The sequence below is a fragment of the Natator depressus genome, chromosome 14, assembly GCF_965152275.1.
Source record: "Natator depressus isolate rNatDep1 chromosome 14, rNatDep2.hap1, whole genome shotgun sequence".
Taxonomy (NCBI): Eukaryota; Metazoa; Chordata; order Testudines; family Cheloniidae; genus Natator; species Natator depressus.
In genome coordinates, this window is record NC_134247.1 from 1,242,737 (window position 1) to 1,296,190 (window position 53,454).

Sequence of the window (53,454 nt, forward strand, 5' to 3'; positions counted from 1 at the left end):
TAGGCCACCCGCTCATGTTCTCCTCTTTCATGAAAAAGGAATAAACAACCTAGAAGAAAACACTTCTTTAGTTCGGTTAGTTCTCTCTATGTATTTTATGGGGGACAGAGGCCGAAGACAAAACTGCGCTGAGAAATCATCGGCTCGTTTGCAGAGGTGACAGCACGAACAAGTGATATAGCACAGCCACAGCTGAGAAGAATGGTTTGTGCCCTGCTTGGTGCTGCACTTTCCAACTCTGGCAAATGTATCAAGAGCCTTGCAATGTGTGTCATTTTCCTTAAAGCCCTAGCTCCTGGAGTCAGGTGATTCTGTGAGACTCAGTTTTCATTTAAAACAACATTTCTAGTCCTCATGGTTGCAGAGAAAAGCTTGAAAAGGTGATGTGAGTAAGACCCTGATGGCTCAGAGTGAAAAGAAAATGCTCCTGGCATATTTTTTAATGCCTTGTGAATTTTGGAGGCCTGACATGATTTTGAACACTTGGGGTTGGCAATACTGTAAATGTGAATATTTATAAGTTTGAAAAAAATCCAATCAGACAATTCCGTTATCTCAGTGAGGGGGAAATTACACACTCCACAATATTTTAAAGAAATAGATTTTTCAGCATAAATAACACCAGAACTACTAAGCTGATATCTCTCTCTCCCCTCACAGGGCCACTGACATTGGGGGAATTAGAGAAAAAATTAAAAGCCATAAGCTGTTAAAAATGTGTTTCATGAACGTGCAATAAGGTTCAGGGATTTTATTGCCACGTGCAGACGGGGACCCAGACAGCCCCCCACCCCGATGTACCACTCGGCCATTGCCATGTGCAGCCGGGCCCAGGCAGTTCACATTAAGGCAGGAAAAAGCACAGTATCTTACAAGATGTAAAAGGGAGGAAACCCAGCCAAAAGACGGGCTCGTCCAGGACCTTGTGAAGGAGACAGCATTCAGCTCAGGGCACTGTGCCATGTGTGGGCTTGGCTCTGGAGAGGGAGCAGCAGAAGGCAGCAAGGAAGCTGCTCGGGGGAGTTCAGTGTTGCTGGGAGAGGTTTGGAAGCAACCTAGCATGGAAACTCCCCGTGACAAAGGAACTGGATGAGGCAGCTCAAGGTGCCTCCTCCCACCAGCTACGGGCTGGTGGGGCAAGGGGAGCAGTGATGGCAAACAGACAAGGGATTCAGGGGCAAGCACCTCAGCAGCTTTGGAGCCATGGTCTTCCTGAAGGTCCCTGGGACTCGGGCTCATCCACTCAGCATGGAATGTGATGCTGGCGTGGAAATGACTCACTCTAGGGGCCAGCCTTGGGCCAAGTGGGTTTGCTCTGCCCCCCATGGCCTCTGAGATGGGCACTCTGGAACCAGCCCTTTGCCCACTCCCCAGGTGCAGAGCGGGGCAGGGGTGTTTGCCTTCAGGACACCCACCTCCTCCACCACTGCGATTAGCTGATCCACCGGGGAGGGGCTGATGTCGCCCACCAGGAGCCTGCTCTGGAAGTTTTCCTTGGTGATGTTTTCCCTCTTACTCTTCACAAAGTAAACCCCTTTGCTCTTGAGCACAGGAGGGAACTCGAGGCAGGGCACTAGCTGCCCGGCGGGATTGAGGGTCAGCACTAGCACCAGCAAGTCCTGCTTCTCAAAGAACTCCGTGAGCATGGCGTTGATCTCCTCGTTGCCCACAAACTTGGCCCATTTGTCTGGCTTGAACCGCAGGGTGAGCGTGGAGTAGTTCTCCAGGAACTCCACCCTCTTGTCCGATGCTGTGGTCATCCTGCCCCTCGGTGCTCAGCAGGGTCCTACTTAAAGGGGTAACGCCGAGCAAATTGGGGTCAAGGCAGGTTTTCTCCCAGTCTTTCCCGCACTCAGGGCTAGCTGTGCTTCCTGCAATGGGAGAGTGAAAGGACATGGTAATTAGTGACCAATTAGCCGCACCTGCACAGGTGCCCATGCTCCCGCTCTCCTTGCTGCCAGTCATTAGCAAAGGCTGAGCCAAGGGGCTGAAGTTTTAGTCTGAAATGCTCAGGGGCCCCCCTGCATTCGGCTGCCCCGCGGGCTGGTGTGCAGAAGTGCTGGCACCCACAACCCCAAAGGCAGGCAGAGGGAGCAGTGGGTGCTCAGCTCTTCTGGAGGGCAGGGCCCCAGTGCCTAATGCCAGGCACCCCACCGAGAGCCCCAAAGGGAGAGGCTGCCTTCGAGAGTGAGCAGGGCACTCTGTGCCCACTCGGTGCCCAGCCTTTAGAGCCTCCTGTTCTGTTGTTTTCACGTCCCTCCTTTTGGGTCTTGCTCCCACAAAGATTGGGGTGAGATTTATATTGATGGGCTGCACAGCCTCTGCCCCCTCATGGCTCCAGCTGCTGGGAGGGGACAGGAGACAGGAAACCTGCCCTCACCCCCACCCCAGGGAGAGGTGCTGCCTGCCAGACAGAGGCTGCAACAGGTCCCTCACGTTCTCAGGGCAAGGAAGGGGGCAATTCTTAACATAGCCTCCACCATCCCATTTTCCCTCAGACCCCACATCCCTAGCCCCAGCTCCTCTCGCAGCCCCATATTCCCCCCCATGACCCACTCTCGCAGCCCCACCTTGCCCCCTCCCTCAGCCGCCAATCGCCTTCAGCCCCGGGACGGTCTGGCAGCCTGTATGGCCCCTGGACCCAGGCCTATATCCTGCCCGGCAGCTTCACAACATCCAGGTCCCTATTTCTCCCCCAAGCTCTGTCCAGCCCCACCGCTCTCCCGGCTCCATAGCCCCTCTTCCATCCCGTGAGCCCACAGCACAGGCCCAGAGTTAAAGACACAAACCCTCTTGCCGGAAGGCTGCAGCGTGACACTGGGGTGTGTCCCAGAGCAACGGAGACAGAGCCAGGGCGCCTCACCCCCGCGTGCCCTGGCCTGGCTCTTTCAGACTGACTGGGCTGGCGGGTGGGCCTGATCTCATGCAGGACCAGGAACACCCCCCCCCCCCCGCCCCACAAACTGCAGCTGGCAACTCCCCCCAGCCCAGCCCCAGCCCCACAGCCACTGCCCGGACCCTATCCCCCCGCTCCCTCGTCGAGCCCCCGTCCCTGGTGCCTCCCAAATCACCGAGCGGACACACTGAGCCGGCTCGGCACCAAGCTCCCCTCAGAGCGGAGGCCCCCAGCTGGCTGCTCCAACTGCCCCGGAACCCCCCAGGTCGGGGACAGCCGCCACCAACCGCCCAGCTGCCGGAACCTTCCGCCCACCCCTGCGGGGCCAGCCGGGGCCTGGCAGCAGCACGAGCTGTCCCCACGCTCTGTCTCCACCCTCGCCTAGCCTGGTGCACAGCCCTGCTAATGCTCTGCATCTGCCCAGCGCCTCCCATCCAACCAGGCTTCACACGCGGGGCTGTGCCATGGCCGGGAGCCTGGCTGCCTGTGTCCCTCCCGCTCCTCCCTAGTGTTGAGGGGCCTTGCCAATTCATCTGGAGAGCCCCTCCTGCCCCCCTGCTGAGCTCGCAGCACCCTGGACTCCCCTCACTGCCCCGGAGGGGCTCGGCTCAGACACACGCCCCGTGAAATGCCACCGCCAGGGGCTCAGCAAATGCACTCCGCAGAAAATCCAGAGAAAAACTCCATAGACTGTAACAGCCGTCGGCTCCCTGTGGAGGGGAAGGACAGTCCAGTGATCCAGCCTCTAGCCTGGGCCCTGGGACACCTGGTTCCAATTCCCTGCTCTCCTGTGCCTTGGGCAAGTCACTCGGTCTCCCGGTGCCTCAGTTCCCCCGGTAGCATAGAGATCACAGCCCTGCCGTGCAGCACAGGGGAACAGCCCCAGCACCTGTTCTTTTCTCTCGCTACTGGCTGTGGCTCCCTCCTAAAAAGGCATGGAGCTGCTCATGCAGTTCTGCCTTTGGCTGGGGAGCGAGCCTGGGACGTCTCGGGGGCTGGTGCAGCCAGTGACCTTACAGAGGGATTGCTCTCCTGGCAGCTGCTTAAAGTAGCAATTGGAGTTGGCAGGAAGGCAAAGATCCGTGGGCACATTTCCTTGAGGGGGAATCTGCCTCATCCAGCCATGTCCTGTCCCTTCTCTGCCTCTACTGCAGAGTCACCCTGCCACGTGTTGGAGAGACAGGGGAACGTGTCCCTGGCCAGTTTCTGCAGTGGCTCATCCTCCTTCCGCGAAGGGTTCCCTTTCCAAAAAGGCAGCCAGTGCAGCCTAGAATTACTGCCCCCCCCCATACCTTTGCCATGTCCTCTGAGCCGGCCCCTCCCATAGGCCTGGGCTGCCCCTCTGGCTCACCCGTGATGCCCGAGCCAGCATGAACCTACTGACCTTCCTCTTCGCACCCGAGGTTTCCAGCACAGTCTGCGAGAGTGTCCACGCCTTGCCGGCAGGCCTGCGCCTGCAGCAGTCACCCCAGCAGGGGCCAGAGGCAGCATCCGCATTAGCTACACCTCCCTCTGCCCCTGGGCCGGCATGGCATGGCTCAGCCTTAGCCCCACCGAGCGACATTTCTCCCATTCCTCCTGGGAGCTGCTCACTGGGCCCAGGTGATGCTGACAGGCCATCAGCGCTGGCAGGGCCCAACACTGAGTGTCTGCGGGGGGGGGGGGGGGCCCAATTAGGCACCTGTTATCTGTTGTGCAGGGAGGTGGATTTGCATTTTGGAAAGGTGACAGCAGATCCCCGTTTCCAGGGCAGCTCTTTGCTCACTTCTGGAAGATGGGGAACTTCCTGCCTATACAATGAAGGTGAAGTTCTGACACCTCTACCCCTCCCCCTTGCACAGCATCTCCCACACCTCCCCCCCAGCCCCCCACGTATTGCCTGCTGCCCCTACAGCTCACTCCCTGCTGGCCTGCTGTGACGATGTGACGCAGCAGGGAGAGGGGAGTGTTGACCTGGGAATGTGCCCTGGGGATGGGAGACCTGAGAGCCTGTCACCTGAGCCAGGAGGGGGAGGGGGAAGTGACACCTCTGCCGGGGAATGTGAACAGAGGCTGCAGAAGGGCCCCTGCTGGGGGGGGGTTAGTTTCAGTTTGGGGCTGGGTGGAGGAATGCAGGGAACCCCAGGGCTGGGGTCTAAGCTCCCTGCCCCCCAGAAGGACTTGACTGAGGGGTCCTGGGTGTACCCACAAGCTCTGTTTTGGACTGTGTTCCTGTTGTCCAATAAACCTTCTGTTTTACTGGCTGGCTGAGAGTCTCAGTGAATCCCAGGAAGAGGGGTGCAGGGCCTGGACTCCCCCACACTCCGTGACACCTGGTTACTCGCCTCTACCTCCCCTTCGCCCTGTTCTCCTGCATGTGACTATTTACTCTCTGGGATCTGGAAGTACCTTAACCCAGTGGTGGATTAGGCAGTCACTGGGCCAAGAGGGCCCATGCCCAGGGGTCCTGGCCAATTGGGGGGCTGGGAAAAATGGGGGCCCCTGTGCCCTGACCCTGCTCCCCAGCAGGAGCGCTGGGAGGGGGGCAGAGGGGACTGCAGGTGGGGAGGGTCCCCCACTTGCTCTGCCCCAGGGGCCCCATAAAACCCTAATCCACCCCTGGCTTGACCACAAGGAACAGCAGCAGCCAGCATGGCTGGGTGGACTGGTCACCAGTGAATCACCATCACCCGTGTGCGATGAGGACACCATCAGTGAGATCACAGTGCCACAGCGGGGTCTCCCTGCAACAATCAGAGCAGGATTAAAACCAGGCTGTGCTGGGCCCATCTGCACCCCGCTGCGGGCTTGACCTGTCCGGCTGAGCTCATGGTTCAGCCCTGCTCACGCAAGGAGCTCACAGCATCGAAAGCCCAGCTGCGTGCCGGGGCTGAGACCCAGAGGGCACGGCCGTGAGGGAGCTCTCCGGGCTGGAGCCAGACTCTGAGCCCATTAGCATGCTGCGCTGGAGGTGGCAGCCTGAGCTCTGCCATGCAAGGGAGGAGGGTAGCTGGGACAGGGCGCCCGGCCACCCCCACAGGGGCTGCCCACGGCAGAAAGTGCTAAGCTGCCCCCAGTGCTTAATTTGCGCTAGGGCTAAGCCCCGGCCCCCCAGGGCCCAGCAGCTTGGAGCCCTGGCCCCCCCGGGCTTCCTGCCTCAATGATGAATGTGAAAAGATTGCTTGAGCCCTGGCCCCTCTTTCATTACAAACGTAGCCCTGGCTGCCCCTCGCGGGAGCTGCCTGACCCTGACCCACAAGCCGCAGCCTGCTGGGCTCCTGAGGGCACACTGACCCCTAGTGGCCTGAGAGCACAGTGCCCGTTCGCCTCCGGGACGCAGAGCTGCAGGGGACGACGGGGTGGCCTGGTGCTCTAGGCCCCCGCGGTGTTTGAAATCCCACGCAGGGCCTGTGGATCTGCACTTGGCTCAGCAGCGCTGGCCTGACACAGGTGGAGCCGAGCCCCAGCGGGCCTCGCCCTGCCCAAGCTGAACCTCCTGCAGGGGTCACTGGGCTGCCCCACCGCCTGCCAGGGCATGATGGCAGGGCTGCTTGGAGCAGGGGTCCAGGACCCTGTCTGACACCCACGTACATCTGCTGCCAGGAGCCCATGTCCCCCAGCCCCAGGCCAGCGAGCCCCGCATCCATTGCCTTAGCTTACGGTGCCTAAAGTACATCCCCCAGCGAGTGAGCAACAAAACATCTCCTCAGACACAAAACCTGTTTCTCCACCTCGGCTGGGGACGAAGCCCATCTCTCGGGCGTCTCTCCAGAACTCCTGACCTCGCAGCTGGACGTATGTCACAATAGTACCGACCTGTGACAGCAGCTTTCATTGAAGACCTCACGTGGCAGTCTTTGGTGCCCCAGAATGTACGTACCAGACCCACACGTGTGGACTGTAATTCCCTGGCCAGCTGGCGTTAAGGGGTTTTGGGGTCACCGCTGAGATCAGCCTGTGCCACCAAAGCTTGGCCTGCAGAGCTGACAAACGGGACCATGGGGAAACGTCCCTCTGGGGCTGAAACAAGAGGGGTGGCGCTTTGAATGACCTTGTGAGCTGTTGTCTCCAGGGCCTGCGGAGAAAGCGGAAAACATACAGATCAGGACTCTCAGCCCATGGCTCCTGGAGCAGGAGGCGCCTGCCTTCCCTGCACTTGGGAGTGGGGCTTTCCTACGCCACAGGCTTAGGCTGTAGGGACAAGAGGGGCCATTCGTGCTGCTAGACTGGAATGAGACCACCTGGGGGAACAGATCCTCTGCTAGGTCACCAACCTGGGGCCGGGCCCACTGCAGGCATTTCACATGGCAGCCACGTCCCTCCGTAGCCCCTTCCAGCTAGAGGGCTGCATACCTGGCTGTCCCCAGCCCCCTCTAGCCAGAACCCGGCTGAGTTTGGTGAAAACTGGGAAACCTGTGAAGTGCTTTTCACCACACTCAGTAGGGGTGATGAAAAGCGCCTCCTCGGTTCCTTCCTGCCGGTCCCTCCAATGGGGGGAAGGTGGGCGGGTTTGGAATGGACGCAGGCACCGCATCTCGAAGAACACCAGTTAGGAGAAGGTGAGTGGCCTTCTTCGAGTGCTTGCTCATGTCGGTTCCAGTTAGGGGTCTCCCGACCCTACTCCGGAGGTGGGGTCCGAGTTATGGAATCGCTGCCTGGAGCGGCTGCATCGTCTCCGGCGCTAGCCGGAGAACTGGGGGAGCACTTGTGAGAGCAAGCCCCTGCCATTCCCACGGCCGGCACGGGCGATAAGAAGGAACTGGGGAGGTGCCGGGTCGGCAGGGTCATATATTGAGTGCCATGAAGGCAGCACTTCCGGGGGCTCCGCAGCCGACCCGATGGGTGCTGCTGGGGAAAAAGGTTCCAACGACTGTGCACACGGCACACACACCGAACTGGAATAGACACGAGCAAGCACTCGAAGAAGAACATAGGGCTTTGCTCAGCAAGTAAGTTCCCCTGCGGGGACTGTGGCATCAAGCCCAGTGCCGCAACACCCCACATGTGGAGAGTCCCCATCTCAGCCCATGGAAGCCCTGGGACCCCACTAAGTAATTGATCTAACCAGGCCTGACAAACGTGGGCGGTTTGCAGCCGTGTATCAGCACCTGGCGCTGCAGCCAGTTCTCATTTCTCTGGGCAGGCGGGCAGGCCCCAGGCGCATCTCCAGCACTGTGAGAACAGGGGTGCACAGTAGGGCTCCTGGACTGGGGCCCCCTGAAGCTAGAGGGCACTGCCAAGGAGCACCTTTATGGACTTACGCCTATTGCAGCTTGCACCGGGGCAGGGGAAGAGGGGGTGACAGGAGCATGTTTCCTTACTCGCCCAGTTCCTGGAGACAGGTAGTTCTCTAGGTAGTTCACGCCAGACTTGGGAGGACAAGGAGAGGTGCTTGTGGGAGAAGCGTAGGGGCGAGGAGTTGAGGTTGGCATCACTAGTAGGGGAAGGGGGGGCCAGTGATGAGCACCAGTGACTTTGCTCCCCTGCATCACACGTTCTCTCACCTGGGGGCATCACAGCAGCAATCCAGGCCCCCAGGACACCTCGGCTGGGTTACAAGCTGCCCTTCAGCGGGAGCCTGTAAACCACCGGGAAGCAGGCGCAGTAGCACGAGAGCTGGAAAGCCTTTGCCCCGTGAGCCACCGACGTGGCCAAGCGTGTCAGGGTTTCACCCGAGCAGATCGGGCCCTAGATTCTACTGGGCAGGTTTAACTGAGGGAGCACCAGGGCCCGTGCCCATCCCAGCCACCGAAAGCCGCAGGGCTGGAGCCGCTGACGGCCCAGATAACTGGAGTGGGCAGGGGCCCTTGGCAGACCCCCAGGACCCTCGGGGGTGGCTGAAGACACGGTCGCTGCAGCCCTGCGGGTTCACTGACTGAGTTGGAGGTGGAACGGCTGGCTCCTGCTGCGGTCACAGCTCTCACTTTGAGCATGGTGCCTCCCTTGTTTAACTTTGCATCCTGCCTGTGGGGCCCCACACGGGGGGCAGGCCAGTGGCACCGCAGGGCTAAAACCACCCCTTTCCCAGGCCCAGTCCTTCCAAAGGCAAAGCCATTTCCCCGAGGGAAGGAGGAAGGGCAATAGAAGAAACGACCCCAAACTGAATTACCAAGTTGCCCGCCTCTTTCCTGAGCTGCGGGTAGAAGCAGGCTGGCTGATGCAAAGACAGGTCGGGGGTGGCCCTGGGGAACATACCACACTCAGATGCCTGTGGGGCCAGATCGCAGTGGCCGTGTGCAGCGCACACAGTCTGGGTGTCTCAGGCCAAGAGCAGGAACCCCAAGACCAGGTGAGAGTACAGGGCAAGAGAGGAATGGACACAGCTAGCTCGGCAGTGCAGGGGCCAGTCCTCCGGGTCTGGGAGAGGAGCAGGCCACCCCATTACAGTGGGACCCCCACAGCACACTGCAGGGCCTCTACCTAGCCAGTGTTCTGCAGTGCCAGACGGTTTGATTTGTCTCTGACTTACTCCCTAGGCCAGAATGGAGGGGTGTCAGGCTCCCACTCATGACAGTGTGCCCAGAGCGCTCACTGGGTCCTGTGGGGCCAGAGGGCGTGAGCTCAGCGAGGGAGAGAGATCCCCCAACAGGGCTGCAGATGGGCCCCTGACCCGCAGCTCTTCGGGTTTCGTTGAATACCGCTGCCCCTGCTGAGCCCCAGGGGCAGGGAGTGCTCTCCCACAGGAGCAGAGGCTGTGGTGTGAGCCCCTCCCCAGGCAGCTGAGAACGGAGAGAACAAGCGAGACAGGAGCCGGAGGCTGAGCGGAGGTTTGACATTTATTTGCTGCAGATCCTCAGCGCTAGTTTACAAGGCCGTGGCAAAAAACCAAGGAGTTAGAATCAGACTAAAAAACCCTGAAACGCTGCCCGCCCTGCCGGAGAGGCCTCTGCACAGAACTTGAACAATTACAAAATAACCTTAAAGGAGAAAACTATACAGAATATTTACACCTCTGATAAATAGACTAATACTGCTGTGGGTGCCTCTCTCCAGACCCAGTGCACCAGGGCCAGGGGGCCGTGCTGGCTGGGGCACCAGGCTGTTAGAGCCTGGGCAGCTTCCAGAGGAATCCTGTTCCCCAGACTGACCTCTCCTTCAGCCCCTGAGAGCAGCTGCCTTTCAGGCAGGTTCCAGCCCTTCCCAGGACACTCGTCCCCCTTCCCATGCTTCCCAGCCCTGCTGCCTCAGTGTGCCTGGGATGTTGCTGAACCCTCGGATGCTCACTGAGCTCTGCTCACAGCCCACGAGGCCCAGTGGTGCCAGCTACAGGAATAGGCTGACCCCGGGGAAGGCCGGGGCCGCAGGCTTCCTGCTGTTGGCTCGGCACTGCTGCATGGCACTGTGCATCTGTGGAAGCTATGGCTACATGAGGGCGCAATGATGGTTTTCAGACCCTTGGCCTCCCCTTCCCAGAACCTCTGGGCCCGTCTGCTCCCATCTCTAACGAGCCCAGCTGCCCCTGTGTGTTCCAGAACTCATTGGGCTCGTCAAAGGAGCCCAGGACAGACCAGTGCCCTCTAGAACGAGGGCAGGTGGGTGGGCAAGGCACATGGGCTCCCCTTGGCTCACGTCAGGCTCACCGGCCGGCTCCCGTGGCTCCCACCCTCCCCACTTAGAGATTCCACCCCCCTCCCAAACGAAACGCCTGCGACTGAGCGGCCCAGCCCCGACTGAGCAGTAACAGACAGAACACACCCCAAGTGCTTTAAAACGAGTGCCCAGCCCAGCCCAGCCGGCCCAGCCCTGGGGGCCATGCCAAGAGGCTGTAGCTCCCTCCCCCAGGGGAATTAGCAGAGGCAGGTGTACGGTACGCGTGGGCAGACAGCAGTCAAGCAGGAGGCAGCCCCAGGCTTGGGCAGGGCCCCCAGCCCCTCGCTGGCACATCCGCCAGCGCTCCCATCCCATCCGCCCTGCCCCTCCCCACGCAAGCTGCCTGGGCCCCCATACACATCCACACCACAGAGAGCATGCGCCACGTTTCCCGCCAGCTCTGGCGGCCAGCTCAGGGGCCTCCAGCTGGGTAGAAACGGCATTGCTGACAAATCCTTCTTGAGCTCCTTGCAGACGAAGTGTCTCACTTGTAGGCGGCTCTGGCCCTCTCCCCCAGGCCATCGGGACATGGGCTGAAGACGGCTCCCTGGGAAGGGAGCCCAGAAAGGAGCTCCCAGCGCCAAGCCCCTGCTCATCTCACGTAGCTGCAGACTCATCACTGTGGCCCTAGGACTCCCAGCCCCACCCCCAAACACCTGCCCACCCCCCAATGGTAAAGAAATTGCAAAAGCTGAAGCTAGTCCCTGGGAATTCAGGCTGTGCTGAGTGAGAGGCCCTTGCCTGGCAGCCTGCTCTCTCCATCTCCAGGGGAGGGGAGCCTCTCGCCGCCCGAGAACGCCGACCTCGCTCGGCTGGCCCAGGCTGCTAATGTCTCTTCATGGAGGACACTTTCTTCTTCCTCGCTGCCAGCATCTCATAGAAGGGGTCCCTGCTGATTGCTGCCCTGGGCAGGGAGAAAGGACGTGTGAAAGGGAGACCCAAGGGACCAGGGAAATCCCAGGTCAATCCTGTTCCCAGCTCGACGTAGGAGCTGCTACCCCAGTGGGGAAGGGTGGCCTGGCAGCAAAGGAACTGACCAGAACCCAGGAGATCTAGGCTCTCCCACAGACTCTGGGTAACCTTGGGCAGGTCTTGGGAGAATGTACGCCGGTCACCCAGGTCCCACGGCCCAGCCAGTGCAGCACCCTCCCTCTGCAGGGGCAGCCCAGAGAACCTGGCCCAGTGCACAGGCCGCATCCCCCCCGCCACAGGGGGCTAGGCAGCACCACTCACTTGATGCACTTGATCCACTCTTCCTTCTCCTCGGGGGTGGGGGCCGAGATGCGATACACCGTGTGGTTCCCCTCCACCACCCGGCCGTCTGCCTCCGTCTTACAGGCCTTGATCACTTGGTCTTTGTTGTCTGGGATGTAAAGCTCAAAGCAGTTCTGAGAAGGAAGGAGACATTTTAGCAGCGGCCTCCAGTCCGGCACATGGGACCTGCCCCTGCAGCTCAGGGGTCCTGGGGCCATGCCTGGGGCGGGGTAGGGTAGAGGGAAGACCCTGGGAGTCACACGTGCCCTCCCGTCCAGTTACAGCCTGGGAACGTCCCCCCTTTGGGTGAAATGCGAAGTGTGCAACAAGAAATGCCTCTGTAGCAGTCACGACGCTGCAGCTGCCCGGTCCAGTCGTCTGCTACAGAGCCGAGGGCTGGAGATGGGCGGGGGGCAGCCCATCCTCTGCTAGGGCAGGATGGGGCATCTGGGGCCAAAGAAGCGAGCAGGTCTGAATGAGTGACACCCGTGCTGCCCTGCAGCCAGCTGCCCTCACTACAGGAGCAACAGCCCCCGCCCCACGTGCCTGGTCATGAGGGGAGAATGCTGCAGCCCCAGGCTCCCTCCTTGCCCTGCGGGGCCGGGGAACATTCACACTACATCCCCCAAACACACAGACCCCAGGGGCCTCTGCTGGAAAAATGCACAAAGCCAGGTAAGGAGGAACTTCCCAGCTGGAGATTCCCCCTCCCATCGCGAGCAGGGGCCATGCAGAGACTCACGGGCTTTTTGGAGTCCTCCACCTCGCGGATGCTCAGGTTCTCCAAGGGGATGATGCCACGAGGCTCCTTATCCTGAAGGAGGCCAAGCAAAGAGGGAAAATGTTAGCCACAGAGCTGCGGGGACCCACCGACATCCAGATCTGCTCCTCCAAGGGCGCGGCTCCAGCCCTGGCCAGCCACCGGCTGCCCCCCAGGAGCAGGGCTGTGAGGGGAGGAAGTTGGTCACCCCACAGCCTTAGCCAGCCTTCTGAAAAGTCCCCCGCCCTGTGCACCAGCTGAGCTCCATGAACCCGGCGGGGGGGGCGGAGAGACACACTCACCGTCGTGTACTCGAAATAGTAAAGGCAGTTGTCGGTCAGAATGAACCAGCGTCTCTTCCATGTCTTCACCCGGCCACCTGCCAAGTAAAGAGAGGGGCGGTTGACACAACACCGCCCCCAAGCCCGGGCCCCAGAGCATCTCTGCCCCAGGGTGGGGGTCCGGCTCCCGGGCACGTCCAGGCTATGGCAGGGCGAGAGCCCCCGGACGAGGACAGAACAAACAAGCGTCTCGCAGAGCGCGGAGCCAGGGCACAAGCAGCGCGAGCCAGCCCCGGTCGGTGACAGCTCAGGGCTGGGGCAGCAGCAGCAGGCAGAGCGAAGCCACGGTGGCCGGGATGCGAGCGGCAGTGAGAAGCGGATTGAGGAGCCGGAGCTGGAGCAAGGGCTGATCTGACAGCCAGACGGCTCGGAGACGCGCCTCATTCTGTACAGCGCTGTCAGAGAGCAGCCCAGGCTGGCCTGGACACAACGCTCTCGTTTCCGGGTTTTTCAGCCAGTCGGAATCCGGCAGCCCAGGGTTTCTGGAATTTGGGTTTGTGCATATTTCACTCCAGAAGTTTCGAAATATGAAACTCACCCTGAAACGAAAAGTGCGGCTCCACACAGCTCCATCCCTGAACCCGGGGTCAGCGGACAGGCCAGGAGAGCCAGGTCCAGGGGAACCCCCACTCCTGAGTCAGGTTGTCCACCCCATCTCATCCCCTCCAGGGACCCAGCCCTGGTCAGTCAGGGCAGGAATGACTGACTGTGGGCCAGGTGGAAGGTGCCGACAGCCCTGGAGAGCAAACGCCCTGGCAGCAACAGGGCAAGCTGTCCCTGCCAGTGTGTCCTGGAGTGGGATGAGATGGGAGCTCATCCCCCAAGTCCAGGCCAGAGATAAATGAGGGGGCCATGGGGGGCCAGCCTGGGGTAGTTTGTGACAGACAGGTGCCCTGCTAGGAACTGCACACCATCCCCTCTGCCTACCAAGAGCTGACACTCCCTACTGACAGGGGGTGGCTCAGACCCAGCACCCCAGAGGGGAAGGCCCTGGCTGCATCTCATTCCCAGCCCTGAATGCAGGCTAGAGCCAGCACCCCCCGAGCGGAAATGCCCTGGATCACATACCCCCGAAGCCAGCCAGTCTCGTGGAGAGGCTCGACGCTGCTGCTGAGGGCTGTTTAGATGGAGAGCAAAGTCACTGTTGGGCCCAGCCAGCCTGGGCTTCTGGTCAGGGAAATCCAGGGCTTTAAGGGGAGCTGAGAAGATTTCACCTGCCAGGGCTGAGCCAGGGCCTCCGACGTCACTGGCTTGGTGAGGAGACGAGGGTAGAGGCAAGACGTAGGACGGCTGCCTCTGTCTAGGAGCCAGTGGGTGAGGAACGGGTCCACAACTGCCATGTCTGCACAGAGATGCAGAGCACCTGGGGCCCCAAACACCCATGCAAGCCTGAAGCTGCTGGGGCTCTTGGGGATGGAGGCCTGGCCCAGCCTCTCATGTCGGGATCCCCGTGCTCGGACAGCCTGCATGGCCAGGACTCCTGGGCTGACCGTGGGTGTTGGGTCCCCCTTGGTTGGCACTGGGCAGCGATGGCAAAGCTGCCCGGCTCTCCACCAGCCCAGGGAAGCAGGCACTGATTCTGGGAGGAATGGAGGAGGAAACTCTGCTCACAGACCGTGGAGTGACCCTTCCAGCCACCCACAGGAGCAGACGCTGCCCAGCCCTGGGCACAGCCCCGCACAGAGACCCTGGACTCACAGCAGAGACAACACAAGCAGACAGTTCCAGTCAGCACCTGGGACAGCCCCCAGGGAACTCATGGGCTCCCCTCCCACACGCACCAGGGGTCCTGAGCCAGGCTGGCAGCAGGACGCAGCAGGCTGAGGGTTGCTCCCCTGGCTCCCTGCGAGCCGCACCCTGGGGGGTCCAGGAAAAGGGGGATTCAGTTTCCCAGCTGCAACTAGAGCCCTGGAAACGGCCTCCCTTTGCCACTTGCAGTGGGGGGCACTGCACTGGCTCTGAGGGCAAGGGCACACAGCGAGAGGGGCGCCCCAAAGCCAGGCCACCTGGCCCTTGAGGGCTCGGGACTGCCAGTGCAAGAGGTATGGATGCAGGGCTGAAGCAGCTGCCCCCTCGCATGCTGCGAGATGCGCTGAGCCACCCCGAATATCTCCCGACACTTCACTCAACTGGGAGCTGGCCTGTGAGTGCCGAGAAGCTGGGCTCCACCAGGGGTGCTGTGGAGTAAGGAGTCACCCTGTCCACAATTCCCTCCCCAGGGCCATGGCCCAGAGCTGGGGCTGGGCTCAGGCCTGCAGACTCGGGAGGGGCTGGCTGGGTTTGAGTTATTGAGGGCCGGCCAAGCAGGGAGAGGGGCTCCCAGAGATCAGGCAAGGCCTGAAGCGGACGAGTCCCTGGCCTCAGTCCAGGATGCAGAGCGTGAGGGCAGGTCCCGCTGGAAGCGAGTTCCCCAGGGACTGCGGTCAGTCAGCAGCAGCAGCGAGCCATCACCAGCAATTCAAACCAAAAGAAAAACGAAAGGAAGGAAGCCCCAGCAGCCAGAGCAGAGCGAGGGAGGGGGTTGCGGGAGGGAGTGGGGTACGTACCTCCTGGAGTTTGGGGCAAGGGAAGGAAGAGCCAAAATCATGGAAACATACAAATGAGGGAGAAAAGAAAATTAAAACAAAGAAATTAAACCCACCCTCGCCCTGGGGCAGCCAGCACTGCACGCTCGTGTCGCGACAGGCTGGGCCACCATCTAAGGCCAGAAGTGTCTGGGGAACGAAGGATCCCCTGAACCCTGGAGAATGGGAGGGGATCCCTGCCAACGCCCCAGCCCAGGCTGGGGCCCCCTGCTCTAGGCATGTCCTGCGTGTGAGTGGCAGGCCCTCTCCTGCTACCGACGGGCTGGCAACAAGGCAGAGAGATGTTAGAGGGTAGAGTCCAAACCACAGCAAGAGCCCCAGGGAAAAGCCTCCAGATGGAGTCAGCTCCTGCCAGGGCCTGTCGGGTCTCTGCAGCCCCAGCTCTTGACCGGGGCACAGACAAGAAAACTCCAACATAGCTACTGAACCAAAGAAACCCATGAGCCAGGGGGTGGGCCACGCAGCTGGGAAGGGGCTGTTGGTGCTGTGGGGAGCTGCAGCCGGGGCGCGGGGATGCCATGCATGTTGCCTGCATGTGGAGCCAGGATGTGCAAGGTGATGATGCTCTGGGGAGGGTGTGCCAGGAACCAGGCTGTGGCATGGAGGAGATGCACGCAGCTTGGGGCAGCTCACAGTTCGCCCCCTGAGTGAGTGTGGCGGGAGGCACTCCAGCAGGATGTAGCCAAGACGCTGGGCACCAGTCACCATCCCCCAACCAGCCCCTCCCCACCAGTACTGCAACCCCCCCAGACCTCCTCAGCCCTCCCTGCCAGGACCGCAGCCCCCAGGAACTTCCCCATGCCTTCCCCCCCTGCATTGCAGTCCCCAGAATTTCCTCTCCCTCCCAGGACTGCAGATCCCAGGACCTCCCCAGCCCTCCCCGAGCACCGCAGCCACCGGGACCGTCCCCAGCCCTCCCCGAGCACCGCAGCCACTGGGACCGTCCCCCATCCCTCCCAGCATCGCAGCCACCGGGACCATCCCCCATCCCTCCCACCCGGCCAGCACCATGGTCCCTGGGACACCCCCCACAGCACTGCAGCCCCCAGAACTTTCCCTTCCCCTCCCTCCCAGCACTACAGACCACGGGACCTCCCCTGCCTGCCGGCATTGCATCCCCCAGGACCGCCCCATCCCTTCCCACACAGTCACCAGAAAGCGAGGCTGGATTCCCAGGGAGACCTGGCCAGTCTTGGTGAAAGCCAGCAGGGTCGCCAAGCGCCACTGAGGGCCAGGCGGGGCCGACTGGGGCTCCAGTACCGGTGGAAGTGCCTTGGGGAGGCTGCAGAGCTGTGGCCACGACATGCAGCTTGCCCTGCGGGCTGAGCCATGTGCCACGGAGCTCGCTGCCCGTCGCCAGCACCCCGAGCAGGGGGTGGAGAGCGTGCAGGCACATTCCTGTGGCCACGCTCGGCTCCTGGGGGCGAAGCACTCACCGAGTTTCAGCAGCCAGCCCTCGCGGTCGGGGTTGAAGAAGGTGTGGGTGAGGTCGTTGCCGTCATCCTCGGGGATTTTGAAGGGCTCGTTCTTTATGCTCTCGTAGAGATTCTGGCACAGAGAGAAGCACACGAGGGTCAAATCCAGGGTGCAGCTCCCCGGGGCCGAGGGAGCAGAGCCTAGGGCCAGCGAACCCCAGGCCAGGCAGCACAGTGAGCCCAGCGAAGGCAGTATCCCCTGCCTGCCCACGCCCTCACCCTGAGCAGCTCCTCCGGCAGGTCGCCCCCGTCGTTGATGCCCCTGTTCATGGCGATGAAGCGCTCCACCGCAGGCTTGTCCTTGACGTTGGGGTTGTGCAGGCTGGTGTTCAGCATGATGATGGCGAAGGAGAGGACGTAGCAGGTGTCTGCAGGGCACAGAGAGGCGGGTCAGCTGGGCTCCGGGCAGGCCAGGCACATGGCGAAGGGCAGAGAGGCCAGGCTGGGAGCACCCTGGACGGAGCAGTCCCCAGGCTCATTCCTGGGAGACACGGCCACACTGGGCCTGTAGCCCAAACCCAGCCTCCACTCCCTCCGTGGGCCGCCAGGGAAGCACAGACCCCATGCCCCAGCAGCAGGAGGGGTTCAAAGCCAGGGATCAGGCAGGCCTCTCCTGCTCTCTCCAGGGGCTTCTGGGTTTGGAGTTGGCCTGGCAACGAGGGACTCTGGGGCAGCCCGAGGCCCAGTCGTCGGAGTGCTCCTGCCCCGTGGGGAGTGCTGTTACCTGTGGACTGAAAGACGCCTGGATTGCACTGACAGTACCGCTGGGCAAACGCCTCCATCATCCGATCGATCTTCTGCGCCTCGCCCGGCAGGCGGAAACTCCACAGGAACTGCCTGCGGGACGGGGTGGGTATCAGCTGCGCGGGGGGCCGTGTCCCCAGGGATGGGCCTCGGAGACCTTCCTCCCTCATCTCGGGCTGACACCCCACAAGGGCAGGGGACAATCCCTCACCACTTAACCTGCTCAAGCCCACCCTCAACAGCGTCAAGCTGCTGCCCCTGCCAGAGCACCCCGGGCACCGGCCCAGGCAGCTCACCCCACCAGGGCTCGCCCCTGCGCACGGTGATGGGGAGACAGGTGCCCGAGGTGACGGCTCAGTCCCCCGCACACACACTCACCGCAGCGCTTGCACCAGGTTGAGGTCAGTGAATTCGTGCAGCTCCACGAAGGCGTGCAGGACCTGGATGTTAAACTCGTCTCTGCCGGGACAAAGACAGAGCCCAGGGGCCCAAGTCACGGCTGCACCACACCCCCGGGTCACACACTGCCCCAGCCAGCCCCCTGCACCTGCGACAGACTCTCAGCCCTCCCCAGGGTCGTGGGCTGCAGTAGCACCCTCACCCCTCGGGGGCAGCCCTAGACACAGAGTGAGCAAGGAGGGGAACAGGTACAGCCCAACCCCAGGCCTAGTTTACACATTCGGGCCTCCCATAAGCACCAGTCTTGAGGGCTGCCCAGCCCTGCAGCCCAGCACCAAGCCACGGGGCAGGTTCTGGGCACAGGCACCAGCTGCTCATTTCAGGGACCTGGTAGCTGCACTGTCTCCTCCGCCCCCCTGACCATGCCTGGTGCAGGCTGGGTCTGGAGCAGGGCCCTGCTACCTGTGCGGCCAATAGCTAGCGGCATCTCTGCCTTCACCCCTGCATGCTGCATGCCCTCTGCTCCAGCAGCCACCAACCCACGCCCCTCCCACGGCTGCCGTGGCCACAGGACCCGGGGGCAGATGGGAACTGCCAGCCCCATGTCCTGGCTCTGGCAGCAGCCAATCCCTGGCGCCTTAGTCCAGGCCAGCGGTCCCGTCCCATAAGGCACTGAGGGGAGATTCCTCCCTGCCCCCTGCAGTGATCAGCTGGTGCCCTGGGCACAGATTCCACCACCCTGCCCAGCAGCTGGTACCTCTCGCCCAGGTAGTCGCCAATGGCCGTCTTGTTTAGCCCCTCCCCCTTGTAGAGGAACTGGGCGATGTCCTCGCAGGTGTTCTTCAGCAGGTCGTTCTCAATCAGGAACTGGATCCCCTGGGAAGGCGGGAGAAGAGGGCCTGTGACTCCAGCCCTCAGCACTGATGGCCACTGCCTTGAGGGGCACAGCTGTACCCATGCCAGGAGGGGCAGGAGGCTCCTCCGCATCCCCATCCCCAGCCCAGCACAGGGAGCCCTTGCTGCGAGCAACCAGCAGGAGCCCTCTGGGCACAGGAGGCTGCCCCCTGCCAAGGGTCCCATCACCCAGGAACCCACCCTACCAAGAGAGCCTGGGAATCCAGCTGTGCTCCAGACCGATGGGGTGGGGGCCCTAGGTAAGAGCGATGGGAAGGGGACCCTGAAGGCAGAAGCAGTGCAACAGTGAGAAGCCCCCTCTGTGGATGGGGTCCCCGATCCCCAGACCCTTCCATTCTGTCCAGCACATGGTGCTCCCCAAATCCCATCATGGAGCATGGCCTGGAGCGTCTGTCCCAGCGACTTGGGGAGGCTGCGTTTGCAGTGCCTGGACCCCAAGCTGAATGGGGCAGGAACCACCACCCTCCCCCGGTGCTGCGATTGCACTGAGGCACCTCAGCGTCTCTGCCTGAAGCCCAGCCCCTGGGGCATTGCCCTTACCTTTTTGGGGTCCATGTTGAACTTCTTCCTGCCCATTGCCACCTGCTTGTTCCTCTGCATGGTTTTCCTATAACTCACAAAGGCCAGCAATGAACTCCGGGAGCGGCCAGGCTCCCGGCCTGGGGCTCCCACCCTTGGAGAGGCAGGGTTAGACTCCCTGTGCCAGCCTGCGGCCTCTTCTTGACCCAGAGAGACCCATGTGAGCCCCACCTGGGGTGACTAGCAACCCCCTGCTCTCTGCGCCTGGGCCTGGAGGCTGCAGCCCCTGAACGCGGCACGAGCCAGAGCCCAGGCCATTTCCAAGAGCTGTTTTTGGGGGAGGTTCTCAGAGCCCTCAGCTCCTCTTTGTTAAAGGATAACACAGCATGCCAGGAAAACCAGGAGGCAGGCCCTGCCCCCAAGGGCTGGCATGCCTGCCCCGGGGCTGGTGCATGGAGGGGCAGAGGGCCCGGTGCAGGCACAGCCCGGGGGCGAGAAGGGGCTTTGTACAGACAAAGTGCACAGGTGGCTGCCCCTGGCTGGCCCCGCACTCTGCTCTCGGGGATGGACGGGGACTCGGGGGCCTGGGAGCTCTGGCCCAGCAGGCTGCAGCTTCGCCTGGTGAGACTCCAGGGGGAGGGGAACCCTGACGGGAGGGTGATTGGAAGAGATGCTGCAAGTCAGTTTCCATTGGCCATCAGGGCTCCCTAATCCCGCGCTGGCACCGTCTGCACCAGCTCAGAATAACAAAGGCAGACAGTCTCCAAGGCCAGACAGAGGGGCCGGGCCGTGGAAAAACAGGGCCATTTGGAGCAGCGGATCAGGCCGGAGATCCCGTTACCGCATTAAGGAATAAGAGTCAGCCTGGGAATTCCAGCCTGCGCCGGCACTCGTGGGTCTGTGGCCTCATTAGCCAACACCCCTCCCTCAGCCGGCAGCCAGGCTGGGGTTATGCTGGACCGAGAACCTGAGAATGTCCCAGCTCGTCCCCGCACTCCTCGGGCGCAGCTAAGGCTCCTCTGGGGCCTTGCTTCCTCCCCGCAGGGACTGGGCCCCAGGAACAGCCTGCAGCTCAGGGGCAAGCTGCACAGCGCCGGAGGGCTGGGTGTCACTCTGCTCAGCCGAACGTGGCCGCTCCCCCTCTTGCTCAGCCAGCCGGGTCGCGGGCAGGACTCACCTCTCTTCCGTGGATCCCAGGTTCTCAATTTCATTGGTCACCTCTGCTATCTCATCTCTCAGCCGCTACGAGAGACAGAGAGACACACAGTGAGGGGGGGAGCAGGGACTCTCTCACCATGGCACGGGGGCTCACCACCTCCCACAGCCCATCCTGAACCCTCTGCACCTCTCCAGCCCCATCAATCCAGGAGCTCACACCCCATTAACTCACTCACCCTCCCAAACCCCAGGGTGGGGATATTACCCAATTCCAGAGAGGGGAATGACCTGTCCAGGGTCACACAGCCAGCAATAGGATCCAGGAGCCCTGAAGCCAGGGTCCCTGCTCTGAGCCTATGGCCAGCACTCCCTGGGGCGGTGCACCTGGAACCGGGCTCCGCCTTGTTCCGCTAGGACAAGACCAGACAGACAGGCAAGGGACACAGACCGTGCCAGATACAGCCCAAGGTTAACTGTGCCAGCCAGGCTAGAAACCTCCCCCACACCCACAGGCAGGAGGGCAGCCTTGACCCTCCCCAAAGAGGGCCAGCTGGGGCGAGTGCCAAGGACAGAGCTGCCCAGGGACTTTAGCGAGCCCCTCGTCTAACTCCCGCTCCCTGAGATGCAGCACTGCAACCCAGCAAGCTCGTGGCAGCGCTCAGCAAGCGAGCAGGGAGCCGCAGTGCTGTAGGCGCTAATCTCCAAGCAGCATCAAGGCGCTCTGCTCCCACAGGAAGGAAGAGGCCCAGAGGTTAACGTAATTACGCTCTAATCCTTTTAGTTCATGCCCAGCATATGGCGGTAATTAGACTCCACTGCCTTAATCATTGACATGATTGACGCGTGTCCCAGATGGGCCCCAACACCCCACCCAGCAATCGGAAGGCCCTGGGGCAAGGGCCTGGCCTGGCTCAGCAGCCCCCAATCGCCCCCTGGGCTGCACCACAGGACGCAGCCAGCACCTGGGCCCTCAAGAGGGGTCATAGGTCATCAGAAAAGGCACCAATGTGAAATACGGAAAAAGCAAGAAACCCGAGAGCCCAGCATCCCCTAAGAGCGGACAACAGACTGGGAGAGGGGTCCTGCCAGGGAGGGGGCAGCAGCAGCCTCCAATGCCAGGGCCACCCCATGAGATCAGTGCAACCAACCCAAGGACTGGCCCCCATCCTGGCTGCTGAGATGTCACCCAGCCCCCAGCAGGCAGCTGTAGGGAGAAGGGGGCATCGCTGGGAGAGACAGCGCAGTGCACTGCTGATGGGGGGGCACAGCCACGGCAGGCTCCTGGCCTGCTCCACTCTGCCCCAAGCACCCGGCAGGCCGGCTTCAGCCTCCTGGGCTTACTTTCCTTTGGCTCCAGTGCTCTGACCCAGAAATGTCAGGGGAAGAGCTGCTCTGGGCAGCCAAGGTGTGGGGCGGGAAGGGGGATGGTACAGGAGCTGGGAGCTGTTCTCAGGCCACAGGCCCTGCACCGGGCCAGGGCTCTCCAGCACAGGCGGAGGGCTAAGGGGGCATGTACTGAGCTGAACTTGGCCAGCAGCCGGAGGGTGGAGCTGGCCTGGCCCTGAGGGGTCGCCATGACTGCCCGGGAACAGGGCTTCTGGGAGGGCAAGCAGGGGAGGGAGACACCAGGCAGCCAGAGAGCAATCTGTTCCCTGCGCAGCACTGGCTGGGGCCCCTGCGCTGAGGCTGGAGGGGCAGGTGACAGGGCCCTTCTCACAGGTTGGGAGGAGCAAGGGCCAGAGGGGAGAGCACCAGTAACTGCTGCAGTGCCGGGGAGCACGTGCCCAGAGCAGGGCTGCTGTTCTGGAGATGGGGTGGAGGGGACACCGACTCACTTCTTCCGGCCCTCACCGGTTTGTGCTGGGCAACGGGAGGCCGGTGCCGATGAGCTAACAGAGCCCTGCCCCACCGAGCACACAGCATGAGACCTGGGCCTGGGGCACGGCGGGGGTGGGAGGAATGGAGCCAGGAGACCAGTGGACCAATTCCTGTGTCCTCCCCTGTCTTGGGGGCGGGGTCCCCATCGCTGCCACAAGCCACAGTGACTTGACAAGCCCAGGCGAGAACAGGGCAAGGCCACAGCGAGGTGATGCTTACACGGGGAGCTACAATGGCTAATTCAGCAATTTCTCTCCCCTCCTTGTTCCCTGGGCAGCAGCAGCGCCGAGGAACACCCTACACACTGATGTGCCATGACACTCGTCCCTCTCCCGCGGGGACAGGGACGAGGCCAGACGGGCTGCCAAGAACAGAGCATCTAGGGCGGGAAGGGGAGAGGAACAGCAGGCCAGCCGCAGAGCTCAACATGCCGACGGGGAAAGCGTCCCAGGCTCCAGCCAGCCCAGCCCAGGCCAGGCTCGGCCCAGAGCGTGTCTCAGAACGAAGGGCACCTGCGGATAATTCCAGGTCTGAGCGGAGCCGGGCTCCTCTCCAGCACCTCCCACCCCCTCACCTGTATGTCGGCCAGCAGCTCCTGCTTGCGGCGACGGATGTTCTCCAGCTCCTGGCACTCCTCTGGGGTCAGGTCACTGGGGACTGCGGGGGGAGAGGAGAGAGGGTTAGGCCTGGCACCTGCACCCTCCTGAGCCCTGTGCTGCCCAAGCTGGGAGCTCCCCTGGCTATGCTGCCGGGCTATGCTGGGGTGTCCAGACTCTGTCTGTGCCCCCCACGGTCCCTGAGCAGGACAGGACCAGGGGGGCAGTCCTGCCTAGCAAGCAGCACTCCCCATTGGCTACCACCACCCACTCTGCTGCCAGCAGCCTAACTCCTGACTACAGCTTGGGGTCTGCACTGCCTGCCCCACTTTTCTGGGGTTGAATCTGGCTTTTCCGCTGGCCTTCCCAGGGCCCCGCTCCGGCACCCGCAGGCAGAGAACAGCCACGCTAGACCATGGGGAGAGCTGAGTGAGAGCTGCGTGCAAGGTCTGGCCTCAAACCTGCCTTCAGCCACAGAGCACATCTGGGGGCTACTCCCACCTCAGAAGCCCCCCACAACCCGCCCAGAAACTCAACCTCCTCCTCCCAGCCATAGCCCCCTGCACCCAGAAGGCAGTTCCCGGGCAAGCCAGCAAGGGGACCACAGCACCCCTTTCACAGGGGCCTGCAGAGCAGGGGTCCCTCTGGAGGTCAGCTTATCTAAGCCCTCATTCCCGGCTGCAGGGCCCACCTATCTGCGTGCATGGGCCACAGCCCCTTCCCCTGAGAACCCTGCCCTTTCCAGGCCCCAGACAGCGGGGTGGCAGGGCACGCTGGGCGCTCCACCCAAGGAGTGCGATTGTCCTTCACATTCCACGCTCCTCCCCAGCAAGCCAGCGCTGGCAGAGGGGGGCTCCCTCCCGGCTTGACACTGCCACATTCCTGTTGATTCAGCAGCCTGGGACAGAGCAGTGAGCTCTGCCCAGGGCCTGCCACCAGCCAAGTAAACGCAGGGAGAGTGGCTGCAAAGGGCCAGCTGGCTAAACACCCACCCTGTCCCCTCATCAACAGGGCCATGTGAGGCCAAGACGAGGCTCAAACCTTTTTAGCCAGAAAGCAGCCACTGCAGAAGGCCCCTCCCCCTCCACACAGCCACCCCTCTCCAAACACACTCCGACGGGGGACAGGGACCCTGCCTTTGGCAAAGATTAACTGGGAGCCCAGCCCAGGGTCTGTCTCAGAGAGGAGACAGAGCTCCTGACACAACAAGGGCCCATTGTGCCGCCTGAATAGACAAACCAAACAACAAGGGAAGCTGCTTTTTGTTGCTTTGCAGTTTTTAACATGCGGGCAGGAGCCCAAAGCTGCATCTGCTGCATACAAAGGAGACAACTCTTCAAGGGATAGTGCCCCGTCCTGGTGGCCGGGGTCACATGGCAGCCCACCACTACCCCAGGGAGGATGGGCAGAGCAACGACTGCCATGAAGTCAAGTGACTTCCCTTGTGCTGCCCTCCTGCTGCAGGGACATGGGGCCCAGGCCGCTTGTGCCCCCCAGCAGCAGAGCGGGGGGAAGGATTCCTCACACCTCGAATAACGCCGGAGGGCGGTTCAGCGCGCTAGCCATCGGGCTCCCAGCGGCAGCACAGCCCGAGGAGAGCGCTACCACGCACGGTAGAGCAGGGGCCTCACCCTGGGCGCTGCCTGCTCCATCTCCCCTGCCCTCTGCTCCAGAGCTGGTTGCATTTCAGTGCCCCTTGCAGTTAGTGCAGGGCTATGGGACCCCCCGCCCAGATGAGTTCCTCCTCCCCCAGCTTGTGGAGCAGAAGCAGCATGACGGTGCCATCCCAGTCACCACTATCCCTCACACAGTCTGGGAAACTGAGTCACAGACAGGGACGTGACCCGGTCCAAGGCCTCACAAGTCAGTAGCAGCACTGAGAATAGAACCCAGGCGTCCTGGTTCCCGTTCCTGCCCTAGCCAGCAGGTAAGGTTCCCTAGCATTGTCCCTCCGAAGACAGAGCACCAGGCAAGCCCTGCAGGAGGCTACCATTTCAGCCAGCAAATCGCATGCATTAAGACTGGCTTGGCCTCTCCCCACTTGTGGGATGAGTGCGCCAGTGCCCGGCTCATTCAGAGCAGATCCCTCTGCAGAGAGGGGAGGGCTGTGGGAACCCCCCCCCCATGTGTCCTTCCTGCCCAGGCATTCTCCCTGGTGCGTCTCTCACCATCTCTGCACAAGACCCCCACCAGCTGGGCTCAGGAGCCACCCCCCTCCCAGCTCCTCTCCCCCTGCCAGGTAGGCCGTACAGCGCTCAGGGAAAACCACCTGCAGAATCCAAGGACCTGGCGGCAGCAGGAGCTGGATCCCCAGGCGCCGGCTCCGGGCTGTGCCCCTCCCCAGCACGCGGAGCTATTCCAGCCTGGTGGGAGAGGAGCCCCCCCGAGGGCCCCGCTACCATCCCTATGGCCCCCAGCTCTGCCCTCGCCCCCGGCCCCATCCCTGAAGCTCAGCGGGGCTCTGCTGACAGCCTGGGCAGGCGCTGCTGAGTGAGCGGCCCCCCGGCCTGGGGTAGCCCACGGCGCCCTTGCCCCACGGCACGCGCCAGGCCCCCCGGATCAGGGCGCTAGGCGCAGTGAGCAGGCTGGGACCGCCGCCCCCCAGCAGACCCATCCAGGGCCGAGAATCAGAGGGGGCACGCTGCAGGGGGGCTGGCCGGGGGCAGCCCCCCCAAGGACCCGAACTCCGTGTAAACGCCCCCGGCACCAGCCCAGCCCCCGTCAGCGCGCGTCCCGCCCCCGGGCTGTCCCCGGCCAGGGCCCCTAACGGCGGAGCGGCCACGCCGGGGTCCCGGGGCCGGGCCCCCGCCGCGAACCCCCGGTCCCGCCCCGCCCCCGGCGGACGGGCGGGTCCCGGAGCCCCCGCCCCGCTCACCGCCCCGCACCATCGCATCGGCCCCGGGCTCCCGCGGCGGCAGCGGCCCGGCGCCCCGAGCAGCGCGGCTGCACCAATGCGAGCCCGGCCCCCGGCCCCGCATTAACCCCCGGCGAGCCCGGCCCCCGGCCCCACCTCCCCGGGCTGTGCGGGCCATGGGGCGCCATCACCCCGCTCCCCGCCGCTCCGACTGCCCCGGGCGCGTCTCGGGCCAGGGCGAGCCAGCCCCGCCGCCGCCGGAGCTCAGCGGCTTTCGGGGTGTTGCCCCCCGGCCCGTTCCTGCACTGAGCGAGCAGCAGGAACCCCGCTAACGCCTCTGGGCCAGGGATTCATCCGGCGCCCTGCCTGGCCCTGGGGCGCCCTGCCTGGCCCTGGGGCGCCCTGCCTGGCCCTGGGGCGCCCTGCCTGGCCCTGGGGCCCCCACCGTGCCCCGCTACCCTCCCAGCGGATTCAGAGCCACCATGTTCTGAAGCACTGCCACTCTGGTCGAACCGCCGGGCATGCCCCGCCGGGCAGTCTGCTGGCAATCACCAGCCCAAGGGGGTCTCTCAGGACTCCCAGCACCTTGAAAAATACCCAAAACTTTTACAACCGTCCAGTTCTGTAGAGCACAGGGCGGGTGGGACCCTCTGGGTCAAGTCCAGCCCAGCCCAGCCCCTGCAGTCAGCTAGCTCCCTACCTTCCAAGTGCGGATGGGACCCTTGTGACCATCTAGTCTGACCTCCTGTCTAACACGGCCAGAGACCTGCCCCAAACAATGCCGAGAGCAAAGGTGTTAGAGAAACATCCCATCCTGATGTAAAGAACTGCCAGCCAGTGAGGGAGAATCCACCACAACCCTTGTAAACCACTCCAATAGTTAATAACCCTCCATGGTAAAAACGTACACCTTATTCCAGTGCCAAATACAGAGCTAAAATCACCTCTCCGCTCCTACCTGAGATTCCCATTTATGCATCCCACGATCGCATTAGTCCTTTGGCTACGGCTCATGTTCAGTGGATTATCCACCACAGCCCCCGCGGCTTTTTCAGAGTCACTGCTTCCCATCCCTGTAAACATGGCCTACATCCTTTGTTCCAGAGGCATACGTTTACATTTAGCCATATTAAAATGCATACTGTTTACTCCCACCCAGCTTACCAAGTGATCCAGATCGCTCTGAATCAGAGACCTGTCTTCTTCGTTATTTACCACTCCCCCAAGGTTTATGTCATCTGTAAACTATCCATGAGGAGTTTGGGTTCTCTTTCAGGTCAGTGATACAAATGTTAAACAACATGGGGCCATGTACTGATCCCTGTGGTTCCCCACTAGGAACCCACCCACTCGATGGAGATTCCCCATTTAGAGTTACATTTTGAGACTGTGTGCCAGCTAATCATTCTTAAATGTAACCCAGGCCATCTTCCAACTAGTTAGTCTGCTTGCCCCCAGTACTGCTATTAGGAGGCTGTTCCAGAACCTCCCTCCTCTAACAGCTAGAAACTGTCTTCTACTTTTCCAGCCTAAACGCATTCCTGGACAGTTTGTCCCCATTTGTTCTGGCGCCAGCATTGTCCTTTAGCGTCAATAGCTCCTCGCCCTCCCTGGGGTTTACCCCCAACGTGTTTATAGAGAGCAATCCGATCCCCCCGAGCCTTCTAGGCTGAACAAGCCAAGCTCCGTTAGTCTCCTCTGGTCAGCTCAGCTCTCCACTGCCCCGATCATCCTAGCAGCCCTTCTCTGCACCTGCTCCACTCTGAATTCAGCTTTCTGGAAGTGGGGGGGACCAGAAGTGCACACAGTTTTGCAGGTGAGAACTTGCCAGTGCCTTGTACAATGGCATTAGTATTCCCCTGTCTGTACTGGAAATACCGTGCCTCATACATCCTAGGATCGCATTTACCTTTCTCACAGCCGCAGCACATCGGCAGCTCATGGGTCTCCTGTGATCGATCAGCACACCCAGGTCTTTTGCCTCCTGTCATTATCAACTAATGAGCCCCTGGCACAGAGACCAATAAGAACTTCTGCTAAGTACATAGCCATTATATGGACAACATACCCCCATATCTCAGTGTCTGTACTTTGACCCGTTAAACTTTTACCCCCAATCGGGGAGATTGCAGATTATGTATTCCTTACGCCACCCGTTCCTAAACCGAATTTCGCACCCCTTGATAATCTGTACCTTATTCCCTGATAACCAGAAACTTCTCTGCTTAAACTCTGTACCGTTTTCTTTTTACTTCAACATCTTAATAAAACTATTAAATTTCGTCCCATTTCTATTACTTCAGGCCTCAAAGTCATCCAATTCTTTCTGTAGAATAGCTGCTCATTTTAATGACATTGCCTACCTGTTAGTAGCACCTCCTCTTTTGTCATCTCTGTCTTTAACAATGCCTCTTTATTATTATTATTTATACTGTGGTATGCCCAGAGGCACCAGTCACAGACCAGGACCTGTTGTGCTAGGCACAGTACAAACAACACAAAGACAGCCCTGCCCAGATCACCAGAGAAGAGCAAGTCTCTCCCCAGCATCCTCTATGATGAAGACCAATACAAAGAAATCACTAAGCGTGGCAAAGAAATCACTAAGCGTCTCTGCAATGTCCTTCCCCTCCTCCCTTTAGTCCCTGGCAGTCCAGCAGACTCATCAAGCTTCCTGCAGGCTTTCTGCTGCTGACATATTTAAAGAATTTTTTGTTCTTCTGCCTTTTACAGTTTACTCTCAAATCCTTCTTCGCGGTCCTAATTTCTATTGGATGTTCTCCATCATGGCTTAGGGGGCTTTCTAGTGCCCTAGGACTGGACTTCTGCTTTCTGAAGGACCAGCCCCCTTTGGCTACAGTACTCTCCTGTCCCGTGCCACTTAAGCCTGGTGCTTTGCTCTGGATGCACCACGTGGGCAGCTCCAGTCACTTCTCCTCTCCAGGCTCAGCATGGAAATTTTCTCACTTCTGATGATGGGGCCTTTTTGACTAGCTTCCCCTTTCCTGGAACTCCCCCTTCTAAAGGTCAGTGCCAGATGACCTCCAGATTTGACTGGATCGATTCCGAGCATGACCAGCCCCAGACATGTATGCAAAATTCCCCAAGCAGGCCCTCAAAGTTAGGAGTCTGTCTTAAAAAGCATGCGGCATTTTTTAAAAACAGGGGGCAGTTCTCTGCCTCATGGTCTGAGGTTTCTGGGCGCACTCAGGTCATGCTTTCGAGCTTCTCTCCACAACCAGCTAGAAACACTGACCTAAAATAAAGCAGAGGCTCTCTCCTAATCACAGAGCTGGAACTGGAGCTTTGAGACCACCAGACACCATGAGACTTGCAATAACGTCACCTGAGTTGGCATCACCGGACCCCCCCCCCCAGGATGCTGAACGTGATCACAGTGTGGTCACAGTAACTTAGTAGCTCAGCTACAGACCCAGTCGGCCCTTCCCACAGGTTACAGCCACAACTTCCCACCCCACAGTAACACGGACACCCCCTGGCACCCCGAAATCCCAAACAAAGGAAATACCATTCAAAGCAAATGCTCCAAAACAAAGCTCCTCCCCCGAAGGACGAGACAGAATCTGCAGAAAGCACGACTGACTGCGTACCCACTTTATGCGCAAGGCACTCAGATACCATGGTGATGGGTGTCAAAGAATTCCCGAGAACACAGTACACTCGTGCTCCACTGATTTGGCCAGTCCCCCAGGGCTCAGCAATGTCGTTATGTCAAGGGCCAGGCACAGGAGCTTGGCTGTAGCCACACAACCGTCCTGCCTCACCTCAATTCTCAAAGCCGCCCTGCCCAATGCTTAGCACCTTATCGGAAAGTGGGTCTCCCCCGCCCCTTGGCTCCCACCAGCCAGCACTGACAGTCTCCTAGTGCTCACGACTCTTTGTGTCGCTTTGCAGTTCCTCTCACACTTGGAGTGGTGCACAGGGGCGGGGAGGGGAGGGCACGGAGCGCAGCCTAGGACAACTCCAGCTTGCTGCTAGCCCACCGAGCACCCAGGCCCAGCCAGCGGCACGGAGCCTTTGGTGAGGGATGGAAATTCACACCACCCACACATCCGGTACTTGGAGCGCAAGGTGGCTGGGAGAGCAGGCACGGAGGAATCCCCCGCACACCCCAAGCACCGCCAGCACGCTGCTACCCAGGCGCTGCCAGGGAGACCGTCCCTGCCACCCTGAGAAGGCGACAACACACACAGCAGGCCTGCGCAGGGGCACTGCCAGGCGAAAGGGGCCCAGGTACAACAGGCGGGAAGGAGTGTTGGGCACCACGAGACCTCTGCTGCCAGCTCGTCCCACCCCATGGGGTTGGAGCAGGTGCCCGCCTGCCCTAGAATGGCTGGGCTCTGGGGCCCCCGTCAGGCTGGGCAGCGGGAGCTGAGCCTGCAGACAGCCGTGCTGCTGCAGATGGTAAACGGGCTTGTGACACAGACCTGCCGGTGTCAGCAACAGGGAAGGTGGAGACAAACACGGACGCAGGATAGAGAAGAGGGGGCTGTCATAAATATAAAGGGAAGGGTAAACACCTTTAAATCCCTCCTGGCCTGAGGAAAAACCCTTTCACCTGTAAAGGTTTAAGAAGCTAAGATAACCTCGCTGGCACCTGACCAAAATGGCCAATGAGGAGACAAGATACTTTCAAGGCTGGGGGCGGGATGGGAGAGAAACAAAGGTTTTCTCTGTCTGTGTGATGCTTTGCCGGGACCAGAGCAGGAATGCAGGTCAGAACTCCTGTAAAGAGTTAGTAAGTAATCTAGCTAGAGATGCGTTAGATTCTGTTCTGTTTAAATGGCTGATAAAATAAGTTGTGCTGAATGGAATGTATATTCCTGTTTTTGTGTCTTTTTGTAACTTAAGGTTTTGCCTAGAGGGATTCTCTATGTTTTGAATCGAATGACCCTGTAAGGTATTTACCATCCTAATTTTACAGAGGTGATTCTTTTTTACTTTTTACTTCTATTAAAATCCTTCTTTTCAGAAACTGAATGCTTTTTCATTGTTCTTAAAATCCAAGGGTTTGGGTCTGTGGTCACCTATGCAAATTGGTGAGGATTTTTACCAAACCTTCCCCAGGAAGTAGGGTGCAAGGGTTGGGAGGATTTTTAGGGGAAAGATGTTTCCAAACAACGTTTTCCTAATAAATAAACCCAGATAAACATTTGGTGGTGGCAGTGGAAGGGCAAAGGGTAAAATAGTTTGTACCTTGGGGAAGTTTTAACCTAAGCTGGTAAAAGTAAGCTTAGAAGGTTTTACATGCAGGTCCCCACATCTGTACCCTAGAGTTCAGAGTGGGGAAGGAACCTTGACATCCTCTGGCCAGGAGGGATTTTAAAGGTGTTTACCTTTCCCTTTATATTTATGACAGGGGCCCAACCCATTCGTGGAATCCTCCCCCGGCCTGGAGTCCCAGGTGTCTGCACAGCGGGGCGGCCTGTTTGCACAGGGCTGGCAGCTCCCCCGTGGTGCCTGCACCCATCGTCCTGTGTCCTGAGTGGAGGCGACTCTCAAGAGTGAGTCAGTTACAGGCTCATCCCGTCTGCGAGTCCAGAGGAAAAGGGAAGCCCGGGGGAGACATGGCCACACCAGCCCTCCTGGGCACTGGGCACAGAGAGATGGAGGGGGCCATTTACCACCATACAGCTGAACGCTCCCCCTTTCCCAGGGCAGACCCACCCCTTCCCAGACAGGACATCAACCTGCCAAGGCTACATGGGACCTTATCCCAACCTGGACAGTATCGACTGCACAAGGACTCCAGAGTCCTAGCTGGGTCCCCCCTCAATTTGCCCAGCCACAACGAGAAGCTCGGGTCTAGAACTCCAGCTCCCAGCAGTCTGTGGGGACAGGTGGGGAAGCCCCACAACAATTGCGGGGGAGGGGCTTCGTTGCCTCAACACCCACCCCTCCCATGGGAGCCGCCATTTGGCCAGGACAGAGCCCACGTTTCAGCGGAGACAGTGACTCAGTCCAGGTGCCACCCACTGGGGCAGCTTGGCCTGGGCCAGGGCCCCATGCCAGGGAAGGGTAGCTGGCCCTGAGTCTCAGGGTAGGCAGCAGCTCGCCATTCCCAGTGGACCCAGCCACAGGCCGCCGAGTCAGGCCAGGCCTGCTGCAGCAACGGCCACTGCTCCCTGCCAGGCCATGGCTCGGGTCAGGACAGACTCCAGCGGCTGCGCTAGGCTAAGGAGCAGGACTTGGCTGGCAGCGGCAGGGTGAGTGTGGAGTAGCTGGGGCGGGGAGGGGGGTATTCGGGGTTGGCCCCTTCCCCATGCAATGCCAAGAGCAAGGGAACACGCCTGTAGTGACGGAGTCAGCCCACTCCTGGGCCTAGAGCAATCCCACTGCCTCCACCAACAGCCCGGCCCTGTTCTCCTCCCACCCTTAGGAGTGGGCCAATCTGTGTGTGTGGGGGGCTTTCTTCCTGGAGAGGATCACTGCTAAAGCCGCCCACCCAAGGAGGCAAGCGAGGCTCGTGCTGGGGAGGAGCCAGGGGCTGGCTCTTCCCTTTGACATTGGCCGAGACACGGACAGGTGCTGCAGCGATTCTGCACAAAGCTGAGCCCAGCTTTGAGCAGAGGGAGCCATCTGAACCAGCCCCACAGGGCTAGTGGGGGCATTTCCCCACGCTGGGCCCCAGGCCAGAGCAGTGCCCCTTCCTCCTGACACACCCAGGCTGAAGGAGACCCCCTCTCCTGCAGAGCTGTGCCAGGCAGTATCACTGCCCCCATACTGCAGGCTCAGGGCGCAGCTGTGTTAGGAACAGGGGCAGTGCAGCAGCCAGTGAGAATCCCTCCCAGAGGGACTGAGCCCACAGTGCCCCAGTCCTGGCACAGTTCCACAGGATTCAGCCTCCAGAAACATGCACAAGATCTCACTGCCCTGCCCAGCTCACGTGCCACCCTATGAAGTGCCAACACACAGCCCTGCTCCCCACCCCCACCCACATATGTTCAACAGGAGAACCCCCACTTTATTCCTTGAGACCAGGGTTCAAGTGTTCAAGGGAGCAGAGTGGAGGCTAAGACTGGAATAGCCAGCGGCTGGGGTCAGAGTTAAGGGGCACGGGCAGAGTGAGAGGTTCAGGGTCGGGATAGCCAGGGCTTGGGGTCAGAGTTAAGGGGCCTGGGGAGAGCTGAGGGGCTCAGGACCGGGACAGCCAGGGCTTGGGGTCAGAGTTAAGGGGCCTGGGGAGAGCTGAGAGGCTCAGGGCCAGGTTAGTCAGGGCTGGGGTCAGAGTTAAGGGGCATTGGCAGAGCTAGGCATTGCTGGTTTGGCACAAGGTCCCGCTATCACTGAACAGGGTTTGCCAGTCTCTCTGCATAACACATCGGGGGGGGTGGCGGCAACTGAACTCAGCAGCAGCCAAGAGCTCTGCTGGAAGCTCGGATTTGTGGCCACCCCACACTCCCACCCTCTGCTCTGCACCCTGGCAGATCCTGATGGGCACTCTTTCAAAGGGACCCATCCCCCCAAGATTCAGGGTGAAGGGGGCCTGGGAGGGGAACTTGCAGAGAGCAGAGGCCAAGCCCCATCCCCTCCCCAACAGCTTGGGAAGGAGGGCCCATGGGACTTGTTTGCTCCACTCGCAGTTCGCCCAGCACCCTCCCAGCGGCCTGGAAGCTTTGGGGCAAGCAGCAGCATGACCTGGAGACGCACTGAAGCCTGCAGCTGGGAGGGACCCAGAGATGCCTTCTCCCAGGGCGCAGCACCCATAACCCTTCGCTGGGCAGGAGAGCAGAGACTCGGCTCCTGACAAGCTGCCCATGTGCTGCCTTGGCCAGCGAACCACGAACAGCCACTGGGATGCCCACGTAGAGCCTCTGTGAGCCCATGGGTCAGAGTGTTTACTACGGGGGCAGGCAGCACCCCATGGAGCTACCCTCTGGGGCAGGGGAGAGCACAGTCCACAGGAGCTGATGTGGTGAGGGGGTTGCGGCAGGGTTTGGATGGCCCAGTCAGGGTCCCTGTGCTCTTCCAATCTCCAACATATGAGAGAGGCGGGACCAATACTTCCTTAGCACCTGGGACTTGGGCGGAGCTGACCTCCTGGGTGCTTTGGGCAGTGCCAGCCAGGCACCGCTACAGCACTGACAAGGGGCATATGGGGAGGGCTGGACTCAGGCCCAGCGTGCGTTTTGGGGCAGGAGCAGAAATCCGTGGAGAGGAGGGACCCAGGAGTGCCCCCCTCACCTCCCCAACAGCCCACCCATTAACACCATTCAGAGAAGTGGGGCCCGGATGTTTCCCAAGCCCCTCTTCGAGTCACAAAGCCACATGGGAGGGCCACAGAGACCCCCCCTCCCAAGAACATAAAGCAAGCCACCCCCACCCTGCCCACTCACCACTCCCCTCCTCTGTCCTGAGGACCATCCTGGCCAGTGCTCCGGCAGGGCCTGTCCTGTCCTCGGCTCCCGCACTAGGTAGCTCCGTCAGGCCAGGCAGGGTGGGACACCTGCCGCTCACTGCACTTCCCGGAGTGACTCACAGCCGCTCTGAGCCAGTGAGTTGTCAGCCGGACGGGCGTCATCCGGAGCTACAGTACCAACACCCTGTTCCTGCCGTCAGCAGCCATTAACCCCTCTGCTCCCAGCCATCCCCAGCTCAGCACGCCGTGCTCCAAGCCAGAATCCCGGCCCAGGCACTGCCCCAAGACATGCCAACCCGCCCCACAGCATCTGCCCCAGACCCTGGGCTGGGCCTGAGCGCACCATTCCTGCCCTGCCATGGCCACCCTGGGCTTTCCTACCCCCAGGGTCTGGGGCAAAGGCTCTGCCCTGCCACATGGGCCCTAGGCAACAGCAGCTTTACTCGCCCCAGACAGCTGGGTCCAGGGCTTCAGCCTGCATCTCTGGAGGATGGGAAATCCAAACCTGCCTGGGGGGCCCAGCAGACCTGAGGGATAGGGAGGGGGACAGTTTTGGACCTAGGGGTGCCAAGGACACTGCTGGGACATGACAGATTTCAAAGTGTCCAACAGCCGTGTCCCCTCAGACGGGCCCTGAGGATACCCGCAGCTCAGACCCTCAGATGCAGAACACTGTGGATAACAGCAGCCAAGCCCCAGGCCTGCGAGAGACCTGGCTTGAGGCCAACCTTGGCACAGATCCCCTCCCCCATGGGCTTCCCCAGCCTGCCCACTGCCTTGGGGTTCCCCCTCCCCCAGTTCAGCTCTTAGCCATAACCCTGGCAGGTCACTGCTGCTCCTCTGGGCACTTGCCAGGCCCTTTCAGAGCCCCTCTCCCTGCATCTCCCGAGCGAGGAGGGGCTCACAGGGGAGTGCAGCATCCCAGCGAGTTGGGTCTGCAGAGGGGACTGATGTCTCCCTGCTCTGGGACATCAGGCCTCTGCACGCGCAGCCGGATCTCCTCCGGGGCCAGGTCTTGCTCGCTGGCCCCAGGCACTGCACTCCATCCCGTGACTGTTCCAACACCTCACCCTACATCTCCTCCTGCTGCTCCCTGGGTGCTGGCAGACCCTCCCATTAGCATTGCTGGCTCTCCTCCCCTTCCCCAGCTCATTAACGGACAAGGCCCAGGCCGATACCTGCAGGACCTGCTAGCCACTAACTGGCTGCATCCCTAGGTAGCATTGCTGGCTCCTGCCCCCGCACAGTCTCCGGCCGAGCCAGGGCCATGCCCCCCGCCCCCAGGGGCACAGAGAGCCACCTGTGCCCAGACCTCAGAGCAAGAGGACAAATCCTGCCCCCCAGCGGGAGGGACACGCCAGTCACAGGGCCCCACCTTGGCCTGTGCTGCCCTCTGCTGGTTACACAGGAACATCGGCGCTGCCAGCCTGGGTCAGCCCAGGGCCCCTCTAGCCCCCAGCAAGCAGAAGCCCTCCAGGAGGCAGGCACGGGGTGACCCGCTCCAGGGACAGTTCTTCCCACGCTCTCTCAGAGGCTGGCCCACGTCCTGAAGCAGGAGGGTTTGTCCTGGTCCACAGGCCTGGTTATTTTAAATGTTATTGATTGTACTGGGGATGTCATCACCCAGCTGTGTCCCCGCTTTCCCGAACCCTGCTGAGCACCAGGGCTTGGCATGTCTCATGGCAGCCAGGTCTGCAGCATGTTGCTGGGTTACAGGGAGCAAACCCATCATAGGGCTGGGCCCGCCAGCACACCAGCAAAACCCACCTATGCTGCGAGTCCCTGCCCATGGCCAGGCGCACGGGCCCTGGGGGGAGCTCACCACCATCCCATCTGTCCCCGGCCATGGACATTATGGGGCTCGGGGCAGCTTGGCAGAATGGTAACACTCCATACACATACTGTAGAAGACGAACCCAGCTCACAGGGCAGGACCCCGGCCAAGCACAGCACTGCCCTGCTTTTTGGTAACTCATGACTGGACTGACCAGGGCCAACAGGGTTTGGGAGAGCCATGTGTTGGGAAAGCAGAACTCAACCTATGACACCCTGTGAGCGGCTGACGGGATGGAGTGCAGCAGGGCTTGGCCCCTCCTTTCCCTGGTAGATATGCTGGAGGGTAGGGACAGGATACAGAGGGACCTAGACAAATTGGAGGATTGGGCCAAAAGAAATCTGATGAGGTTCAACAAGGACAAGTGCAGAGTCCTGCACTTAGGACGGAAGAACCCAATGCACCGCTACAGACTAGGGACCGAATGGCTCAGCAGCAGTTCTGCAGAAAAGGACCTAGGGGTGACAGTGGACGAGAAGCTGGATATGAGTCAACAGTGTGCCCTTGTTGCCAAGAAGGCTGATGGCATTTTGGGATGTATATGTAGGGGCATTGCCAGCAGATCAAGGGACGTGATCATTCCCCTCTATTCGACATTGGTGAGGCCTCATCTGGAGTACTGTGTCCAGTTTTGGGCCCCACGCTACAAGAAGGATGTGGAAAAATTGGAAGGAGCCCAGCGGAGGGCAACAAAAATGATTCGGGGACTGGAACACATGACTTATGAAGAGAGACTGAGGGAACTGGGATTGTTTAGTCTGCGGAAGAGAAGAATGAGGGGGGATTTGATAGCTGCTTTCAAGTACCTGGAAGGGGGTTCCAAAGAGGATGGATCTAGACTGTTCTCAGTGGTAGCAGATGACAGAATGAGGAGTAATGGTCTCAAGTTGCAGTGGGGAAGGTTTAGGTTGGATATCAGGAAAAACTTTTTCACTAGGAGGGTGGTGAAGCACTGGAATGCGTTACCTAGGGAGGTGGTGGAATCTCCTTCCTTAGAAGTTTTTAAGGCCTGGCTTGACAAAGTCCTGGCTGGGATGATTTAATTGGGGATCAGTCCTGCTTTGAGCAGGGGTTTGGACTAGATGATCTCCTGAGGTCTCTTCCAACCCTAATCTTCTATGATTCTATGATCTTCCAGGGCCTTCCCAGTTCCCAGACACCTGAGGAGTCCTGCCTGCATCAGCCTCGGAGTGCCATGGGGCAAGGAGGGTGTGGAGGAACGGGGGGCTTGGTGGCCAAGACCAGACATGGCAAAGGGAGGATTTAGCTGCTGCTCTGCGCCAAGGCCGGGCACTAGACACAGCAGTCCCACTGCCCACTGGCTGCTCCCCAGCTCAGGGGCACTCAGGCCTCCCAGCCACTGCCGAGGAACTTCCTGCCCCGCCTCCCACCCCTGCCTGCTGCCTCAGCACTGCAGGCACAGGGCCACCACATCCTGTTTTCACTGCGCCTTGCACGTCCCAAGGTTACATCAGAGCGAGCTATTCCCACAGGCTGCAGCCAGAGGCCCCCTGCGGATGCAGGCAGCACCAGGGATGCTGCCAGGGTCCCTCCTGCAGCCAGGCTGGCCCAGGCTCCTCAGCTGCCACGCGGAGTAACCCCCGGCCATGGGCAGCCAGGCCCCAGTCACCCTCATGCCTCTTCACCCACAGCCGCTGCACAGCAGCCCGAGCCCTGCCCAGGCCAAGGAGAAGCAGCAGCTCTTTGCCCGCAGCCTCCCGGCTGAGCAGAGGACTTGTTACCATGGACACTGGCTCACGCAGCGCTCTGGCTGCAGGCTCCCCAGCTCCTTCCAAGCAAGAACCCCCTTCTGCCCGCTGGGGCAGAGCAGCAGGCCCAGAGCAGGGGGGCTGTATCTCCCCAAACTGCAGGAATGGCAGTGCAGCCGCGGGATGCCTGCCCTGGGTCCCCTCTGGCCCACCACCTCCAGGGCTCGGTCTGGCCAACGCCTGCACTAAACCACAGTCAGGCCCATTTACAAGCAGGCCTCCCCAGGCAGCAGCCGTCACCTGGAGCCTGGCAGTGACCGATGGGGGAAACAGAGTCACAGGAGCTTCCCCCAAATGCCCGGGCTTAAAACACCAGCCGACTCCCTGGAGACCCCGCACCCACCTGCCAGAAGGGAAGGGGATCTAGCCCGTCATGGCCAGGCACAGCACACATCTGCCTGGCAACACAGGTGAACTTTGGTGATGATTGAGGGGTACCGGCAGAGCTGCGGAAAGCCCAGGGGTGGGATAGCAGAGGGATAGGATAGCAGGGAGCTGCGGGTCCCACCCATCAGCCATGCTCCCCCCAGCAGGTGCTCAGCATGTACCTGCCTCCCTGCTCCTGCCTGACAACCTCTCACCCTGTCCTCTGCAAACTGCAAGACACTGGCGACTGAGCATGCAGCCTCCACCTGCCTGGTTCTGGCACAGGAGAGGGGTGGAGGCAGGGGGCCGAGGGGGTGTGGGGCAGACCCATTGCTCCCAGCTAGTGACAAGCAGCCAGAGCGCCCCTTTCAGGCCAGCCAAATGGTAAATCAGCCTCTGCAGACAACTCTGCGTCAGTAACGCTCCCAGGAGAGCGGGCACCAGAGCAGCCAGTGCTGCCCAGGGAGCAGTCTCTGCCCCTCGGCAGCAGGGCGGTTGGCTCCCTCCTCAGCCCCCTCGGGGAATCACAGACTGATGCCCGGTGTGCCCTTGACTCTTTCTTCCTGCCCTGGACACTGCAGGCACACGGGGACACAGCCATTCCGAGGGGGACAGAGAGCCGGTCCCCTCTTCACAGCCCTCCCCAGCAACTGGTCCCTGCCCCCACCCTCTGAAGGGGGAGCCTAGGGATGGCTCCTCAAACTCATGCCACACTCAGGTCAGTGCCCGACGGGCCCAGGGACTCTCACCAGCTACTGCTATGCCCTAGGGAACCAGCAGAAGGGAATGACGGCCATGGGCCCCTCAGGAGCATGCCCTAGGCACCGAGACACCAGCATGGGGCCCAGGCTGCTTGGCAGGTCTGCCCTGGCACACACGGTCAGTGTCCTGGGATGCACGGACCATCGCAGGCACCATGTCCCCTACACACAGCGCAGAGCTGACCCCAAGATGTTCCATACAGGCCCAGCTGGAAGCGGGTCAGAGCCAGGCTGAGGCGCTTTGCAGGGAGCAGGACCCTGACATGCCTATTTCCTGTACGCCTGGTACTTCAATGCCAGCCTAGAGACCTGAAAGCTGCTTGGTATCAAAAGCACCCAGCAGATGGGAGCTCTGCACACAGTGTCAACTCTTGCAGCCCAGTCCCCACCCCTCATCCATACGGCTGATGCCAGACACTGCCAAATGCCCTCTGGGTCCCTAGGGTGACAACCCTTCCCCACCCCCCGCACTCCGCGACAAGACCAGGAATCCAGAGACATCAGCAACTGGGACCTAGGGTTGCCTGCACTCCCTTCACGTGCTACCCCAGAGGCTTCGTGCGAAGGAGCAATGGAAACAGGCAGTCTCAGTGCTGCACTGCATTTGGTTTCTGTGGTTTAGCCAAGGACACTTCACCCAGCAGCTCCCGACACTCGTGATCACTCCCACGCCTGGCAGCAGAGCAGCCTCACCCCCTGCACAGGGGCTGAGAAGCAGCCTGATCCTTCCTGAGGTGAGGCCGCAGGGTACTGCAGCAAGGAGTGGCCATGCCACCGCTGCACACACATGCCGAGTGCGGCTCAGAAGAAACCCTGGGCCTGTCCAGACCCTCTGAGGGGCTGCAGCAGTCTCAGACTCCTGGCACCCTCCTCACAAGTGAGTCACTGTCCTGGGCACTGCACACAGCACCTGTGTGACAGGGATGGCGCTATGCCAGCCCCCTGGCGACCCCATGCCCTCCTGGCAGGGACAGCTCAGCACCCTAATGGGGCACCCACAGCAGCCCTGCCCGGAGCTCCCAGGGAAAGGTCAGGAGCCGGCAGCACACGAAGGCACGAAGGGCAAGTGAGCACTCTCTGCACTACGGTCAGCGAGAGCCACAAGGGCGCAGAGCAGCAAGCACCATAAGGGCTTCCCGGGAGCCTGGGATCCTGCCTGCTTCCCAGCTGCCTGCACAGGGAGAGGGGGGAGGTAACGCGCATACCTGCCTTGGCGATCGCAGAGGGGCACAGGAAGGCTTGGAAACTCGAGGCACAAAGCTCGCTGACCGTCCCCATGCTGCAGGGGCCGTGGGGACTGAGTGCCGTGTCACTCCAATGCCACTGGGCAGGAACAGCTGGGCCCAGCAGGTGCCCACTTCACGCCAGGCAGAGCACCTGCCAGAAGAGGGAGGACCAGAGCCCGAGGACTCTCCAAGCAGGGAGTAGGAGGGAGACAGACAGACAGAGGGTTCCCCGGTCTGGCTCTAGCAAGAGGAACTGATGATCTAGCAACGGGAAGCTCCCAGCTGACGAAGCCCACGCAGGAGGCCAGCCAATCCCAGCTCCCCTCCCGAAAACTAACCCAGGTGGTGCTCCTGCAGCAGCGGCTGGGGGGGCTCAAAGCCACTTAGAGGACAGTTAGTTGGGGAACTTCCCCTTAGTTGCCCCAGCCTATCCGCTCCAGCCCACCCCTCCTGCCCCCAGGGGAGCGGGGGGATTTCTAGGTCAGTTTTCGCCTTCCGTATTATTAGAGCCTTAAGCATCCAGTGAGCCCGGTGGTTGCATAGCAACCACCACTGCATAAAGGGAAGGTGCATAAAAAACTACAACGCCGACAAGCCGAAGTGGTGGAGGTGGGGAGAGCATGGGGGGGTGGGGGGTGGCTAGCTCCCCGCCAGCCCTGCCGAGGGCGGCCACCAGCATGATGTGCACCAGCTGCAGCAGGAGGAGGAGGATGCTCCCCATGTCTCTGACCCACTGGCTCAGCCTGAGCATCTCGCACGGGCAGAGGGAGGGAGAATGTCTGCCCAGCCTCTCTGAACCCCCGATGCCCCACACGCGCCTCCCCACCAGTGAGACCTGGGCTCTGGCTGGGTGATGCCCCATGTAAATCCTCTGCTCGTGAGCACCTTGCCCTGGGACAGCTGCGCTGAACTGCCCATGCACTGCGTAGCTGGGAGAGTCCTGGGGCAGCTCGGACCCAGCCACAGAGGCCAGGCCTAGGAGCTTCAGCCCACGCTGGAAGGATGGATGCTGCCTGCTTCCCCATCACCTCTTGCCCTAAGCCCTCAGCCCCTTGCGGCCCTGGCCACCTGTCCCCCTCGCCCACATCTGAGCCCCTCAGACCCCTGCAGCTGCTGCTCCACACGTGCCTCAAAGAGACTGAAACAATGAAGCCGGGTGCGTTTCCCCCTCCAGACACGGGAGCTGGGGCGCGTCACAGGGCAGCCTAGGCAGCCCAGAGAGACGCCACCCCACAGAACTAACCAGCTGCTGCAGCAAGAAGGCACTAAGCAACTAGCTCTGAACCAAAGGCCAGGGCCTGGAGCTGCCACTGCACGCAGAATCTGCCAAGCAACCGAGGGGTCTGAGCCCACCGCACAGAAGCGCAGCTAGAAGAGTCAGGAGCAGAAGGGGCAGCCACGAGCTCCCTGGAGGAGACATCGGAGGGAAGGAGGTAGGAGATGCCTGCAGGAAGTGGGGCAGGGGCACCAGCTGTGGGGGAACCTCTGGTAGGAGGTCCCATGGGCACTTGGGGCAGGAGCTTGGCCTGCAGGGCAGCTCTCAGCAAGAGACGAATGGTGCAGATGATTGTGCAGACGTGGGGAAAATGCACAGAGGTTAACGACTGTTCCCAGGAAGTGCAGTGCGGCAGCGAGGTCCACATGCTGCCCCCCGGCTTACACGCCTGACCTTCTGATTTCCCCAGAGGCCAGCGCTGCCATTGCCACAGGCCTGAGCCTCGACCCTGAGCATCACCAGCAACTCCAGGGCAAACGCTCAAGCTGAGGAAGGAGCCAGGCACAGGGGAAGCCATGCTGTGCTCGCGACACTCGGGCCGGTGACAGAGCGCACACAGTCCTCTCAGTATCTTGCCCGAGGCCCAGTGTCAGCTGCCAGAGGAAATCCCGCTGCAGTAGGAACATCCCTGTGTGCCAGGGAAGCTCCCAGCTGATATGAAATCAGGACAGGTTTGTACCTCACAGAGAGACACCCTGAGCTTCCTTCCTTCAGCCAAGGCAAAGAGATGTGTCCTGTGCACTGGGCACCAGCTTGTTTCCCACAACCCACCTGGCCACGTTTCTCTGAGCGAGGGTCCTGGCCTGGGGCATTTGGGAAGAAAACTGGTGTGAACTTCACCCCAGCTCCAGCCTCAGGCACAGCGGGCCTGGCCCAGCAATGTCCTGCATTCCCCCCAACCGTGCTATGAAACCCCACTCCAGAAAGCGAGGAGCACCCACTGTACAAGATACACGCCTGGCCCTGGGATGGGGCCAGACAAACCCTGCTGATGTGACCCAAACACAACCTGTGCTGTGATGCCTGCCTGAGTCTGTAGGCAGCTGGAAAAAATAGATCCCCGAAGCTTGCGCTGGCCGCACTGGGGTCAGCAGGTGGTTAACTCTGAACCCTACAGATAACAGGCTGGATTTATCTCTCAGCTATTTCACTGGTTGATGTTATTAGAAGAAACATCCAGCTAATGGACTTCTCCCACAAACCCAAACAAAACCCCACAAACGACAGCAGCCAAGACCTCCAGCTTCCCCAGTACAGGACCCCATGACACACTGGAAGTGCAAGAAAGCAGAAAACCCTTTAATTCACAGGAAGCAGTAGGAGCCCATATGCACAGCGGGTTTTATTTAAACCAATAAAAATCTCTGTGCTGCTATTCCAGATCCCAGGGGTCTGGCTGTGGCACGCCTGGCTCATAATGTGCTCACAGCCAGCGACAGCCACGGGCCTGGGGAAGGACTTGGCTCCGCAGGGCATTGCTGGGGCACTGGGGGGCTATGGCTGTGTGATCAGGTTTATAAGGGGAGGAGACGCCAGGGTTTCCTGGATTTGGGGTTCCAGAAGCTCAGGGCTAGAAGGGGAGAGAGAAAATGGCAAACTCCCCATGGGCTGGGAACAGCCCCAGGCCCCTGCTGAGACTTCAGTGGGGCTTGGACGATTCAGGGGCTCAACAGCTGGGATTAGAAATGCCTGCAACCCCCGTGAGCCCCTCCCCTTGGGGGAAGGGCGCTCTGCCGGGCAGGGAGGGGGTCGCTGGCCCAGCATTGCAGCAGGCCTGGCACTGACCGGCAGTTCTCCACATGCCCGGAAAGCTGGGCAGGATCTCTAGCAAGCCCACAAACACCGGTGAGGCTCACACAGTACTCTGGCCACCCACCGATGGTGCACCACGGCTTTAACCCACAGGATGCCGAGGTGGCCCAGCCAGCATGACCTCCCATGGGGGTAAAGAGCCGGAGCGGCTCATGGCTCCCTACCCAGAGAAGAAAGTTCGAATGACTCCATGCTAATTAGCAAGAGCCGCCACTGGCCACTTAGTAAGTGGGATGACTGGGCTCCTGGCGCCCGCTATCCCTTCAGTGCTAGGAATGGCCTGTGCAGAGCCCCACAGCGGCACTTGGGTGGATGGGGGGCTGGCACTGCTGAAAGGAGACGCCAGCAGGCCCTGTGGAGGGAACCTGAGTGTGCGCCCTGCCCCAGCTCACCCCCCGTCAGCGGCGGGGAAGGAGCCAGAGTGAGTTTTCCTGTTTCACTAGAACAAGCATAGCCTGAGCTAAGAAGAGATGGAGCTAAGCCAGCTGAAGGAGAACCAAGCTGTACCGATGGGCACGCTCTGGCTCCACCACGTGGCACCTTGGCTGCACGGCCCCTCCCCATGCGCTGCAGCCTTTGCTCACAACCCTGACTCTCCATCACTCCTGTCCCATTCCCCTGGAGTCCTATGTGGTCAGCTCTTTGGGGTAGGGCTGACAGGCTGCACACGGGACCCAAGCTGGCACAGGCCTCTAAGCTCTGCCGCAGGATAATTGCTAAACACACCCGAGATCGCTGGCTATAGAGGATGCTCAGTGGCTTGCTGGGGGCTCGCAGCAGCAAGTGACGGCAGGGGCTTGGGGGTGAGGCCCTAACAGACGCTCATGCTGCTGCTGTATGCCCTGGCACGGAGTTACAGCCACATGGTTGCGGGGGAGAGCCCAGGAGGGATGGGAACATTGCAGCTGCGTGAGGTGTGGGGCTGCTATCCCTGCTGTCCTCCAGCCAAAGGGCTTCCCAGCACAGAAAGTGCCTTTGAATTATTCTCCATCAGCTCCTGCAGCACCACCCTGCTCCCAGGCCTGCACTCCCACCCCCAGAGGGCTGCATCAGCCCCACTTACAGAAATCCCTTCATCCCCACAGCCCAAGCTGCCAGTAACCCCAGAGTGCAGCGGGACTACAGGTCAATCCCCTGCCAGGAGTGTCCACTGCCCTGGCACCCACAGGCCGGAGGGAGGGGCGTGGGCCAGCCCTGGCCAACACGTCAGTGCATCCAGCAGAACAGCCCTTCTGAGTCCCCTCCGCCCACTGTCGGCTACTCTCTGATGCCCCAGCCCAGCAGGGCACAGTGCTCAGCCCTGATTTCCTTCTCCTCCCAATTATTTAGTTAGATTTAAAGCCAGAGAGATGCCACTCCACAGCTCTAGGCTTCCCGATTAACTGCCAACAAAACAACCTTCCTTGTTACTTACACCTGGCACCGCCCGTGGTGTTCACAGCCGGCATGGACCCCCTGCAGACCTTCTCCCGCTGTTAGCCCCATCGCCTAGCTAAACTGCAGGGGTGCAGCTCTGAGCCCTTGAGTGAATGTGATTCACTTCTCTGAGCTCTCTCCAACATGGGCTGGTGCCCTAAGGAGAGCGCTTTCAATGGGGAAGCCCCCTCGGTGCAGCGGAGGAGAAAAGAGCCACATGGTCCCAGAGAGACGCAGCCATGCCACCAGCTGCTGACCCAGGGATTTGCTCTGTGCTGAGGCAGGCAGCTGGGGGAAGGTCACACACCACGTGCGCAGAGAGGCAGAAGTACAGCATCAGCAGAATCACACCATTCGCAAGGGGCCAGGACACAGACCCCTGCCTGGCCAGAGAGGGGCCCTTCACTGTCCCTTAGGAAAAAGAGGGCCCTAGTGACAAGTGTCCCCAGGCAAAGGTGCAGCCTGTCTCCACCACAGCAGAGGGCCCGGGTTAACACAAGGGCCCTGGCACCTAGCCTGCTGTGTTAACTAGCTCCCCGAGCAGCACAAAGGGCTGCTGGCACAGGAGACAGACCATGATGTCCCAGCTTTAGGCTGGGAACCACCTCGCATTTGAGACAGACACAGGCGGCAGAGAAAACTCGAGGGTGCTGGGCTCCTTGGCTAGCTGTGGACTAGAGAGCTAGTGGTGAGCCACTTACCATAGTGGGTGGCTAGTCTAGCAACAGATTTGCAAGCTCTGGTGCAATGAGTAGCCCCTGCTCAGCCTCTGGCCACACAAAACCCAGTCACCTGCCACAAGAAAAATCTGGCTCTGTACTCTCCAGCTACACTGGCTGCTTTGCCGGTGCCCGTGCTGAGGGGGCCCTAGAGAGAACAAAATGTCCCAAGAGATCCAAGTGCTTTCCAAACTAAACCAAAATGTAAACACATGGGGATCTACTCACGCATCACCAAAATGCAGACACTTCTGGGGTGCAACGTGGCAGCTCTGCTACACTGCACAAGGATTTCAAACAGGAAGAGCAGCACCATACTGGCCTGGAACTGCAGGGGCAGTTTAGGAAGGCAGAACAGAATTAGCCCACAGGAGTTTGGCCCAGGTGCTGTGGAAGACAACCCTGGCTCTCAAGAAAAATGGACTCCTACAGATCCCAGGATAGTGGTCTATCATCATCTGGGAGCAGCCGCTTTGGTCAACCAGCAAAGCGTGGCCGTCAGCAACCTGGCTGGATTTTTACAGGTGGTTTTTTGCCAAGTCTGTGGCCCCTGGCAACCTCTCACCACACTGTAAGCACCACAAGGGTCAGAGTCAGGATCTCAGTTTCACATCTCTTGAGACCAGCCCCTGGAGCAGCACAGCACCGCCAGCTCCACAGGGCGAGTACTAACGCCCCAGGAAGATCGCCACCTGCTGACTCACCAGCCCCACTGTCCTCAACACCAAGGTGCACCGTGGAGATTGCCCATTAAGTCCTGGCCTGGACCCCCCTGCCTAGAGACAATAAAGTACAAGGGGTCCAGCTGCAGAGACCGAGGAAGAGCTGGGAATTAAATGTAAAGTGTTCAATGTATTAGAAGTGACAGAGCCTGCAGCCACAGAAGCTGCGTGGCAGAGTCTCAGAGCCACCTCACATGGCTCCGGTAGTTCTGGAGGAGCTGGGCAATTGCACTACCTGGTTTCTCTTCAGCTCGTATAAATCTTTCGCCTTTTACTTAAAAAAAAAAAAAAAGAAAAAAAGAAAAGAAAAAAATTGCACTACCTGGCCCAGGTCTGTATTTGCCTAGAGCGTGATCACATTGTGCATGGCAGGTGGCGGTGATCAGCTGCAAAGGGGTGCTGTCTGGCAGCTGCTGTCTGCAAGAAGTTCAGCTCAACAGACACTATGAAATTCCAGCCCAGCTCCTGCCCTGGAAGGGTCTGAGGAGCACTGGTTGGGAGTTTAAATTCAGCCAGCGTTCAGAAGCATCAGCTGAATGCAAGGCAGGTGGAGCAGCGAGGGAAGATGCAGGCAGTGGAGTCCTGCAGCCCAGGGGTCAGGAAGCTATGGTTGTATCATCTGCGTGACAAGGCAATCCGAAACCTACTGTTCTGCTGTGTCAGACACAGCCAGGCTCAGAGCTAACTTCAGGTGGTGTTGGCTGCATTGGGACAGAGGGGTCATAGCACAAAAGGCAGGTCAGCATGGGAGCCCCTGGAGAAGGACAGCCAGGTGAGCGTGAAGGGAGGTCTAGTTACATCCCTCCAGTCTGAAATCATAGATTCCTGTCGGCAATGGTCAAAACTAGAGATTTTGGCTGGTTTCTTGGTTTATTTTGAGAGCAGCTTGAAAGGAGAAGCCCAGAGAGCCAGTCAGTTTCAGCATCACTGATAGCTTCTGACAGCCACCATAACATGAAGCATCAGTCCCAGCCAGAGCTGCTAGGGCAGAGGGGACAGCCAGTGTCACAACTTTGAGATGGCAGAAAAGGAACTGAGAAGGGCACGCACACGAGCCAGCCGGGCCCACTTGTGGGGTAACAGACCAAAGGGTTGTGAACAGCAGCTGCACAGGATGTGGGCTTGGTTTCATGAACACAAACAGCAGTTTCTCTCTCTCTGTTCCCAGGACATGATGCAGATAATCTAGACATAGCCTGGGTGGGAGCAGGGCACGTGCTGCTGAGACTGCTCCCTGGAGGATGCTGTCTGAAGTGACAGCCAAAAAAAAAAAAAAAAAATGGTCAGAGACAGCTTAATTTTAGCCCCATCTCTCCGGTCGTCTCATCCTTCCCTCCCCGAGGCTCCTGCGAGAACCCAGCACAGCACACAGAGTGCGAATACCAGGAAGTAACCAAACCTGCTGAGATGCACACTCCAAAGCCTCCCTGGATAATTCCTTCCACTGCAGACTGCATGTGGATTGGAGGTTATAACCCTGGGCACGTGGCACCCTTCCACACGCCTTGGCTCACCCCCCAAGCTGGCCTAGCAGATGGATACAGCTCACATGCACAACCTGGAATAGTTAGCTTCCCTGTAAGCAAATAAACAAAGGGAGCATTTTTTAAGCAGTGTCAGCAGCTGGCACAGAACAGCACCCAGCAGTCCCACAAGGGCACCTGTCTGTTGGCAGCAGGCTCACTTTGAATCCACTGGCTACTGAACAAACCCACTGAGCCTCACTTATTATAATGGAGAGAAAGACCAAGAACCCCCTTGCTTGCCACACTATAACAGCAGCAGTGTGTTGGGGACACCTCGCCTGCTGCCCTGCCACGTCCCACGATTGGAACATAGTGTGCATGCCCTAGCCAGGCCATGGACTCTCTGCCCCTTGCTGCAATACACGTCACCCAGACCTGCCTGGCTTAGCATGTTCCCGATAGCTGCTGGGATGGGCAGGACGCTTTGTAGGGTAGATTGAGTTTCTTCTGCCCAGATCTATCGGTAGAAAGAAAAGCTACAGAGCAGTGAACTGGTCCATTACTCAGCCCACAGAGGGCAGGCAGAGCATGCTCCTTTCCACAGCCTGCTGGCACCGCCTAGTCTATGCTCAAAAAGTCATTACATGCCACTGGGGATGGTGCATTGAGGCAGAATTCCTCAGCCTCTAAGCCACCTCTCAGGCACCATAGACTGGGAGGAAGGTCAGTCTCGGAGCAAGAATCCGGAGCTTCTGAACCCGGAACACATCTGATGGGGTCACCTCCACAGTCCCAATGGGGCACTTGGGGTGCGTGAATCCCAGGGGCCAGCAGCTCATCCGGAGGAGTTTTGGGGTGCACAGGTGGCACTGTCCCGCGAACACCGGGCTCTTCCATCAGCTGCCTCCCGAGAGCTACTGACAGTCATCGGCAGCCCAGGTACCTCCCTCTGCATGCAGCTGCACCAGCCAAACAAGAACTCTGGGTCCTTCTCCATGCACATGGCAAGCAGCAACGCTGACCTGGTTGGAATTCACAGATCCTAATAACATTCAGAGCAGGGATGGGCAGCCTGCCACTTGCCTGAAAGAGATTACCACTGCAGCACTAATCCAGCACTTCCAGTGCACTCTGGAGGGAAAGCAGCTGCACTTGGCTTAGGCCAGCACCATTCTGCTTTCACCAGACGAGGCATCCAGGACTACAAGAGAAGCCACATGAGCCTCCAAGCACAGCAACCATTTCCCTGAATGAGTCAGGAACAAAAGCAACACGAGCAGGTGTGTAGACACAGGCGCACACACAGCTGTTTGTTACCTAGCCACTCCCACCAAGAGAGTAATCTACACAGGGAGCTGAGAACAGCTACCCCACCAACACACCCAAGGCGCCAGTGACATCAGCACCAGGCCCCAGTGACTTACCAGGGAAGTCCACGCTACCTGAGATATGAATTTCATAACATTCAGAAACCAAGTGAAGAGAGGTGTCTCGCCATCATCACCACAGAGCACCAGCCAGTTCACTCCAGTCCCCTAAATCTGAAAGGCCAAAGATACTCAAGGGCAATTGCCTCCAAAGGGTTAAGAAATCCTGGTGCAGTCTGTAGGATGAGAGATGTTGCAGCAGTGTAAGAGGATAATTTAAGCAGGTCTGTGTTGGAGCTGCTAGCATGAAGGTTGGGTTCATGCTGATAACTGGGTCATACATACTAATTCACTGACTTGCTGCAAGGATGTCGCAGAGAGATTCCAGCCAAGAGGGAATTTGGATTTAAAAAACAAGCTGTCCTTTAACTAGAAAAGAGCCAGGGGGGTTTAGAGAGAGAACTCTCCCCCCAGCCTCCCCCAGCTGTACTCCAGGAAAACTTTAATTAAAACTGCAAGCTCACAACAGTGCACTCTGTCCGGAAGTGAAGTGATCAGCCAAGTGAAGCAAAGACAAGCTGCTCAGTTAGCCCTGCTGCTCTGTCCTCACCTCACCTACGCACCTCTAGGCATGGTAGCCCACCTACCCGGAGACCGTGCACACGGTCAGCTCCCACAATACACAGGCCTGCTGGGGGGCACAGGGAGAGGGGTCCGCTCAAACCCTGCATTTCACAGCTTTGGAGAGTTCAGGCCCGAACTCCTCTTTGTAGTCCAGGTTACTAGGAACGTGACACTCAAAGCCACAGCAGGCTGAGCACACTGATTAGACCCCCAGCCTCCCTCTCCTCAAGCAAATCAAGGTGTTTTCACGCTCAACCTCCCCCCTTCCAGGCCATCTTGGGGTCTGTTCTCCCCCTGCCTGCAGCTCATTGCAAGCTACACATTCCTCATTTAAACAGCCAAGTCCCCTGGGACCGGTCCTCTCACTCCCCATTTCGTGACCCACCTTTCAGCTTAGCCAGGGTTTAAGCAGCATGTCGTGTCATGCCCGCCAGACACGACTATGTCTGCGACCCGAGCACATGGCCACAGACCTGAGAGCATCTGCTCCGTGCTGCCAGAACTGCAGTTTGGGGTTTCGCACAAGCAGAGCTTGATGACAGGCCTGCCCGGGGGTGACCAGAGAGCAGCCTGAGCAGGGGTGCCCACAGCCCACCCAAGCAGAGCTCTGAGCTCCCCAGACCCCCTTATGCTCCTGCCCCCTGCTTAGAGCTTTGCCAGAGGAAAGCACCCAGGCGATCACTTGCAGCAACAGGAAACAGCAAGGAGTGTCAAATGCAGCCACAGAGAGGCACTAGAGAAAACACACCCGGTTACTGGTGAGAGCCCATGTGCCCAGCTGTTGAGTGGCAGCTGGGGCAGTGCCAGACCTCAGACACAGAGAGCCCTGCCTGGGGGGTGACCCACAGGGAACAGCCTACAGCATCTGCCCCTGCAGCTGTCCTACAGTCCTCCCCACACGCCCCGCCACTCTTCCCAAGCCAAGGAATGCGATCCTCGCCTCACTCCCCACACTGGGGGGGCCCCCTCCCTCTCATTGCCCCCCAGCCCAGCAGCCCCAACCCCTGGCAGTGCCCAGGGGGCAGCTATCCCCCCCCACCCTGCACTGCCCCCCCATTCCACAGCCCTATACCCCCCACCCCCCGACCCTGCACTGCCCCCCACCCCACAGCCCTATACCCCCCAGCCCCCGACCCTGCACTGCCCCCCACTCCACAGCCCTATACCCCCCAGCCCCCGACCCTGCACTGCCCCCCACTCCACAGCCCTATACCCCCCAGCCCCCGACCCTGCACTGCCCCCCACTCCACAGCCCTATACCCCCCAGCCCCCGACCCTGCACTGCCCCCCACTCCACAGCCCTATACCCCCCAGCCCCCCTGCACTGCCCCCCACTCCACAGCCCTATACCCCCCAGCCCCCGACCCTGCACTGCCCCCCATTCCACAGCCCTATACCCCCCAGCCCCCGACAATGCACTGCCCCCCACCCCACAGCCCTATACCCCCCAGCCCCCGACCCTGCACTGCCCCCCACTCCACAGCCCTATACCCCCCAGCCCCCGACCCTGCACTGCCCCCCACTCCACAGCCCTATACCCCCCAGCCCCCGACCCTGCACTGCCCCCCACTCCACAGCCCTATACCCCCCAGCCCCCGACCCTGCACTGCCCCCCACTCCACAGCCCTATACCCCCAGCCCCCGACCCTGCACTGCCCCCCACTCCACAGCCCTATACCCCCCAGCCCCCGACCCTGCACTGCCCCCCACTCCACAGCCCTATACCCCCCAGCCCCCCTGCACTGCCCCCCACTCCACAGCCCTATACCCCCCAGCCCCCCTGCACTGTCCCCCATTCCACAGCCCTATACCCCCCAGCCCCTAGCAGTGCCCAGGGGGCAGCGCTCCCTGCCATAGCCCTGTCCCCCTCCCGCGGGCCCCGCGCTCACCGTAGCCGCTCTCCTCCTCCATGCTGCCCGCCGCGGCCGCCCGCCCGCCTGCCTCTAGCGGCGGCTCCCCGCGCTCGCTCCCGCCCCGGCCCGGCCCGGCCCGGCCCGCCTGGGGGCGGAGCTCACCGGCGGGGAGGGGCGGGGCCTCCGAAGCCGGGCCGCGAGCGGCCATGGGCTGGGACCACGTGATGCCGGGGAAGGGGCGGGGGGAGTGAGAGTGAGCGGGGTCCGGGGGTCCTTCTGGCTCAGGGAGGGGCGGGGCCTGGGAGCCAGGACTCCTGGGTTCTCTCCCCAGCTCGGGGAGGGGGATGGGGAGGAGCCAGGACTCCTGGGTTCTCTCCCCAGCTCGGGGAGGGGGATGGGGTCTGGGGTGGGAGGAAGCCAGGACTCCTGGGTTCTCTCCCCAGCTCGGGGAGGGGGATGGGGAGGAGCCAGGACTCCTGGCTTCCATTCCCAGCTCTGCCTGACTCTTTGTATGACCTCAGGTAAGTCACTTCATCTCTGCCTCTCTTCCCCCAGCCCTATGGTGGGGATAACGTTCAGCCCCAACCTGCCTCCCTGCAGTCCTGCGAGCTGAATTCATTGTGGCCGAAGGCTTTGGGGTGCTGGGGTGGGAAGGCCTGCACCCATATGCCCCAAAGGCTCCCGTTTAAAGTGCCACTTTCCGGTTAAAGGGTTTATCCGCTACCAGACATCGGGTGTGCCACCAGCACTGGCTTCTCTGGGGTCCTCTTCAGCAGCGTGGCCGGAGCTAGGCAGACTCAGCCAGGCAGTTAGGGCACAGGGGCTGGGCCGGGGCCGCCGTGCTCACCCTAGGGCAGACGAAGAGCCGCCCCACGAAGAAATAACGACTCGTCCGCCAGCATAGAGCTGGCCCCGGGCACGGCTCATTTCAAGCTGCAACCCAGCCCCAGATCTTCAGAATGACAGATACTGACGGGCGACATGGCAGAGCCAGGGCCGCGTCTAAAAGAAGCAAGTGAGGGTGCAGCCAGGCCGGCGGTGGGAGCGAGACGAACTCAGAGAGGAGAATACATGGAGACTTGTTGAAGAGAGGAAAGAATTAAAGAAGAGAATTCAGTAAAAGAACGATTCTGCAACAAGACCACGCGGATGAGATATGGAAGTTAAAAGACCAGCCAGCAGAGCTGAGCGAATGGATGGAAAATAAAGCAAGAGGAGCTGAGGTGGTGTATAAGAGAGGGGAGTCTTCTAGTCTCTAAACAACTGACATCACAATTCTCAAATCATTGTGGCAGCATGAAAGCTTGAGATGGTACAATTTGAACAGCAAAGAAAGGACAGAAAGCCCTTAACAGATTTGAGACTGTTGTCAGGTCTCTCTTCTGTTGTCTTTTCTCCAGGCTAAACAGGCCCGGTTTTTTAACCTTTCCACGTAGGTCAGGTTTTCTAAACCCTTTTGTCATTTTTGTTGCTCTTCTGGGGACACTCTCCAATTTGTCCATATAATTCCTTGCCTTGGAAACAGCACTCCATCTGATGCCTCACCAGTGCCGAGCAGATCAGAACAATTACATCCCATGTCTTAGATACAACATGCCTGTTAATACACTCCAGAACGATGTTAGCCTTTTCCCCAACCGCAACACATTGGCTCATACTCAATTTGGGATCTACTATAACCCCCAGATCCTTTTCAGTGGTACAATCCAGTTTCCCCCCATTTTGTAGTTGATTTTTCCTTCCTAAGTGTAGTACTTTGCATTTGTCTTTGTTGAATTTCATTTTGTTGATTTCAGACCAATTCTCCAATTTGTCAAGGTCATTTGAATTCAAACCCTGTCCCCCAACATGCTTGCAACCTCTCCCAGCTTGGTGTCATCTGCAAATTTTATAAACATACTCTCCATGCCATTATCTACA

The 53,454-nt window shown here is 60.1% G+C and overlaps 1 protein-coding gene across 6 annotated transcripts; it reads right to left on the reverse strand.

The window, feature by feature from the left end:
• Positions 1 to 11,193: 11,193 nt before the first annotated feature.
• On the reverse strand, positions 11,194 to 51,655 carry CYTH1 (cytohesin 1). 6 transcript variants are annotated; one of them, XM_074970936.1, is made up of 13 exons: positions 51,571 to 51,655; positions 23,068 to 23,150; positions 20,635 to 20,699; positions 19,479 to 19,545; positions 18,781 to 18,899; positions 18,003 to 18,083; positions 17,605 to 17,717; positions 17,100 to 17,248; positions 16,842 to 16,953; positions 12,782 to 12,858; positions 12,462 to 12,533; positions 11,699 to 11,853; positions 11,194 to 11,369 (listed from the first exon to the last, which is right to left on the reverse strand). In XM_074970936.1, exons 1-13 carry the CDS (start codon positions 51,590 to 51,592, stop codon positions 11,291 to 11,293), a joined length of 1,194 nt encoding a protein of 397 aa, XP_074827037.1. In that variant the 5' UTR covers positions 51,593 to 51,655; the 3' UTR covers positions 11,194 to 11,290. The 6 variants fall into 6 exon arrangements, with proteins under 6 accessions (XP_074827037.1, XP_074827035.1, XP_074827040.1 ...); XM_074970934.1 differs by lacking the exon at positions 51,571 to 51,655 and adding an exon at positions 44,782 to 44,959; XM_074970939.1 differs by lacking the exon at positions 51,571 to 51,655 and adding an exon at positions 40,263 to 40,509.
• Between the last annotated feature and the right edge of the window lie 1,799 nt (positions 51,656 to 53,454).

What these genes read in the sequence shown, in the direction of transcription:
- CYTH1 (XM_074970933.1), bottom strand. Translation starts at nt 40,331, where the DNA reads ATGGGGACGGTCAGCGAGCTTTGTGCCTCGAGTTTCCAAGCCTTCCTG. An exon ending in TCAACATGGACCCCAAAAAG is followed by an intron (nt 18,900 to 19,478) that starts GTAAGGGCAATG and finishes CCGCCTTCCCAG; the next exon opens with GGGATCCAGTTCCTGATTGA. An exon ending in AACCTGGTGCAAGCGCTGCG is followed by an intron (nt 17,718 to 18,002) that starts GTGAGTGTGTGT and finishes CCCGTCCCGCAG; the next exon opens with GCAGTTCCTGTGGAGTTTCC.